Source organism: Parambassis ranga, chromosome 14 (assembly GCF_900634625.1).
Source record: "Parambassis ranga chromosome 14, fParRan2.1, whole genome shotgun sequence".
Classification (NCBI taxonomy): domain Eukaryota; kingdom Metazoa; phylum Chordata; class Actinopteri; family Ambassidae; genus Parambassis; species Parambassis ranga.
The window spans coordinates 18,856,494-18,926,507 of NC_041034.1; the positions used below are offsets into that span (position 1 = coordinate 18,856,494).

At 42.1% G+C, this 70,014-nt stretch overlaps 5 protein-coding genes and 1 long non-coding RNA gene across 14 annotated transcripts; 2 read left to right on the forward strand and 4 right to left on the reverse strand.

Moving 5' to 3' along the window:
• Positions 1–3,360: 3,360 nt before the first annotated feature.
• sptbn4a (spectrin, beta, non-erythrocytic 4a) lies at positions 3,361–19,497 on the forward strand. The gene is made up of 19 exons (XM_028422236.1): positions 3,361–3,483; positions 9,817–10,080; positions 10,628–10,861; positions 10,988–11,077; positions 11,154–11,432; positions 11,529–11,659; positions 11,793–11,997; positions 12,596–12,841; positions 12,970–13,104; positions 13,238–13,479; positions 14,545–14,683; positions 14,784–14,868; positions 15,131–15,342; positions 15,665–16,998; positions 17,142–17,202; positions 17,295–17,563; positions 17,944–18,114; positions 18,240–18,282; positions 19,198–19,497. Exons 1-19 carry the CDS (start codon positions 3,361–3,363, stop codon positions 19,495–19,497), a joined length of 4,563 nt encoding a protein of 1,520 aa, XP_028278037.1.
• Positions 19,498–23,452: 3,955 nt separating this feature from the next.
• On the forward strand, positions 23,453–37,286 carry micu2 (mitochondrial calcium uptake 2). 3 transcript variants are annotated; one of them, XR_003671758.1, is made up of 13 exons: positions 23,453–23,700; positions 24,142–24,274; positions 24,741–24,772; positions 24,993–25,068; positions 25,775–25,822; positions 26,102–26,184; positions 26,689–26,742; positions 26,840–26,937; positions 27,165–27,336; positions 27,421–27,529; positions 27,621–27,778; positions 27,953–28,424; positions 37,276–37,286. XR_003671758.1 is itself a non-coding variant. In XM_028422367.1 (12 exons), exons 1-12 carry the CDS (start codon positions 23,503–23,505, stop codon positions 28,028–28,030), a joined length of 1,239 nt encoding a protein of 412 aa, XP_028278168.1. In that variant the 5' UTR covers positions 23,453–23,502; the 3' UTR covers positions 28,031–28,614. The 3 variants fall into 3 exon arrangements, 2 of the variants coding, with proteins under 2 accessions (XP_028278168.1, XP_028278169.1); XM_028422367.1 differs by lacking the exon at positions 37,276–37,286 and having other exon boundaries at positions 27,953–28,614; XM_028422368.1 differs by lacking the exon at positions 37,276–37,286 and having other exon boundaries at positions 24,145–24,274; positions 27,953–28,614.
• Positions 29,092–31,685, reverse strand: LOC114446666 (interferon regulatory factor 2-binding protein 1-like). The gene is made up of 2 exons (XM_028422365.1): positions 29,655–31,685; positions 29,092–29,527 (listed from the first exon to the last, which is right to left on the reverse strand). The coding sequence occupies exon 1, from the start codon at positions 31,459–31,461 to the stop codon at positions 29,680–29,682; it is 1,782 nt and encodes a 593-aa protein (XP_028278166.1). The 5' UTR covers positions 31,462–31,685; the 3' UTR covers positions 29,092–29,527; positions 29,655–29,679.
• Positions 32,491–41,431, reverse strand: hnrnpl (heterogeneous nuclear ribonucleoprotein L). The gene is made up of 14 exons (XM_028422366.1): positions 41,291–41,431; positions 40,706–40,824; positions 40,072–40,309; positions 39,818–39,903; positions 39,585–39,681; positions 39,417–39,489; positions 34,753–34,788; positions 34,445–34,513; positions 34,113–34,363; positions 33,666–33,787; positions 33,353–33,554; positions 33,204–33,261; positions 33,019–33,114; positions 32,491–32,881 (listed from the first exon to the last, which is right to left on the reverse strand). Exons 1-14 carry the CDS (start codon positions 41,372–41,374, stop codon positions 32,823–32,825), a joined length of 1,590 nt encoding a protein of 529 aa, XP_028278167.1. The 5' UTR covers positions 41,375–41,431; the 3' UTR covers positions 32,491–32,822.
• A 4,566-nt stretch (positions 41,432–45,997) lies between these two features.
• slc8a2a (solute carrier family 8 member 2a) lies at positions 45,998–53,091 on the reverse strand. Of its 7 annotated transcripts, XM_028422364.1 has the most exons (13): positions 52,971–53,091; positions 52,441–52,578; positions 52,034–52,261; positions 51,628–51,915; positions 50,682–51,116; positions 50,056–50,417; positions 49,054–49,163; positions 48,679–48,696; positions 48,238–48,246; positions 47,943–48,055; positions 47,260–47,359; positions 46,510–46,776; positions 45,998–46,374 (listed from the first exon to the last, which is right to left on the reverse strand). In XM_028422364.1, exons 1-13 carry the CDS (start codon positions 53,040–53,042, stop codon positions 45,998–46,000), a joined length of 2,517 nt encoding a protein of 838 aa, XP_028278165.1. In that variant the 5' UTR covers positions 53,043–53,091. The 7 variants fall into 7 exon arrangements, with proteins under 7 accessions (XP_028278165.1, XP_028278160.1, XP_028278163.1 ...); XM_028422359.1 differs by lacking the exons at positions 48,238–48,246; positions 48,679–48,696 and adding an exon at positions 48,488–48,505 and having other exon boundaries at positions 49,060–49,163; positions 51,646–51,915; XM_028422362.1 differs by lacking the exons at positions 48,238–48,246; positions 48,679–48,696 and adding an exon at positions 48,949–48,959 and having other exon boundaries at positions 49,056–49,163; positions 51,646–51,915.
• A 10,679-nt stretch (positions 53,092–63,770) lies between these two features.
• Positions 63,771–64,396, reverse strand: LOC114446205 (uncharacterized). Its single transcript, XR_003671741.1, has 3 exons — positions 64,362–64,396; positions 64,122–64,209; positions 63,771–64,033 (listed from the first exon to the last, which is right to left on the reverse strand). It is a non-coding gene; the product is annotated as an uncharacterized LOC114446205 (long non-coding RNA).
• Between the last annotated feature and the right edge of the window lie 5,618 nt (positions 64,397–70,014).

The window sequence follows — 70,014 nt, forward strand, 5'->3', positions numbered from 1 at the left end:
ATAATTAAACCCAGATTGTTCATGAGGATTGCAAACTAAATGTCTATGATAGGGTTTGTATATTTATTAAATATAAAAACCTCTAGGTCCTCCAGCTCCAATCTACAGCTGTAAAGCTACTTTCTTGTTTCTTGAACCTGGAATGCTTCCAGCCTATGTAAAATTCATATTGTGAGAATGAGCTCTTTCTTCTGTGATTTTAAGGACTCTGTAATGTTTGTTTTATTCATATCAATCGTTTACCTAAGACAAAAACCTGCAATCACAACATTACATTTAATTCAGTGGCAGCTCTTAATACAAAATCATTACATACAGATTCATTGTAACCTCAGTGTATCCAATGTAATAATATGCTGATACACTGTGCCCAATGCGTCGATTGCGAGTCGATCATGTGCCCTTCAGGACTGATGGGAGTTCAGACTTTGCATGTGGATGAAGAGTGAATGTGTCGCACGGCATGTTGCGTTTTTATCATATCCCCTTATCATGACGCTGGGGCACTGCCTCATTAGTTCGTTTACTAGTTAGCTACTGTCTGTCTATTAATGACAGCGTTCTCACAGAATGTAATCATTCTGGCTAGAGGAGGATTCGGCCGTATACGAATCTAGCCAGCTAGTTTTTTCCCTCAGTCGAACAGCGCAAAAGTTCTGAACGCAAATGCAACTAGCGAATCCTGCTAACGACCCGGATACGGGGACAGTATCTGCGTTTCCCTGAGTAACCCTTTATTGACTTTCCCCAGTCTGAATAGGGTCAATGATGGGCTGATTAACTTTAAACTAAAGTAAGAATGCTTTGCTTGCTGTCAGCTAGTTTTATGAGTAAAAACACACGGTAGCCTCTTCACTGATGCCTACAGCCTGCCCCATGACACACAGACTTGACTAGTTGGCCAAAAATGTAGCTCTCAGCGTAAGTTCAATCAGGAAGACTCTATTTCCCATCATTCACCATTTATCCCTATCCGCTTCCTAATCTTTCTCCCTCTATCCCTCACTCCTCTGCTCCCCCTCTCTTCCGCTCACTTAGTCAGGTGCTTAATAGAAAGCACCTCCCTCACCAATGAGCTGTCGCTTTCCATCCCTCTCCTGACCAATCACAGCTTAGCACGAAATTTAAAAGTCTTCGTCTCTTCTCCAGCTGTCTTCTGATCGAACCCGGCAACCCTCCTCCACCCCAAGCACCACCAGATCCACGCCAGTAAGGTCTCCTATTTCCTGCCCTCCAGCTCTCCACCACCACCAGGTCTAGACCCCAGGGGGGATCTTATGATCCAGCAGCCTCTCCTCTTGCGTTTTCCCCCCTTTCCGGATGTGGTCTTCACGATGGGGTCTAGGACGCCAATGCACATTCAAACTTTGTACTTAATAAATCTTTCTCATTCAGTTCGCTGAGTCTCTCATGATTGAACTATTATGGGTAAGCTACATTTCAAAAATGTTGACTAAAAATAACTACACATTGTCAATTTTAATTTTAGACGTTTTCCCTGTAGATAGATTGGTTTGACTTGGTCATTGTAATAAGCGTGGGCACCCCTGGTGTAGTATAATATTAAAGACATTATTACTGAAAGATAAGGGATTTCTTAGTTCAAGAAAAAGCAGACATTCTATTAAATTATGAAGTAAATACAAAAATAAAAAACACGCCCTGCCTGAACAACAAAACTTTGGGGTAGTGCTCCACTTCAGCCTTTACTCATAAAACTTTAATCAGCACTGGATGCTACGGTGATTCAGTTTGATAAAATTGGTATTTTTAAGGAACAGTATATAAATAAAAAATGTTTTTGATGCTGCAGCAAAAACACACTCTGAACCCTTCAAGGCAGAATTCATTTCAGGTGACATTTAATTGTCTTATTTATCTATAATTCAGATGTGGGGGACCAGTATTACCTTAAGTGTAGATTAAACACATGTAAAGCCAACCGCACACATGACACATTTGAAGCAGGAGAACTGCATGCAGGCAAGAGGGTGAGTGAACAGTGATCCGAATCAGTCAGCTGCACCGTGGACCATGTGTGCATGCGTCCTCCTTCCCTCTCATTCAGCTGTTTTAAAACGACACCTCCCCCTCCTTCCCCAAATCCTGCTCCCACTCCGAGTGCAGTCATTTCTAGTGCAGAGAAATGTCCCTGGTGACACTGAGGGATGACGCAGGCTCTGTCTTCCTTTCTCTGTTTCACACACACACACCCAACACACACACTAACAGCATCTTTTCCTTTGGAATTGCTCTTCCCTTCTTCTTCTTTTTTTTTTTTTTGCTCTCACGCTCCCCCTTTCTATTTCCTCTCCCTGTCTCCCTCTCCCCTCTTGCTGCCCCCCCCTTTGCGTTCTCACTCTCTCTCTCTCTCTCTCTCTCTCTCTCTCTTTCTTTCTCCCTCTCTCCCCATCCTTTTGCGTTCTCTCGCTCACTCTCTCTCTGCTCCGGCACTGCAGTGCTGATTGTGATTGCACACACACTCACACAAACACACACGCGCATACACACACACACACAGGGACGTAGCTGAGAGGCAAGGACTGCAGCAGCATGCACCAACCGCGGCTGAGCTGTTCAGGGACTCAAGGAAGGGGAACTGAGGAGAGAAAATAGTGTACTATCTCACACAAGCCTGTGTGTGCATTTTTGCTGCGGTGGGAACGATGCATTTCAGGAGCAGATAGCTTATGTTATCTGGCCTCCTCTGCACTGCCTCTGCATCCTATTCACCCTGCTCCTCCCACTCCAACTCTTCCTCCTCCTCCTGTCTACAGCATCATTAGACAGGACTACAGATTGACCGGGACTGGCAAGTGGTGGATGGTAAGGTTTTGCCCCGGCTGAAGGATTCTTCTGTGGCTATGCTACATCTACACCTTCGCTGATGGCTGGATTCTAACTGACATTTGGAAAAAGAAGATAACCTGCAAGGATTCTTGGATGTGTGTGTCATTCTTTACCGGTGTTGTCATTGGCGCATTTCCTCTTTTTCACTGGTTGTTTTTTCCTTCTCTGAGACTGGCTAGCAGGCACTGCAGCATCAGGACCGCAAGACCCATGAAGCGGTAGGGCATGAGGACCCAGGGGCGACCCAAAGGAAGGGCTTGAGTGCTTCCATTGCTACCACTGCTGCTGAGGTGCTTATCTCAATTTTTTTCCCCAGAAAAGGGTGTCTGGTGGGGATTGGGGTGGGTGGTGACAGCACAGGTACCTAGGCCCCTGCAGAGCGGAGCGGGTGGCTCTTCCATAGAAGAGGCAGGCAGGACGTCCTGTGGGAAAGGGGGGGGAAAGGAAGGCTGGCTCGAGCGTTGGGCTCCTGATGGTGGCTATTTTTGTCTTCCCTAGCTGAGTGAGAAGATGCTTATGGCCCGAGACACGGCGCGGGACGAAGCTCAAAAGCTACACAGGAAGTGGCTGAAGCACCAGGCCTTTATGGCAGAACTGGCCCGCAATAAGGAATGGCTGGCCAAGATAGAACAGGTGAGTAGTGGTGACCAGGAGGGAGAGATGGGGAGGTCAGAAAGGCTGAGGAAGGAGGGAGGGGGAGGTGGTGGGGTGGTGTAACATGGCAAAGGGAGCACATGACAGGGAAACAAGTGATGATAGTGGGTGTGGTGGCTGTAAAATCGTCTCAGAGAAAGTAGGTGAGATGTCATCACTCAGCTTTTATCTCATCACTTGGCATGGGGACATCCTGAGTTACATCTTCAAGGTTATATTGATACAACGGCTGTGTTGCTGGCACCTTTACAACTGGCATTATTCCTGTGGCTCTTTTGGTCTTTTCACACCGAGGTTTGACCAGTTTCACTGCTCAGTAATGGAGGTTGCAGTGAATCATATAGAGGACATGCAGCAGGGAAGGCCTGACACACAGGAAACGCACTTCTTGTGATTATCTGAGACGGCTGATATCAGGTCAGCTCACATTGTGAAAACATTCTCTGGTTTGCTTTTTGTTTGCCATGCATTCCCATCATGCTTTGCTGCTCCGACAGAGCGACATTCCATTTCCTCAGAATGTTCGCCATGCCCTCTGCCACAGCGAAGCTCAGGTTGGCTCCAGACATGTAAATTAAAAACCCATGCACATTTCTGCTAATGGTACCTCTATTTATGTCAAGTGAAAATGAGACACGACAAAGATGATGACAAAGACGGGTGGCAAGCACAAACCCAGTGATTTTGTTTGTTTGCTGACTCTAGATATGAGTTACGTTGTGTTTATTGTCCATAGTAATGATTAGGATGGATGAGGGCATTAGAAAAATGTAAGCTGGTTAAAGTAGGAAGTGCTCTTTTGCTTCCAGCCCCAAGCACCATATGAACATTAGCAAAATGCCAGACAGAAACCAAGTGTACTGCTGAAACCTTATCATTCCCTCATTTTGATAAATATCATTTCCACTAAGCCAAGTTAATGAACAGATCACAGATTCATTTCAGCCCCAAACACCTGACCAAAGCTCCATAATGCATCAGTGCATTTATTGTTTAAAGTGTGGACTGACAGAGTTTCTATACCTGAATTTGAACTGTAGCAGCAGCTCAGACCACTCCTCCAATAAAAACCACCAACAAAATGTAAAGTTCATCATACTTTGACCTTGCTTAAAAGTATTTACATCTCTCATAATATCCTAAAGGATTTGTTTACATCTGACTGTGTTAATTATTCATTTTTTATTGAATACATTAAGAATTTCATTAGACTATAGATTTTTTTACATACTATATTTGTACTATATACTGTATTATTAAAAATTCATGAGCTAGCAGTGTAACTAATTATAACCCCAGCCCTTGAAGACAAGCCCTACTACAGTTTATTATCTAATGAGGAAATCCTCAGTAGCCATCTTGCTTGTCCATGTGTGAAATGTATTTTTAAGGCTTATCATGCTATAGTCTAGGCCCGCCCACTGAACCAGTAACCTTGACTTAGTTCAGTCACAATGCAAACGATGACTTTTAATATAGTGCTCTGTCTTGGTGAAGATTTGTTTGTGTATTTGAGGAAATGTTCTTTGTTGTAGACATTTACTGGTTCTTACTGTCAGTCACTGAATACACACATCCCATGTTTCTCAGTAGTGTTTTACTTAATGGCTTATTGGTCATTCTTGCTTTTCATATTGCCTGTTGAAGAAGACACTATCAAATAGTGGATAAATAAGACTTGCCAGTCCCCGTCAATCTTTTATAACTTGTGCTGAAAATGTTTTTAAATTAAACACCTGGCATGGGGACCATTTTGAACTGACTGGCACTCTGTACTAGAATGTCCCATTCATCTTAATTCAGAATACATGGAGGGTGGCTTACTATACACTAGAGTTTAACCAACATGTCCCATCAGAAACATGAATGTTGGGTTTGGACAAATTATATATACGAATATATATTGGGCTCAGGAAATTACTTCATAGATATTTCACAGTAGAAGCCGTAGTATATATGCATTGTTTTGGTTTTGACCCTTTTTGCTGATAATGCTTTATAAATCCTCTGTTTTTGATTAGATAGGTTTGTGAATTCTGTTGGTTTTAACTGATCTGTGGAGGTTAAAAAACCTTGGAGGAGTCAAGATATTGTGTTTTGTAAAAGAAGACTAGTGCTATAACACAAAATAGCAAGTTGAAGGTCTTTACCTATCTTTATCCATGTATGCATTCTCTTGCATTCTGAAAATTGAGCAGCATGTCATACTACAAGTTTTCGGCTTTCATCCTCAGTGTTCACTGAAAATAATGTACAGTATCCTTTTCTTCTATTCATTGTTACAGTAATTTGACAGCTACATTGTAGCCTATAATAATACCAACAAACATAACCTTTTTACTACATTTTTAGGACAGATAACATGTTATAACCTGTCCACAATCCTCCATAGTGAGGTAGTAATAGAGATGCCTGTATATGTCCTGGCATGTACTCATTGCTGTTTTATTATTTGGCCATATGTGCTAGCTTGGCTTGAGATGCATCTAGAGTGAGACAAGTTCCAGGACCTTTTTATAGAGAGTCAACACTGATGTTGTAGTAAAATCCTGTCAACTGCAGAAACTGTGAAATGTTAAGTTGTCTGAATACCTGAATACACTTAAGTTCTACCTGTCAAATGACTGTAGAGGGACATGGAGAGGCCCTCTACCCAGAATGACATATCAGCTGGAAATGAAAACGGAATGAAACGGGATACTTCTTTACTTCTGAATGATCAGCACATTTGTATAACCTTTCATGCCGAATAGCAGTGAAATAAACTGAAGGGATTGACACTGAGTGCAGAAAATGGCTGCTCTGCCGCTCCTGTGCTGACTGGCTCAATTTCCTGAGAGTTCGTGTGTACGTAGGTTCACACAGACAGTTACAAAGACCATCATAGCCCCGCTAACATCACCTAATCTACCCCACCACTGTCTCTGTCGTTACCTGAGAGACAGAGAAAAGATGACGCTGCGTCCTGCTGCGATCGGAGAACTGTGCGTCCTTTTGGAAGGGTTCCCACCTCAGCCTCTTTCCTCTGTGCTCTCACAGTACTTACTCAGCACATGAAGCCAGCCGTGCAGCTCCAGGCCAGCCTGTGTATGTGGAGGATCTGTGGGTGCTTCTCTGTTACAGTGAGAGGACTCACAGCTGACCTTGTGCCAAGCATTACCAGGTTCTCGGGGGTTAGTGGTTTGTAAACACAGACAGGCCATGGGACTTTGTGGCTGGAGAACATAGATTAATGACGGAAAATATGACACATTCAAAAATCTTTCAGCTGTGTGTGTCCTCTTGTGACAGACAGACCATAAAAATGTACATTGTGTATGTACAAAAGTCAAGTCGGTCTGTGTCAGGAGGCCAGCAGACATGTCACATTAGGACCAAACAGCTGCAATAGATGAAATGAATGATGTATGGTATGAATGATATTTCAGTCTCAATGTACTCTGACTGTTTGAGCTGGCTCTTTGGTTGGCATGGCACAGGGCAGTTGTAACAAGTACTTTGTATCACCCATCAAAAATAGTTGTTTTGGCTTATGTTGTTCATGTGGTTATGCATCTTAGAACCTGACTACATGAAATGTGTATTTAATTAAGGCACACACCAATGAGATTCTACTTAAGTGAAGATCTGTTTTATAATGGGTTCGGCCTTATCGTGTGTTTACTTGTCATTGCTTACATCAAGCAAGTACAGTTAGAACCTAGCCCTGTGGATGAACATCTATCTATGTTCTTCTAAGACTGTAAAAATTCATTTAAAATAATCATAGGATCATTTTAGTTTAGTTGGACTGCTTTAACCTTTTTGTATATTCATATTTATGTACACAGTGTTCATTATCTTGCCCTAGCATCACATCTATTTGAGCGTTCCGTTATTTTGACAGCACAGACATCTTGACATCGTGAAGTAGCACTGTTGCTTTCCTTCTTAGCAGCTTGTTTTCTTGTGGCTGTGTGTGAGAGTTGATTGTCTTGGGAGTAATGAGAGAACTGAACTGCCTGCTTTTATTACATTTCAGGTGGATATTAAAGTAAATAGTATGTAATGAGCTGTTGTGGGTTCTTGAAAAAATAGATGTATTAATTTTACTTGTGCCATTTTCTACTATTGCTTCTTATTCATTTACATATTGATAATGATTTTACAAGGTTGGTCAGTATGCAAGTTGTTGTGCTGGTGGACATCATTAATTATTGGTTTTAACTCAGTTCAGTTCCTTGGTAATACATTGTTTTAAATATTTTGCTGTGCTACTACACATAGCTTGCAGCTTTACTGCTTTTAGGGTCTTTGCTGACTTTCAACCACACTTGTGTTGCATTGGGATTTGAAAACTGCATTAAATGCCTAGCATTGTTTTGTCTTGATGTTCATAAGTAGTCTTGTAAGATCACAAGGTGTGTATTAAGGACAGACTGTTACCCTGTAACCTAACACCCATTTACCCTACTGTTTTAAAAATGTCTTGAAACTTTTACATAAGCAGTATTTCACAGAATGTATTAATTTTATGTTTTGTTCTGCATATTTTATTTTTTTGTGTTGCCTTTATTGCCATGACATTTTAAATTTCTTAGAATTCACCTACACAATTATGCTTTCCAGCCTGGTTATTGTTCCCTAATATAGAACGAATTTTTCTACTGTGGGATCCTGAATTTTGGTCGTAGGAAACATGACTGATAACAGCATGTTGCAGTTGAAAGAGACCTGCTGATGCATGTTATTTGTACATTTCTGCCATCATATCCATGCTGCTCTCCTGAAAGAATATGTTACCAGCAGCGGTTTCACACACTGATCCAAAATATAAACTTGCTTGTACTGTTAAACAGCAAGTTGTTATTGCTGAAAGTGTAATGCAGAAAATAGTGTATAGTGTTACTTTTATCTGTACAATAGGTGTGAATACATTGTTGTTTGTTCCAGTTGTATACACACTGCCTCACTATGCTGCATCAGCATTACAAGAAAGCCTGCAGAATTTGGCCACATGCTGCCATAATAGCATGATTTATTTGTGGTAGCCATTAAAATATGTGTCAGCCATGAGTGCCTCAAAAATTCACTTCACAGATGCCCTTTGGATCCAGCCATGCCCAGGCTTTAGCTCACCTGCAGCCTCATTCCTGTTCCATAAACCTTTGATTTCTTTCTCCTTTTGCTTCCCTTCTTCCTTTAGTCTGCCTCTCTTCTCTCCTCTCTCCACCCCCTCTCTGATTTCTTCTCCCTCTGCCTCACTCTGTATGTCAGTAAAGCCAAGAGAGAAGGTAGAGAGAGAGAGAGACCTGCTTTCTGCTGGCTCTGCATTATCAGAGGGAGAGAGAGGCTGAGGGAAGATAGGAGTGAGAGAGAGAGATGTGAGAGAGTGAGCGCTAGCAGCAGTTAAGCAGAGAGCCTGTGCCAAGAGAAGGAATGCAGCACTGCATTATGAAAGCCATAGGATATAGGTCCAACTCTGTGTAAGAGATAAAGGGGAAAAGCAGGATTCAGAGGATCAAATCCATCATATGCATGATTGTTATAATACAAGCAAAGTAAATAATGAATACACCACCCACTGTCACATATCACAGAGCAGAAAAACAGCAACATTTTCATGGCCTTTTACATCATGAGCAAAATCTTATCATAGATGGAAAACACCTCCTACTCCTCTAAGTCTAGGTATGGGAGGAGACTGGTAATAATCCATTCTGGGGAAGAGCTTCATTGACACAAAGGAAAATGCCACGAGCTTTGATCTCACTGCATCTCCTCATCCAGGTCACGTCACGAACAAAGCCCAAGACTTATCGGAGAAAAGAAGAGCAGAAGCAAAGGACAGAACGGGGGTTTATTAGACTTACCATGCATGATTTTTAGGTCAGCCCGAGGCCAAACTTTGCTCCATACACCTGCCTCTCTACAAGCAGGGTGCTCCAGCCTTGGCATGGAGCTCTGTTGAGCTGAGCTATTTTGGGGACAAAACTGAATTTAGGTATTCACTAACATACAACTCTCTGTTACTCACCCACTTACTTAAAAATAATCAACAATAACCATTAAAAAAATCACAGTTGATTTAGGATGACTGGCATTTTTTCATTGCTTAAAATCTAAAATGGTGGACAGTCCTGTGCAGACCTTCACAGATGTCTGGTACCAAATGAGGCAACCATCATTTCATTAAGACCCTTTGCTGGAAGCAAAACCTGACATTAAAAGAACAAGACGCAGAAAAAAAGCCAAGCTCACATAAAATAATTTTACAACAACGGAAGAGATCTACATATGTATGGTGACTTTAACCTCTGTCTCTCTCTACAGGAGGGTCAAGAACTGATCCACGAGAAGCCGGAGCTGCGTTCAGTCGTGCAGCAGAAGCTGGAGGAGATTCGGGAGTGCTGGTCTGACCTGGAGACCACCACCAAGGCCAAGGCCCGGCAGCTCTTTGAAAACAACAAGCCTGAACCGGCAGTGAAGAGCTACTCGGACCTTGACAACCAGCTCTCCCACCTAGAGCAGCAGCCCCCTCAGCTGGAGCAGGCGCACCATCTGCCTACGTTCAATGAGCAGCTCCAAAAATTCCAGGCAAGGCTTTGCTGGGTCGTTGTGAGATGGTGTGGGGACCATTATAATTCTTTTGCTGTATATTGTCCTGCTGTTACAAAGACAGATTTGCCTCTAATTCTATAGTACTGTACATACAAATTAATTACGGTACTTCGGTAAATAACATCCTAATATTTGCCAAAGGAAAAATGCATTTCTGACTCCACACTTTGACATTTAACTCCACCATCCATGGCACCTTTGCTCAAGAGACATGTTTGTGTAACTAAAATGCTCTAATCCACCTTGATAAAGCTAATGTATTTGACAGACTGTATGGTTCAGCTTATTGTCGTTTATGTAATTTCCCCCAGCTTTGACTTGTGTCCACAGCGGCCTCTGTAGTGGCATGTTCTCATACACGAGGTTCAGCAGCATTAAAAAACGCACCATATGCTTTTTTTTTTTAAAGTGAGGGAAGCCATTACATAACCCTGAAATGTTCTGATAGGAAAACAGCTGATGTGCCCTGTTCGTCCATCGCTTATATGGCTGTAACATGACCTTCCTGTTCCCTCTGGTACAGGCCATGGAGTCTCAGATAGGGGAATTTTATAAGGATATGGGAGACCTGGGAAGCTTACAGGGGTTCTGCTTACCCCAGCGAGGGCCGATGGCAGGTGACAGGGAAGGTGGCGAGCAGTCAGGTGGGGTGGAAACCCGCATAGTTCGCCTCATTGAACCCCTGAAGGAGAGGCGCCGCATCCTGCTGGCTTCCAAAGAGATGCACCAAGTCGCCCAGGACCTGGAGGATGAGATAGTGAGTGGCACACCTTTTTTATTTCATGTTTCCACATTCTTATATCAGCCAGAGTAAGCTGAATCTTTAGACTTTGTGAAACTAATAGATTCTGTCTCTGTAATGAAATGATTTATTGCTTAACAGTTGTGGATTCAGGAGCGACTTCCTGTGGCCACCTGCAAGGATTATGGGAATAACCTCCAGAGTGCACAGCAGCATGTAAAAAAGAACCAGGTAAGTGTCAAAGATTTTCATCACCTAAATTGTGTCCCTGCCTGGTGTGGTAATTTACCTCCGAGCATGCCCACAGACTCTCCAGAGGGAGCTGACAGGACGGCGGGCTCGCGTCGAGGAGGTTCTAGACCGGGCCGGAATCATCGCTTCACTGAGAACACCTGAGGTGGAGTTTGTACGTGAGGGGGCGGGGCACGTGCGTCAGCTGTGGGAGGTTTTGCAGCTGGAGACAGAGAGAAGAGCTGTGATGCTGGATGCTGCGCTACAGTCTCAACAGTACTACACTGAGGCAGCTAAAGTGGAGTCCTGGCTGTCTGAACAGAAGCTTCAATTGGCCAATGAAGAAAAAGGCACGGTATGTTTTGCTCTGATGCTCATGCAGGTACAAACATAAATCCTCATGGAAGTGAACATGTGAAAACTATTTGCTGGTATTTTCTCTCATATTCAGGATGAGGCAAGCACCTTGCAGTTGCTGAAGGCCCACCTGGCTCTGGAGCAAACAGTGGAAACATATGCAGAGACAGTAGGCATGCTATCCCAGCAATGCCAGCGCTTACTGGAAGTGGGACACCCAGACAGGTGTGACATGACCCCCAAAGATTTTCCCACAGTATATATACTGCATAGGGCTATATAAGGATAACAATAGGCAATAGTGTTTTGGTCTCCAGCTGTTAGATTTATTCACTTATTTTTTTTTTTTTTTTTACAGTGAGCATATTACCAAGCAGCAGTCCCACATAGATCGGCTGTATGTGTCTCTGAAGGACATGGTGGAGCACAGAAAGACCAAGCTGGAGCAACAGTACTGGCTCTATCAGCTCAACAAGGAGGTGGAGGAGTTAGAGAAGTGGATCACTGAGCGAGAGGCAGTGGCAAGTTCCACCGAGCTGGGCCAGGATTTTGAACATGTCACGGTCAGTTAGCCATCAAAATATTCACAGCTTCGTTTGTCATTTATGAGTCAATACCATAAACCATGATCTTAAACCGGAAATATCAAGTAAAGTTGCTTTTTTTTATCTTGAAACACTCAGCTGTCACTTTAACAACACAACACAAACAGCAGGGGTCAAGATGTGGGCTTGGTGTAAGGGTTACAGCAGCCTGGAGATATTTTTTTTCCACTGTCATTGGACATGAGGCCAGGTACACTCAAGTCATCACAGTGACTGCAGAGAGATGACCATTTACAAACATTTACGTCTAAATAATTCTGTAATTGGTGCTTCCTGTTTCCACAGTACAATTCTGCTGCTCCATTAGATCAGCCAACCACTCATTAAAACAGATTCTAACATAAATTCAACAGACAAACCAACTGTAGCACCTTGCTCCTAAACACCTCAATTGGATGAGAGAAGCCTGCTGTAATTAGCAAAATAAAAACCATTCACAGTGGTAAAAATAGCTAATGTTGAACCTCATGAAGCAAGTACTGATTGCGTCACATTCAGTTGTGTCACACTCATGTGTGCAGTCCCTGTAGATCTCTGTGGTCTGTGTGTGTTCCAGGTGCTTCAGGAGAGGTTCACCAAGTTTGCCTCAGAAACCAACAGCATTGGCCAGCAGCGCATGGAGCAGGTGAACAAAATGGTAAACGAGATGATCGACTGCGGTCACTCAGACGCAGCCACCATCGCAGAGTGGAAGGACGGACTAAACGAGTCGTGGGCCGACCTCCTGGAGCTTATGGAGACCCGCAGGCAGATGCTGGCAGCGTCACACCAACTGCACAAATTCTTCACTGACTGCAAAGAGGTACGGTGAAAAAGAAATACGGTGTGAGTCTGTGACTCAGGTGTTCTTCACCGTCATTGCAGGTAGACCATCTGGCCGTGATTCTATTTTTAAAACACTCATGATAACAACACTTTCCTGTGTTGTAGGTCTTGGCTCAGATTGCAGGGAAGATGAAACAGTTGCCAGAGGTGAGGGCGTGCCAAGCCAACATCACCAATCCAGCCACCCTGCAGAGACTCATGCACTCCTTTGAACATGCCCTTCAGCTGCTAGTTGCACAGGCAAGTGATCCAACCTCTGCCAGTTACACACTGCATCTGTTCATGAGGAACAGGCAAATTAATATAAACTTTACCAAACTGATCTTCTGTTGGTCTTTAGGCTTAAGAAATCCTAATCCTCTGTCCCATGCAGGTGAGGCAGCTGCAGGAAAATGCTGCCCAGCTGAGGACCATCTATGCCGGTGAGAAGGCTGAGGCCATCATGGTCAAAGAACAGGAAGTGATGGATGCGTGGAAAGAGCTCCTGAGCTCGTGTGAGGCCAGTCGCATCCAGGTGACTTCAGTAACCGACAAGGTGCAGTTCTTCTCAGTGGTGCGTGAAAACCTAATGTGGATGGAAGGCATCATGGGCCAGATAAGATGGGACGAGCCAAGGTGAGACATATTCTTATGAAGCAATGCACATTCTTTCTTTTTATTTTTACATTTAAGATGTGAAGTGATGTTGTGCAGAGGATATAGTGCATTTTATGCATCAGTGTTCAGTTCCACTGAAGGTCTCTGTGGTCTTGTGCAGTCCCTGCAGTCCCTGCAGACAGAATGCCATTATGTGTAGGGTGAAATTAGGCTGCTGTGCCACCTTGACCTAATTTTATGTGACAACGGTTATTCAAATTTTATATGATGTAATAGGAGGCCTAACATTTTACACTGTAATCACACATTTTAATCATCGGCTCAACAGAGTAGATGAATTTCAGTGTCACAACTAACCTTTATCTTCTTTTATTAAATCTGAAATGCTTAATTCATTTACACATCAGCTGTGGTGAAATATTATGGTGACAATAAGACAACAAATACACAATATCCCTTAGTGACAACTTTTGTGCTATTTAATTAAAATTGACTCAACATTTCTCCATCAATTTTTAAAAGTTAGCCTTAAGTGCTGCCAGCCCATGTTGTTGGACTAAAATACAAAAACATGTAACCACTGAAGCCCCAGTTCACAGTTCGTGTCCTTTGTTGGGAAAGGTGAATATAGTTAATGGTAAAAAGTAAAGGATCATCAATCTGTTTTATCATTAGTACCGGTAGTCATTATGAAGTGGATTTATTTACTGTAATCAGCCAGAATCAAGTCAAATCAGTATTGGGTGCATGCTTTATTGTGTCAGAATGAAGTAGGCTGGTTCTGCCGGTGTGACATTCAAGGCATCACATGTAATCATGTTTTTAACATGTGAACACATCTGCATCCAATTACATGGCAGTCTGTTTGTTGAGACATTTCACAACAACACTGATAATAAAGGAAAGAAAGCCACCAAAATTAATGTATACATAATTATATATATATATATATATATATATATATATGAGCCACCTTGCTATTATTGAACAGTTAGCTAGGATTTGAACACTGCATGTAATTTTGTGACTAATCGTTTTGATTAGATTCGATTTTTAATCTGAATTATCTGGCCTCTCCTTCAGGGATTTGACAGCTCTGGAGGTTATGATGAAACAACACCAGGAGCTGAAAGCCAAAGTCGATGGCCGCAGCAAGACAATACAGCAGTGTGCAGATCTCGGCAAGATCCTGATTGCTGCTGGCAACCCTGCATCAGAGGAGGTACAGTAAAGAAAAGGCTGTATTACAGTCTCACACGTGAAAAAATAATACATACAAATGTGATTATTGTGGTCATGAATGCATCTGCATGTCACCACAGATTCAAGAGAAGTTGGACAGTCTTCTGACCAAGCAGAAGGACCTTGTTGAAAAATGGGACAAACACCAGGAAAGGTTACAGCACAGTGAGTAAAATGTCCAACAAGCTCAAACTACAAACGCTTTTCCACTTCACCCTCATGCAGTTAATGTATCATGAATGATTTATAAATCTTTCTGTTTTTGTTTGAGCTAACATTGTGTATTCAGTCTCAGCATGTCCAATAACATCCGAGCATATCTAATACATAAAACACAAGTATCAAAATAACTTTTTGGAGTGAAGTCACACAGAGCATAAAATGTAGCAGGATGGTAACCATGCTGTTTTCCTGTTGTCACCTCCAGAGCTAGAAAGGTTCCAGTTTGCCCAGGAGACTGTAAAGGCGGAAGCCTGGCTGAAGGCCAAGGAGCCTCTGATCACCTCCAAGCAGCAAGAGGGAGGAGGGGCCCAAGCCCGAACCGATGAGGTTGAACAGCTCATCCTTCGCCATGAGGCCTTTCGCAAGGCTGCTGTAACCTGGAAAGAGCGCTTCAGCTCCCTCCGCCAGCTTTCTGCTGTAAGCTTGACTGTAGATAAATGTTTAATCAGTTTGGTGGAGTCACAATTTTAATGTTGCTGCAGGAAAAAAAAAAAACGTGACCTTGGGATGTTTGCTTAGCAGGCATGGGCGCATGCCATAAGTTTGCATCATTATGGGTTTAATTCTTTCTCATGACGTTTTGTGCATGTGGTGTACCCTGACCTACTCCACCCCATCTGCTCCCCATTGTTTACTATTTAGTAAACATACACTGTTCAACATTTATTATTTTGCTTCCATTTGTGGTTTATTTGGATTTGTGTAGTACTGTTAGTTATTTAGCTAATTCTCTCTGTAGGCTGAGAAGAAAAAAGAGGAGGAGAAAAGGACAACCCCACTCTCCAGTCGAAGGATGTTCCCGTTATCTTGTCTGACTCCCTGTGTTCCCTCAACCAGTGCTACCTCTTCTTTCTTGAGGCAGACGGTGCAGGCGCACATAGAACCCAAACCCTTACAGACTAGTTTGGATCTGGGTGTCACTGCTGCAACACAAAGATTGTCTTCGCTAGCCAGCTATAACCCAGTTCTAAATGGATCGGGCTACCATGGACTGGAGCAAAAGTTGGTAAGCCCGTCATACCTTGGAATGAACCATCAGGCGGTCGGAGGTGGAAGTGACTCTGGTTTCTCAGCACAGACATCTCACAGTGGTGGAGCAGACACCTCAACTTACCTGGGGATAAACCATCAAACTGCAGGCAGTGCTGAGAGCTCTGGGTACTTCGGGATGACTGCCGGAAACATGGGTGGTATGCAAAATCATCTTAGCAGTGGCAGGTTAGGAAGTTCAGGTAACCTCGCTCAGCAGCCAAGCAGTGGAGGTTTGGGCTGCCCTGGCTATCTGCCGCAACAGAATTTGGGCAGTACTGGATATTTGGCGCAGTCACAAAATATGGGAAGTTCAGGATATTTGGCGCACTCACAAAATATGGGAAGTTCAGGATATTTGGGACAGCAGCCTAATTTAGGGAGTTCAGGCTATTTGGCACAACAGCCCAATATGGGCAGTTCTGGGTATTTGGCACAGCAACCTAATATGGGAAGTTCTGGATACCTGGCGCAGAATTATCAGAGCACTGGTGGATTGGGAAGCTCAGGCTTTCTGGCACAAAACAATTACAGCAGTGGAAGTCTGGGCAGTTCTGGCTACCTGGCACAGAGTGGTGGCATCATGGACCCTAAAATGGCATACGCATGGCAGCACCTGAAAGCTGACTTCATGCAGCCCAGGATCAACCACATCCACAAGGCTATAAATCCCCTTCTAGAAGCCAGCAGAGTGCAGCGGGAACAGTATGGAGACATACCAATGGCAGACATGGGGCCAGAGTCAGGGCTGGAGCTCCTCCATGGCCGACTCCAGAGGGATCCCCGCGGTAGCCGCTCTGACCCTCAGATGGATCACCTGAGGCGAGAGAGGGAGTACAAGCTGGGTAGACAGACCTCCAGCGAACAGGAAATCCAGGCCAGGCTCAACGAGCTGCCACTGATCGTGCGGCAGGAGCGCTACCGAAGGCGCTTGGAGAGGCAGTCATCCAGTGAGCAGGAGGGGAGCGGCAAGCAGCGGCTGCAAAGACAGGACTCAAGTGACCTGGAGGGCTCTGTTAAGGAGGGCTCTGACAAACGCTCAGGGTATGTGAATGGTTGGGGAGCATGAGAATGAAATGATCTTTACAAAATTTGGCTCTACAGTTTGCCCAGTCATGCATAACCTTAATGATTTTCTCCATGAATGTGTTTGCTGTGTGGGTGACTCGTGTCTGTTAACCCTGCAGGGAGAAGAGATCTACCATGGCAGAGATTGTAGAACAAGTTCAGGAGAGAGAGGCAGCACATGTAGGTTACTGTATATCACAGTCATGTAGTATCAGCTCATCTTTCTTTTTGTGTTTGGTATAAATTTTCTCTTTTTCAATTGTCTCTCTCAGGCACGAGGAGAGCCTTATCGGCCTCCTAGCAGCCTCTCAGCACCTGTGACTCGCTTTGATGGACGTCCTCGCGCCCGTGACCGCCCTAAACCCAGGAGGAGGCCCCGTCCAAAAGAGCCCGAAGAGACTCGACGTTCCCGCTCAGCCCCAGCAACTGGGGCCCCAACAACACCCCAGCCGCCTTCACACACTGCCCATAACGAAGGATTCCTCTACCGCAAAAAGGCCACCAGTTCTGACCTCGAAGCTCAGCAGAGGAGCCCAAACAGGTACAGCAGCTGTCAACAACAACTGTAAGTTCTTAGAGGGGGTAAAGATGCAGATCTTTACATATTATCTGCCCTTTTCTGGTCAAATTCCTAAGGTTTCCTGAAATTCATTTGTATTGTAAATGTGTGAACCACACATGCTGTGGAAGAACAGGCAGCTTAACAGACTTATATCAACAGTAAGTAAGGGGGCTGAGAATTAGTCAGTCAAATCAAAATAATGAAATATTTCATTTGTTGTTGTAGCTTTGTAAGAAGTGTGGGTGCTGTGAGGATAACAACACAACCACTGACAGAAATGAACAATTTTAGAAATAGTACAATCCAACAAACACTTTAAACCGCCGTCTTTGAATGCCTTGATTATTCTGATTTCACAGCAAGTCGTGGGTGAACGTATACTGTGTGCTGAAAGAGGGACAGCTGATGTTCTACAAGGATGCTAGGAATCACACCACAACGTACAATGGAGAACCTCCCGTCGACCTCACTAACTGCTCATTTGATCCTTCAATGGGATACAAGAAAAAGAAAAATGTCTTCATTCTTCAGTAAGAACTACTTTGTTGTGGCTAATTTATTGACGTCAAAATGTTATGCAGTACTATTCTTCCTTAGACTTGTGGTCAGAAATATAAAAACTGACAGCACCTTGTTTGTTTATTTTTTCTAACAGAGTAAACGATGGAAACAACTTTGTGTTCCATGCAAAAGATGAGGTAAGGACATTTATTACATTAAATGTCATGTATGTAAGTCAGTTTATGAGGGGCAGGCTGTAGGCAACCGCAGGATCCACATAAGAAAAGCTACACAGCTACATAAGCCTTTAATAATTGCTAAACTAAGATGGTAGTTTAAAGCCGACTTTAGGCTCAAAATCACTAAGGCCCCGTTCACACTGGAGAAAGTCATTCCAGCTAGAGTAGGATTGAGCCCAGACAGCCTTTAAGCTGGATGTGTTCAGACCTATTTTCAAATCTAGCTAGCACACACTTGTGTCCGCACTCAATCCGGCTTCATCCAGCGTGTTTGCTGTCCTCCAAACCACTAGGTGGCGCCTCGTAATATACACAGTCCGTTCACACCGCGGTAGGACCGTGTGTGTGCATGCGTTGTGCGTTTTTTTGTCCCGTGTCGCGCCCCGTGAACCGGAAGTAGCCTGTCACTAACCGGAAGTAGCATGTCGCTAGCGGGATTTTCCCTCTTTTGTCAGGTTCCTGGATAAAAATCCGCCTGACCCAAACCACCTAACTGTACCTAAACTGCTTCCATATCAAGCAGCCTTTACAAAGACATGTGTCTGTTTATTTTATTGCTATAGATAATATGTCAGAAATGTACTTTTTACACATTTAGGTGATAACACTGAATGTATGTACTAAGATTACAGCTAGTATAGAAAATAAAGCAATTTACTTATAATGGACTTGGTTCAGGTACATCGTTGCTTTCTGTGGAGTACAGCTGCCCACAGCTTCGGACTGAACTCTGTGTGTTTGAATAATGTGTCATGTTTCTGTTAGACACTCTGCTTCTGCTGCAGGCTCAGATTCTCACCTGTACAGATTAGATGCCTCAATATGAAAAACATGCAAAAGACATTTTATTTACTAAGTCGCCTGTCTCTGCAGGAGGACCTAAAGGCCTGGACTTCCAACATCACCACCTGTATAACTGAGCATGAGGCCATGGTCAAGTGGGACAAGCCCGGCACCTCCTCCATGGATGGCGACCGCTCAGAGAGGAAGGAGAAGTCGGAAGGGGACGCAGATGCCAGGTCAGAGAGGTCTGAGCTCGCAGAGGGGGAGGAGAGGTCTGAGAAGGAGAGGTCAGAGAAGGGCGACGGCTCTGAGAAGTTAGACACATCGGAAATTGCTGACAAGTTGGAGGGTGGGGCAGGGGGGTCCAGCACCTCTGGAAAGAGCAAATGAGGACCCCCTGTTGTGTTTCAATGGTACTTACTGACAAAAGACATAGGAGGCAGTGGGTGGGAGGTAAGGATGGAGAGCATGTGCAGTTAGGTTTGCAGATCCTCAGTGACAGAGCTGGAACACACTGAGGCCACGGTCCATGGACTGACTATTGTAACTGTGACAGACTAATCTCTCAGCCCCTCCCCTTCACCCAGGCAATACATCAGTGCTTGCATTGTGCCACCTGCTGGTAGATAGGAGGTTGGCCCAGACAGACAGACAGACAGACAGACAGACAGACGGACGGACGGACAGATGGACTCCAACAATTGGTCCCAGGAATTAGTCACTGTTACATCCCATTGTTGATCGTTTAATCTCTTGGATTCACAGCATCCTTCTGTATGTATCTTTGACTGAAAATGTAATGCTCTGTCTCTCTAGACAAACCCAAGAAGTGGTGAATGAAATGTTTCACAATATTAAAAAAAGAAAAAGAAAAAAAAAGTTTTTTGAAGCAATATACTTTTTTATTTCTTCTCTTTGTTAGAGAGAGAAAAAGGGGAAACAGAAACAAAAAGTAATGTAAGAATCAAATGTAAACTCTATGATTTGTCACATCCATGTAAGCTTACTCCAGGCAGTTGTGCACCTTAGACACCTGACACATCTGTATACTAAGCATAACAACATTTAATCCCATCACACAGCTAGCTTTGAATCATGTTAATATAATGGAATGCTGGTGTTACCACCTGACATAATCAGTGTCAATGAATACACAGATTCTTTCTTTTCGGTTATTATTAATATTATTCATATGATTTGTCCACAATGAGCCATGTCAAGAAAAAAAAACAGATTTTAATCCATTAACCCCAAGGTGTGTTCAGAGTGGCAATGCTCAGAGTATCACTCAGCCTGTGTGACACAATGCCTTTGTATACATGACAAAAATCCGATCATTGCATGAAATAGTCTAGTGCACCTGTTAAACTTGCCTTTTTTATGTTCTTGACATAAGTTGAGCAGAATTGGAATCACAATAATTAAGTGGGAGTGAGGGGGTGGGGTGGGGGGTGGGTGGTGTCAAAATCCAGAGCAGGTTTGACAAAGCGGTCTTCTCTCCACAGTAAGCATGAGAAGAAGGAGGATTCCTTCACGTTTAAATTCAGAAGCCAAATGCCCCCTCTGTTGTTTGTACTGTATCACTGCGATTTCCTTTTCCACAGAATGTACTGATCTCAGCTGTGAAATGTTCAGTCACCACCAGGTCTGTGGTGCCCCCTTAAATTGTAAAAGAAAAGAGTCACACCTCTCTGTTCCCGCTGTCATTCACTTAAAGTTCAAATTGGAAATCTCTTCATCAAAAGGCAAGTTAAATGTAAAACTGTCATGATTCAAATCATGAATTGTATATACCTATCTTTGTATGTATACCAATAAATCCTGTGCTCTAATAAAAACAATACTGAAATGGGTAAAATTAAAACATTTGTATTAATCCACAAATAAAAACAATCATCACTCAGATATATTAATGTTTATTACATTTAAATGGAAAATATGCAAATTAGGAGTCACTATTAATGAGCATAGTGTATATATAAGTACACCAGTATCTAGTTGTATTAAACACCTTTTACCAGGGAAGAGCAGCAGGACATACTGTAGGTATGCTTGTTGTATTTTTATATGCCTATATTTATTCATATCAAATTCAGGAGTTGCCCCGCAGCCCCAATAAGAAGTTGTAATAATAGCTGATTGAGTAGTCAGTGTGTCTGTGAGAGGTGTGCTAGGTTTGTGACAGACTCAGCTCCTGTAGCCTGGGCACAGTTCAGTTACATTACTGGTGACTAAAAGTACAGTATGCTGTGATCACAGAGATGAACAGGCATTGGTCCACTTAGTGTTTGTTTGTCACGTATGTCGACTTCTTTTTTTTTTTTACATGTGTTAATCTTCTGTAACGTCAATAAAATGTGTCCATTTTGACATACATGAATGAAAATGGAGGAACTCACAGGCAGCTTCATACATGGCTGCTACAGTGTTTTCTCCATTTTCCCTTCCTGTCCTGAACTGCACCTGCAAATGTGTAAAAAAAAAAAAAAAAAAAAAAAACGACTTCTTTAATGGTCTTCCTTTCTAAAGACACCAAACGTATATCTGAGATGCAGCACTGTTTGCATTCACTGACTTGAGGATTGTAGTGGCGGTGTGCTGTATGTGTCTGCAGCCTTCAAATTAGTAGAACGACAAGAGTACGCTGTGTTACAATGTGAATGTTCTTTTTATTTGTCAGTCACTGTTGGTTTTTACATAAGTGCCATGTCATGCGGTTTGCTGGAAGAGAAAACAATTGGTTATTGAAACACTCGTCTGACAGTGAGCCTGTCATTGCAATACATATTTTTATCATTGAAAATAGGAGCTATAGTATTTTCATGTGGCTGTAATTGTTCTGATTCATGGCAGATATTTAGCCCGCGTCACCATGTGCATTTTAAGTGTTTGCTTCCCATCACTTTTATGAAACACACGGGGGATATTTTCCACTATGTTATAACAGTAACAGTCAAAATTAAATAGGCAGCATAAACCGTGACTGAAGACAAAAATATTGTGCAAACTTTGTTTCCTTGGTCTTACAAGTGTGTATGTCTTTGTTACTTTACATTACAACTTGCTGCTATGACATTAAATAAACCTCCAAACTTGCTGACGCAAACTTGACGTGAATTTGATGTTGGTCACACACACACACAGACACACACACAGACACACACACACAAAACAGGACAAGTCACACTGATTACTACAGGACGAGGTGGCCTCTTCTCACTTACACATTTGTACACAAATAAGTCAGCCGTCTGGCTGTTATTGAAGTTTTTGGGTTGATACAATACATGTATGTATAATATATATATATGTATACAAAATAAAACTATAGCAAGCTAGATAACATGCTAGATAACAGCAAACGTGTGATCAGTGTGAGTGATATGCTGCAGAAGCTGTCTAATGTTTGTTACAGACTTCTTCTGCATTAGGGTTCTGTAAAAAACAAATATTGGGTAATGTCAACCAATCCAAATATAGATCCCCAACATGCTACTTGATAATCATCAATACTGATCTGGAACTATATGGTTGGTGTCTTTATTGGAGAATGATGCTGCAGTAGACAGGACACACACACACACACACACACACACACTTGTGTCCCTCTCTCACAGCAACCAGCTCTGTGCTCAGTGGTTCACAGTAGTGATGATGCAGGGTCTGTTCCATACATCAAAAATGTACATGTACAGTAGAAAGATTTGTTTTTGAACCATCTGTAAAAAAAGAAAAAGAATTATGACTTTAGAAACTGTCCTCTTTTGTGTCTGTTGTGTTTTGATGTCTTAATTTAACCCTTTGTTCATTTATTGCCTCTATGATGATGTCTGTTGCAGAAGGAGCTGAGCTTACAGACATCAGCCTGCACACCCTCAGTCCTTGGACACCACGCAAGAAGAAGAAGTTGCTGTTATACATGAATTGACTTTGCAGCGTTCACTGTGCAGAAAGACGATGAAGGCTGCTTTATATTTATCTGCTGAGGGAGCTGTTTCCCTGTTTCATCATACATTTTACACAAACATGTGCCTGCCATGTGCGGGCTTCACCACCAGCCTGAAAGCCAGTGCAGTTTGCAGTGGGGTGTAGAACTCACAAATTAATATTCAATAAGCAATAACAGCCTTTTTTGTACATGCTGTTATATGTCGCTAGTAATGTAATTGTATATTTTAAACATTATACATGATTCCTGTTCTGTCCTAGAGCATTCCTCTTTCTGTATTTTAAATTTTATTTTTTTATTTATTTCCTTCATATCTGCATTTTTGTCCTGGACCAAACTTGTCACGTGACCGTCTGTAAGGTACCCGCTCGCATGCGCAGCTACGGAAGCCGCGGAGGGCGCAACGAGCAGGAGGCGCAGCCACCCAGCCCGCGAGCTTCCTGAAAATGGCCAGCTGGGGAAAGGTCGCCGCTGTCTTCAGGAATGTTTGGAGGAGTTCTCGGTCCCTGAGAGGTTTAGAACTGGGCCGAGCCGTCGGACCTGGTATTTTAGGGTCTGTAATTGGAACTGGCGTTATTTGTTATTACCAATACCATGCAGACAACAGGACTCTGCCGTTCGCCATTCATGCTGAGGAGCAAAAAGTGAGTACACAACTCAGAAAGTTCGCATCGTCGAAATGAAACGCAAACCAACATGTCCGCTTCCCCGTACACTGTCTGTCGTTATTTATTGAATTAATGCGGCGCTAAATACATATTAGAGAGTGAGTGAGACACGCTAAGCTAACATTAACGAATTATTTACATTAAGGGCGTGAAGGTAAAGTGTTTAAAATGGCGCCCTCTAGCGGACATCGACTCTCACAAATATGCATATCTTTATCAACTGCTGTGTACAGTATATATGTGTACGTCGTTTTGAAATGGCAGAACAGTGTGGATCAACCCCAGTGTGGTCTAAACTTGTCAACAGCCACTCAAGTTGGCGACACTGGGAAAAAAAAACACTTTGTATTGTTTTGTTTTGGTCTACATACACCTGCCGCCGTGCTTTGCAGTGTGTTTATGCCCCTTGTGTTGTAGCAGGACACTGCAGCTCCACAGATGTCTGCCAGGAAGATCCGTTTCATCCAGTTTGCGTCAGTGGTCTACGAACAGGAGCCATACATGACCCCAAGAGATTTCCTGTTCTCTGTGATGCTGGAGAATGTTGATCGTAAGAGATTCTGACCTCATTGTGTGTGCAAGCTCCGCTTCCCAGGTGGTCCTTAGATGCTTCTGTGTGGGTCACATAGATGTACTGAGTGATTGGAAACTATTCCATAGGCACAGAACGGTCCACCCTCCTTAAATCTTATCTTATCTATCTTATCTATCTTAACTAATAATGCATCTTTACACATGACAGCACCTCATCTAAACCTTTCCATAAGTAAAATGGCCCAGTGTTTATGTATAGCTATGCTTCCTACAAGGAAGTCATTTTGTTAGTGGTATTGATCACAGATGGTGGTGTTCATATCTTATAAGTATAATTGTGTGTTGCCCATAATCTTTTGGCAACTACAGAAGGTTAAATCTCTTCAGACGTTCAGATGTTCAGATGCATCAAAAGATTTCACATGCACTGCTGTTTTATGTTTGTCCATTGACTGCTCTTTCTTCTCTTGGCTGTACTGCAGGGAAGCTGAAGAAAAGAAATTTAACAACAAAGGTATGTTAACATTGTGCAACAGTGTGCATGTTTATTGTGTTCAAAATCAAAATCAAGGAAGCTTCTTTACGGGGAGGCCTTCCACACCAGGTCATACAGAGGCCAGGCATTATATTCAGAGGATCTAGAAATTTAGCCTTCAAAAGATCCAGAACCATCCATAGACTGTGGTCATCACTGTGAACTGACCATGCTGCTGCCTTTTCTTGTATGTTGGCAGGATGTGGACAAGATGCTGGCTGCTGCCTCTAAAGCTCGGGCTGGTAATGCTCTTTTCAGAACATTAGGAGACAATGGTGAGTTCAGACCTGAAATCCTGATGTGATGTGTGTGACTAAGGGTGCTCCGATCAATTGGGTACAGATCATAATCAGCTGATATTGGCTTAAAATTGATTGATTGGCTGTTTCCAAAAAGGCTGATCCTCTCCAAGGAGAAAAGGAAAATGAAAGGAAAAAAACAGAAACCTGTTGGTGTCTCATACTGGCCACAGATGGGACTGTCTGGTTGATACAGCAGGTTCATATCAATCTTCTTCTTCTGCTTGCTTTCTAACTGCTCCTGCAGGTGGACACTGTCAAAGTCTTTCAAAACACAGGCTAGCAGGACTCTTCACTTCATCACACACATATTTTAAAGCCAGGAGAGGAGGAGGAGGAGGGTTGATGGAGAGTGAGGGGGAAAAGTAATCATAAGAGTGATGTAAGGGAACCGATGAGATCCATGATCCTGCAAATATCAAAAATGTCCACCGCTGAACATGAAGCGCTGCGTTAACATTTCAGACTTCTGGTCATTTTACTTCAAGGCAGCATGAAGCCAAAAGAAGTATCAGCCTAGAAGTAGTAATAACAGTGAACATTAAGTGCAGAACTTCTGCATATTTGCATATATCAGTTCCAAACCCTGATCGGAGTACTACTAGTTGTTGCAGCTTACACTTATCAGCAGAATGTTCCATCTGTGTGACTTAAACAGTGATCGTTTCTTTGTGTGCCGCAGGCTTGATATCTTACACAGAGTATCTGTTCCTGCTGACCATCCTGACCAGTAAGTCCTCCTACACTCCCAGCATTTGCATGAGCTGCCTTGTGAAGTTTCTCTAACATCAATTACCGTAGTTTTGCCTTTGACCTCACCTGAGGCCAGATAACTTGTACATGTATCACACTGTGGGTGGCTGTGGTAGAGTGGTTTTCTCCCAACTGTAAGGTCGGTGGGATCCCCTGTGTCCCTGTGCAAGCCACTTACCCCTGATCACCACTCATGTGTGAATGTGTGTGTGAAAGGGGTACATGTGTGATTTACCATTTATCGTCACTGTTACAGAGCCACTCACAGGATTTCATATAGCTTTCAAAATGCTTGACGTCGATGGAAACGAGCATGTGGACAAAAAGGAGTTTCTGAAGGTGAGACTTGTGATTGATCAGATTATATTATTATTGATCAGATTTATATGTGACATGATGGGAGCACATGGAGAAATGTCTGTGTTTAATGCATTTCTAAATATTGCCATTTTTAATGCTGCCTCGACGCTGCCAGTTAAGTATGAACAAAGCCCCGTGTGAAGGTGAGGGAGCTGCACTGTAGCTGAGTTTTGTTTGTTTTATCTGTGGTTCTGTCAGTTTAGCATCACCTGATGATAGCTGAGCTCAGGCCAAGGCAAGTTCTGTTCCTTGTAGACTGCATGTTGGCACGTTCTGCACCTTGTGTCATGTTTGAAATGCGAAGGTGCATGAATCTCATCTGCTCCACACTCTGATGTGTGTAACGATTAGATGAAGGTGTTTGGAGTAGTGAACTTTATTTACTCTCATTGTAGCACAGAGAGGAGGCAGGAAATGCAGAGACAAGCATTGATTTCACTAGCTAAGCAGTAATAATGTGACACTTTCTTTTTGTTGCTGAAGCTCAAGAAAGTCATTGGAAAAAGTAAAATGAGAGCTGCCAAGGATGGAACAGAGGTGGGTGTTCACAGATGAACATGTTTACAGTGTGATATCTTCCCTTTCCCTTTGAATGGTACATGATATTGCTCTGTATTCCCTGGATGTGACGCAGACACCTGCAGAGGAAGGCGAGGGCGTGAACACCACACTGCAGGCCTACTTCTTTGGGAGGAAAGGAGAAAACAAGCTGCAGTATCAGGAGTTCCGCAGGTAGGGATCCTCACATTAAGCCAAAATCAGTGTAGCATGTATGAAGTGTTCACCTTAGGTTTTGTTCTACACTGTAGATTAAATAAGAGATGTTTTCAGCTGTCAAACTGTTTGGAGACGGTGTTCCCCGTACTGTTCTTGTTCTTTATGATTTAAAGTTTTTGGACTTTCTCACTGCTGCTCCACTCTTGGATCAGCAGTTCCATAAAGATTTTTTTGTCATACAGGTTCATGGAGGACCTGCAGGCTGAAGTCCAGGAGATGGAGTTCCTGCAGTTCTCCAAAGGTATGGACACCATGCGGAGAGAAGACTTTGCAGAGTGGCTGCTGCATTACACCAATGAAGAATACAACGAAATCTACTGGGAAAACATGAGGAAGAAGCTCCCTGCTGGCGAGGTAGTAAGGCTCCTCTCCTTCTTCTCTGCTTGCTGTCACATTGTGATTGAATTAAAGAGGACTCTGTGATATTTTCCACTCCAGAGTATCACATTCGATGAGTTCAAAGCTTTCTGCCTGTTCACCAACAACCTGGAGGACTTTGCCTTTTCTATGAAAATGGTCACTGAAGCAAACCGTCCTGTGGGAATGGGTAACACCACCTCTCTATTTGATACGAGTGAGTAGTAACCCTTGTCACTGTACACATCAGATGAATGCATTTTTCTTTCTTGTAATTGCAGCTCAGTTTAAACGAGCTGTGCGGATCGCCACAGGCCACGATCTGTCCGAGAGCGTGCTGGACACTGTGTTTAAACTCTTCGATATGGATGGAGACAACTGCCTGAGCCACAGAGAATTCATTTGTGTGATGAAGGACAGAATGCTGCGGGGTCTGAAGGTGTGTTACATTTTAACTCTCGCTTGTTTAAAGGGGTCACTGCTGCGCTCATGACAAATAACTGTAAACCATGTAATTTCACATCATAAGAATGATAGTTTAGTCCTAGACAGAGGAATATCCAGTGCATACAGTACATCACTCTGAACTCGTCACTCTGAACTGTGCCCTCAGGTGCAGCCTCAGAACAGCTTCTCTGGCTACTGGAAGTGTGTGAAGAAAGAGACTCTGAAAGAAGCACAGGAGGCCTAGGGAGATACCGGGTCCCCATCTGAACCACCACGATGCTCCACTTCATTTCTGCTCAATGATGACTCCCACTGCTCACCTTTGTATCACCTGATTAAATAATTGGTGTGAGAGGGTTACACCAGCAGCCACATGTAAAGAAATGTAGGATTTATGCCACTATTTTCTGTACAAATATGTTTACACATAAAGCTCGTTTGATGTTGTCCTGGTTGGGGTGTTTATGTTTAAGCTTTTAAATTCAGATCAGGTGATCACTTTAAATGAATTTTGCACTTTTCATATATTCACAGAGCACTGAAGTGACTGGGTTAGTTGACTTTCTCCAGTGTGCTGGTTATGTGTTCTCACAGGAACGTTCTCTGATCAGTTAACAGACCAGACATAAACTGAGTGAGTAACCAGGTTGTAGTAATCCAGTCACTTACATGCATCTTAACGCTAACAGGGTGTTTACGAAGTTGGTGAACTGTGGTTTAAACTATTTTACTGTGCTGATTGACACCTTTTCTAGGGCTTTTAAAATACCTGGTGTGTGGTTTTGTGTTCTTGTCACAATATTTATCAAATAAAGTTTTATAATAACATCTGAAGCTTAATAGATTCATAACAGTAGGAAACCAGTATTAACTTTAGTCATTTATTGTAGAATTGACCTGTTAAGATCACATGAGTATGTGGGTTAACCATTGAAGATTGTGGTGCTAATTATCTTACCATACATATAATTCAAAAAGTAAATAGACAAAACAAGTTTACGTTGGTGATAGATGAACTAATTAGTGACTGATGCCAAGGTTATCAGTGAATACAGCATACACAGCTACAATACAATAAAATTACATTGAGCATGAAGCCATCTTTGGTCTTCTTATCACTATAAACAAATACATAGAAATTTGTATTGTATCAAAAATAGAAATTACATAGCCATAATGAAAGTAAATTCACATTTTTGACATAAGGAGAATACCTAAGAGACATATTGTGGGATTACATTTTTCACTCCTTGGCTTTAAGGACCAAATGGTTTTTCCACAATTTTGGAACATTCTTTTTTTTTCTTTCTATTTTTTGAAGAATTGCATGATTTTGTCAAACCATCTATCAGTATCACTGTCCTGCATATGAAAAGGACAGGACGCAACGTTTAGAACGAAACAAAAACACAAATAAAAGACAAATCGGATTGTCATTCTTAAAAACAAGCGTGTGCTTTCAATCCTGGGCTTTTGAAAAGCAAGGCCTCTGCCACGTTGGAGATAAGGAGAGAGGGGAGAGATTTGGTCAGGACTCAACATTCGGTCGTGATGTAGTGGCTGAGCCGAGCCCCTGACATGTCCCCTCCTATTGTGAGTGAGTCTATAGTTACCGGACTTTGTGTAGTTGTCCTCCTGGGGTTCAGAGTGATTCTGTCCTCGGAGGCACACATGATGACCTGCAGCCAAAGCGGACCTCTGCTTGAGATAGAAGGGAAGTGCTTTCAAAGTGTTTGATCCACTGTGGAGGAAGAACAGAAACATGCGTTACACATAGACCAGAAGGGTGCAGCTGTTTTCATATATTCTGCTGTACAGCTCGGAAGTTATTCTATTAAACTGTTGGTCACAGCTGTAGGATTTCTCACCATTCACCACAACAGCATGGAAACATCAAGGGTCGTTCTCCTTCTTTACTGTCACATCTCCATCTCCAGCCAGGATGGTTGAGATCTCTCCCTGCATGAACGCCCAAGGCACGGTGGATCCAGCCAGGGGGCAGCGCTCTCCACTGGGGCAGTACACCTCCCCGCCTTGGCCTTGGCTGCGGATGAATCCTCGGGTACAGGGGAAGCAGAACTTGTGGTGTGGTACAGAGGGACACTGGACAAAGTGAGTGTCCTCCAGGCGCTCCCTGCAGAGGGTGCAGCAGAGCAGAGTGCCCTGAGCGCTGCTTGTAGACTCGCCGGCACTGACGTTGCTGCTCGGCCCACCCGCACTCATGCCCTGCCCCATGGCTGCCTGGGAGACTGAGGTGGAGGCAGTGGAGGGGCTGCTGCTGGTGGGGCGCCCGGCAGATGAGGAGTGGGCTGTGGACATGCTGGGGCTATCTCTGGCCATCTGACTGGAGCTCAGACTGTCTGCAACTCCCATGAGTGCTGAGATAGGCGAAGGCTGGCTGTGTAGACGAGGTGGGCCTTCTTGAGGGGCCGCCATGCCAGGAAGAGATTCCATTCCTGGGTAAGTGCCTCGGGGCCAGGGTTCTCTGGGCGGATGATCGGACCTCCCTTCACTCTCTCCATTCTCTGAGCCCGGGGAAGCCTTGCGGCGTCTGGTTGTGCCCTTTGCAGGACCGGGGCGTCCAGCAGCTGCCAAGGGCAACACTGGATCGGGCTGCGGCAGAACCTCTGGGATTGGAGGCTCTTTAAACATACGCACACCATCGTTCAGGAGCTCAGACAGCCCACGCCAGTCTCCTGTGCCCTGCCGCTTCTCATATTCCACATAGCGTAGCCCAGAGTTCACAGCTTTACCTGCATCTTTGGCCGAGTCACGGAACATCTGCCTGACCAGATCCGGCACTCCTGAGAAGATCATTCCAGAGCCGACGGGATACTCTACAAACACCTTTAGCTCAAACTCTGGAGTTGTGTTGGCGTCAAAGGCCAGAACCCGACCCACCAGGTTATGGTCTTTCCTGAAGCGCACGTTAAAGGGGACACAGCTGCTGAGAGCCACTAGCACATCCCGGACTACTTTGGGACGGTTTGGCCAGCCTTCCACTCTGCTACGGGCCACCTCGTTCAGTTCAGCCATCACTTCATTGTTCCTCCATACTACAGGATCTATACCCACCAGGGCAGAGGTGCTAGTTCCCACTCCCAGGGACACAGCCTGTCTTCTGCCAGCATCACCCATTATAGGCCCAGCTGAGACTGCAACAGGTGTGGACCCAGCTCTGGAGCCTGATATTGGGGCTATGAGCCCATGAGGGCCTGCTACCAGCCCCTGAGCGATCAATGCATGGGGTATGGTGCTATGTAGACTGGGGACCGCTCCAGCTATGGCCCGGCGCGTGTTCGGGCTCTGTCGGCTACCCTCTGACAAAGCCACATCTTCAGCTCTGTGCAGGCCGTTTGGGAGGCGAGAAGACACCCCATACTCACCCCTCCCCCTGTCTACACGCTCCCCATGCTGGCGCCCCGCTTCAATGGGCACAGCGGAGCTGGGTTTTCCCTGCTGTGGACCGGGGGACCTGCCGTCTAAAACTCCGTGCGTGCTCTTCAGCTGCCTGGCAGTTTCAATGAGGAGCTCTATTCGGTCTGCCCCGTCGTAGTTGACACATCCCCTGCACACAGCCTCGCTGAACTCCCACAGCATGGCCCAGGGCATCTTGGGCAGATCGCAGAGGTAGCACCATTGCCGTCTAGAGGAAGACTGCGGGGCGGAGGACATGTTGTTTACAGGCCCTCGACCAAACTTTCTTCGGAGGCCTACACGTTACGCTTAACGTTTTTCAGCAATTCTTCAATCTTCAGAGACTTCCCGCCACATGCCGCGGCCTTTACGACAGGAATCCAGGACAAACTAACCTCGAAAGGCGATGTTTGGCGGCAACATTTAAAACTTAGCGACGTCTTCTTTCTCGGCTTGTTCGTGTCGGTCTGTGTGGAAGGAAGTAAAATGTTATAAGACACCGGAAACACCTACGCGACAGCCGCGTGAAGCATATTGGGAGTTGTAGTTTTTGGAAGAAGGGAAAATAAAGGCTCACATTAAAGCAGTATAATGTTGTCAACTAACCAAATAGTTAGGAAGAATTTATAAATTAGAAAATGTAACATTTTGTTTTTCATTTTTTTAAATGCGCCGTTTTCTTCAATTAAAATGTATTTTATTGTAAATTGAAACAAAATCTGTCTCATGTTGGCATTTTACAGAAATTCAATGATGTTTTATATAAAGTTTTTTTTAATTATATATAATTTATTATAAATATAAAGTTTTATGTAGTTTGTATCTTGAAAGAAAGTTTTATGTTGATGTTATGGTCCATCTGCTGGAGGAAAGTGGCACAAATATAATGACATCTTGTTAATTAACCTGTTAATCAGCTTTAGTGTGACCACCCACAACAAAACTTACACTTAAAGAGGCCATTATTTATCAGAGCATTTACAGATTTTAAAAAACGTACGTACTCAAAGGCCGTAACTTCACTAAACACTCGAGTGATAAATATATTGTCATTATTAAACAAAATCTAATTTAAAAGTTGCAAACTAAACATCGAACCCTCCGTTTCCTCTTCTGCTACTCCGTCGTCATACAAGACCATCAAATGTTTGTTCTTATTAAAATAACTCAAGTTTAAAGCAATACCCAGTCATATAATTGCTGCATGACTTCAATAACTGCAGATGTGGAGATCGAGCTGGTGAACCAATGAAGTTTTATTTCCATGATTTAGATTTAAATGTTTCTCTGGACAAGGCAGAAAAAAATGATACAATACAAACCACATGTGATGATGGGAAAATCAGTACACATAATAGTTAATGTTAACTTTATTTAAAAACAAAAATGGTGGCAGTGGGCGTGTTCCAATCTAGTGTTATGAACATACAAAAAGAACTGATTGAAACACGGTAAAGAAAAAATAAATTGTTAAAAAAAGTATAATTTATGTAACATGATCTAAAGCACATTAATTCTAGTTTTTGTCAATACTGTTTTGATGGTACATGACAACAGAACTGCAGTATGCTCTATCCAAAGACACAAAACGTTACAAAGAATTTTAAATGGAAGAGTACTCAGTTGGCATGGTGTGTGGTTGAGAAACACAGCTTCAGTGTGTACGGGTAAGGCCCACCTAGGAGATACACGAAAGAAACATTTTAGAGACAGAAAGGTGGGATGTGTTCTGAAGAGTTTCAAATATACAACATAGAAATGACACAATACAAATACAAAATAGTAAAAAGCAAACCGTTTGAGAAGATGACTTACTGGGGTTTTTCATCTGATAGTGGTTCATCATAGCTAGGGCTTCCATGGCGTCATTGATGGATTCCCACTCAAGCAAGCCAGATGAACTGCGCTCACCTGTTGTAAAAATTAATAGACGTCTAAAACTCATCAGAAATGGGGCTAATCTACTGGTATGAATGCCTCCCCGCCTCCTTATTACTTACTCTTTCCAGTGAAAAGTTTAACACTTGTGGGGCTCTTAATTCCCAGTTCTTCACAGACCTGGTCACAGTTCACAGATCACAGTTGAAGTCAATGTTTAGCAGGGTGATTTGTGGAAAATCTTTACATTGCAGTTATGGGTTCTTCCTACCTGGTTGAAGATCTCTGCAGAGATGTCGGGCTGTGCGTTAAAGAAATGTAGGACGTTGCTGGGGTGCTGGATTCGGTTTTTAGCCGCCTGCTCTGGTGAGGTGAAGCGGTTGTTGCGGGATCCATGGAAATCTTTGAAGCTGCTGGTGTTGTCCTCTAACTGGTAGCACTGTCCTGGCACGATGGCTTGCTGCTTGGATACACTGCAGGGGAAGAGATCACAACTCATTCATCTGTATACTTAGCAATTTACTTCACAGTAATCTAAATAGTAGCTAATGATGTTTGAGCATTATCTGCACAGCTGCTCTTACCAAACATTGAGCTTCTGTCCGAAAAGGAAGTTGTTGTTGAGGTGAGCGATGGCTCTGTCCACAGAGTAACAGTCACCCATCTCCACCATTGCCGCTCCAGGCTTACTCTTCATGAACTTGACCTGAAGAAAAAACATTTAGATGTCTACACCCATGTGCATATAAAAACATTTATGCTGAAATACTAGGTGTGTACCATACTTTCATCCTTCTACTCTAGCAATAAATGATCTCACAAAGCTGCTTTGCTACCTTGACCAAATATGGATTAGCTTATTTGAATAAGCAATTTAGAAACAAATGGTTGACATTACAGAAGGTCTGTCCATCCCCGTTTAATGTCTATGCTCTCCATGCACACATGATCATGTACAGTGGAGTTAATAGACTCATTACACTTTATTACTAATGCTCCAAAGAATGCTAGCTTAGCATCACTTCACTCACCCTCTCCACATTTCCATATAGGCAGAAGATGTTGAAGACCTTGTCAGCATTAATTTTGGAGGGCTCCAGGCCATACACCATAAGCACCGGTGAGTCAGCGTGAGGGCCATACTCTGGAGGAGGTGGTCCGTATCCAGGACCGTAGCGCTGGCTACCACGGCCACGCCCGCCCATGCCTGGCCCCATGCGATGTGGGGGAGGGGGGCCATAGCTGTCATCATTATAACCATGATATCCTCCCTGTGGGCCTCCTGAGTTTGAGAGAAGAACACATCCTGGTTACATGTACCAGTCTTCTACACATTACATCACATTCTTTGAGAGATGCTCACCATAATCAGGAGGGTGGTCTCCCAAGAGAGCTGGCTGCCTCTGGCGTTTGTTTGGATTGGCGTTGGGATCTAAAACGGTAAAACAGAAGTTGCCAGTCAAACAGATTCCACCTCACAGGTATCACAGGCTACTACATGCTACAGGACAAGTTTGTGACATGCAACAGAGGGGCTTCTTGTTAAAATTCTTTTCAAAAAATCTTCAGACTCTTGCTAAACTAACAGGTGACATAATGGAGATTTTAAAAGACAGCTTTTAAACATTTAAAGACCTCCTATATGTGCATTTCTAGTACAAACACACACACCTTGTGAATTGTTCCAATTGCCTTCGCCATCAGCATCTGTGCAGGTACACATACACATATCAAATCCAAATTAATTAATAATTAGGCAACTTTATAATTTTATAAGGACATGCAGTTATATGAAAAAGAGACATTCAAGAAGAGTAAAATATGAATCAATGCTGCAAGCAGCACATGCTGTTTTATTGAAAGGTATGAGAACTAAACAGTTCTTACAAATCAGGATAACACATGTATAACATGAGGTGTGAAGAGACATCAAACATACCGACTATTTACAATGTGGAACTGAAGAGAGTTAACAAAAGAAAGGTATAACTGCAGGGACTGCAATCATTGTTCTCATTATGACCAATATGCATTTGCAGTCAACAATAATTTGTATACACTTAAACTGCACTTCTCAATTACTGAAAACAGTCTTTATGATGCATTTTCGTATATCTTAACTTAACCCTAGAAGTTGCTGCCCTTCACATTGAAGCAGCGTGTAAATTTAAGGACCTATCCAAACCTTTGAGTTACGCAAAGACACTAGCTGCTTAAACATGTGATAAACGTATTGAAAACTTAATGTTGGTTAAGACACAGACCAATATCCAAAACAAGTAGAGACTAATATTCGTTACCAAAGAGCTTTAGTAAAAAAAACCATCTGAATCTACTGTTCAATCGACATAAAACAGAATAAAACCTTTTTCCACTAGATTCTTGTTGGTCATGTAATTCACCGTATGCTACAAGAAATTCTGCTAAACCCAAATAAAAACTCACTCCAAGACCAAAATGCATACCTGAAGAGTCCTGCTATTATGTAGTGCAGGACTAAAAAAACTTTCAGTCCATGCATTCCTTTAGATACTAAAGTAAGCGGCTACCAACACCAGGCAGTCTAATCAGATGGCCTTCAACGTATTCTATTAAAAAATATTAAAGACATCAGGCAACATATTATCAATTAGATTACATTGTGAAACTGCATTGCTGAAGTCTCAAAAAATTAGGGCAACAGTCAGATTGCTTAAGTTTCACAGTAGCCTTAAACCATCTAGTCAGATTATTTATTCATTTCAGTACTTACAGCACCACACATGAAGCATGGGACACAGTGGGCAGGTAGGGGGCAGTCTTCAGCAAGGATGCTACCCGCCAACCTCTGACTCCAGCCTCAACTCATTCTCCCTCTTCAGTCTTTTCTTGCTTCTTTCCTTCCTTGCATCCCCACCACCAGAGAGAAAAGTACATCCACACGTCCATTCTGGGTTTTGGCTTTCTGCCCATCTGTTTTGATAGCTGCTATTAGAGGGGCTCATTTCCAGCTTACCGTGTTCTGACCACAAAGCAGGACATTTGCACCGTTTGAGAGTGGGCTGTCAGTCCACAGACACACTGAGCCAAACCTGCATCACACGGGAGGTGTTAAAGGCATCACTATGGGCCAGTGCAAAAAAGGGAAAATGAAACAACGTAGAAACAACACAAGAACAGCACAGATAAGGAGGGAATTGGGGAGGAAGGTACAGGGGAAAAACAGAACACCAGAGTCCATAAATGTAGAAAGCTTTGGGAAAGGATCTGTAATCTGTTTGCCTCTGTGCTTGTATGCTTGATAGGTGTCTGATGCTTGTGTCTTCATGGGCCCCCCCGTGGATATTTCTTCTCATGTAAAAATGGGCGCTCACATGATGCTTGTTTATTTGGTTTAGCCACTTGCAAAGTGAAAAGGCATCTAGTGTTCGACAATAAGTCATCTGGAATACCTGCGTGACGATGTGCTGTCATGGCAGCTCAGCTGTGTGTTGCCTTGGATATTCAGCTTGCTGTGTTGTCATGTTCATGTTCGGCACAGGAAGGGTGAGACGAAGAGTATTAGCGTCTGACAGAAAGAATGGCCTTGCTTTTTGTTTACTGCCCCCGTATGTGGTGTCGTCTGTTCCCTGGTCGAGCTGAATGTGTCTGAAAATTCCTCTGTGGTTCCCTGTGGTTGTGCTATGGCAGGCACATCCCAAGAGCTAGGAGGTGTGGCCGCAATGACCACACACCTGACTCCTGCCCTCATCATCAATGTGTTGTGTCAAAATGGGGTCTCCTCGGGGCTCTGCAGATGAGATGTGCTGTACTGGTAAAGATGGTGGGTAGATGGTTATCTGTGGCGGATGTGTTCACGTGGCCTTGGAGTATTTCTGTCCCTCAAACTGAAATGGTGGCTAATGTCCACCACCAAAAATAAAATGGATTCCCATATCAGGTGGTGGAGATAGAAGTGATGATGAAGTTGAAATAAGGAAGTACTGAGTTGAGGTTGTGTTCCAGTATTTGATGCCCCACTGTGTCCGATGTATGCCACAGAGCAGTTTTACATTAGCTGTGGCTGTGGTTGCTGTTATGCTGTAGCTGTAGAAGCCGCTGTGTCTGCTTAGAGGTTGAGGTAAGCTTGTATGAGTTTGCACAGTAAGGACACAAGGAGTACCTTATCACCTAAGGCAGCACAAACTATATGGTATGAAGAATTTGCTTAAGAAGACATGATGTCAAACATATGTATGAAACTTGCATGGCACTAAACATACTGTGGTCTTTTACAGTGAATGGACAAAAAAATTCAAATTTCTGACCAACAGCTACAATAAAAGCACAATGAAAGATATTTGGTCACAGGAGTGGTAGTGGTAAATCTGCCACTACAAAGTATCAAGTCTATTCCTGGAGGTTTCATGCAGACAACGGCAAGTCGAATATATATATATGTAAAATTCTACAGTATGCTATATTAAACTAAACCAATGATGCAGTCCTATGGACGGAACTCCAATTTAACAAGTCTTGAAACAACACAAATATTAACATTAAGATGAAGCTGTTAAGTGTGTTGGTACATGGCCTACATTAAAGGTCCCATTAAATGCAGAATAGCATGTCCCAGATCTGCAGTTTCACCATCAACAAATAATTGCCTTTATACAAAAATCTTTCATTTTTCCTTGTGGTATCTCCTATTGTTTAAATAACTAATCACATCCAAAAATCGGTTCAACTATCCAGTGAACATTAGGGGTGGGAATCTTTAGGTATCTCACAATTTGATTCGATTACGATTCAGAGGCCGACGATTGGATTATTAATCGATTATTGATGCATCTTTAAACAATTAAGCAACATAGACTATTGCACTGAATCAAAAATATGCCCTAGCTTATTCAGACAAAACAAATAATATTTACTGTACTAAAATAGGACTGCATTTTATAGAAAAAAAATCTAATTCTTTGTTAGCAATAATAGTGCTTTCAGATTTCAGTAAGCAACTTAAAAGGTTGTAACGTGTACACACAACCAGTTTGGGCAACTACGTAGTCATTTTGATAGGTCTGTGTGTCATGGTGCAGGCTGTGGGCATCAAGTGAAGAGAGGGGTTGGTAAATGGATGATAATTAAAGGCAATAAAACAATAACCATTCCCCACTTTTTACAGTGTATTTAACTCATAAAACTACCGTAGCTGACAGCAAGCAACGTATTTAATGTTGATCAGTCCATCATTGATGGATGGACTTGTGTTAGCAGACAGTACTTAACAAGTTAATTCACTTAAGTGAAACTAATGAGCCAGCAACATCATGATTGAGGGACATTATAAAAACACAGCGCGACACCTTCACTCTCCATCCACATGCAGTGATCTCTCAGTCCTCAGCTGCCTGGTTTGTTGTCATGGCCCAAAAACTTGTGCGTTGTTTAAAGATTGTGTATTAACGGCAAGAGCTCTCACTCACGCTACTACACAAACACGCAATGACACAATAGATAGATAATAGACTGATCCCCTGCTCAGCCATGATTGTGTCTTACTGTCCCAGGAAAGTCAGGTGACGTTGCGCTACACATTAAAGTTTCGCCTTTTCATTCTGTGTATTTTACGTTAGTATTTCACATTTAGATTATCAATGCTTTAACATTAATATTCAATTCAGAATCACAATAGTCCACGGCCAAATCGTGATCTCCCACCACTAGTGAACATGGAGTCACTAAAATCCTGATTTCTATTCCACATCAGCCACAGTTTGTAATGCACACACAGCATGACAGAGTCAATTGACAACTGCCATACTGAACATGATTCAACTCCAACCTGAAGCAAGTATAGGCAAACCTTTGAGATTACAAGAGTCATTTTATGGGACCCTTAACCAAAGGAGTGTCTAGTTGTCTCACAAGATGACTCAACTAAGTATTACTATAATAAAATCTCCACTATGTTTGACAGAGCTAACAGGTGATATTCTCTGCTGTGTTTGCTAGGCAGGGAGGTGACACTGTGCAACTGTGACATGCTCTATTGGGAATGTGAACCTATGTGCAGAATGTGCATCTGGGTGCTTTGGGCTGTTTACATGCATGGACCTTGAGGTTGGCTGCCCTTGAGGTTGCTCCTCATGCCCTTACTTTGTGCCTGCTGTGTGATAAGAAAATGCATGAAGACTGTGCAGGCATCGCAGGAATATTGCCTCTGAACACTGAGCTGCAAGGTAAAAAAAAAGCATTTATTCTGTGATCAAGGCAATACTCCTGGAGGCAGAGAACCCTAACCATCCCATACAGTGGCATGAGAGGAAAAGAGGAAGAAAAAAAGGGGAGAGGAAGGGTTGGGGACTGCTTGTTACCTTGGCCACTCAAGTTGGGGTTTGTGTAGTCCCACGTGTCCTGGTCATTCTTGAAGACATTAAGGCGCGTTGGCTATGGAAAAGATTGTATTACAAAACTCGATTACCTTCCTTTCAATAAGAGAAATGTGGCTAAGAAAGATTGATTAGACACAGTCATTTACTCACCTTGGCATATTCAATTTTTAGAGTGCAGCAGCCAGAATAGATGTCTGCACCATTCAGAGAGGCTTTGGCCCTCTGAGCACTTTGGACTGAATCAAATGTAGCAGCACTGAGTTAAGGTGACGTCAAATAAAAAAATTCCAAAGGTTTAAATTTGATTAATAACAACATATTATTTAATTATATTAGTCAAATGAAAAGAATTATAACTGATAAAGAAATGCTGAAAAGGATATTCGACCATAGCCTGAACACCATTTTTTCTGAAGATGACAATCCTCTGTACAGGACCACAGTTGTTACAAATGGTGTAGAGCACATCCTGTAGAGGCATACAGGCAGTTTAATAATATTATACAACAGTAAGCACACTTTGTGAAAACACATACCGCCATTAAAAAAATATCCTTCTTTTGTTGTTTGCCATCTAAGGTCAAACTGATTTACAAAGGAAAATCATACTAAATATTTTACACTTCAAGCACATTACCGTGGTGATTGGATAGATGGGGTTGATAATTGTGAGCAGCAACACATTGTTGACGCTTCGAGTGTCATCCGAGTCTCCTGGCCGAGAAATCTTTTGACTGGTGGAGTAATTGATGAAGGCAGGGTGGCCTGCAATGTAAACTTGGTTCTCTGCTGCATATGTAACAGCATTGCAGGAACCATTCATGTCCTCATACTCGACAAGGGCCTGGCGTTTCTTGGGCATCATTACGACATAACTGTAAAGAAATGATTAAAGAAGAAAATCAGCATTCATAAGCTGGCATACTAAACCATGTTTCACAAGATGCACATGTTCAATCTGCAGCTCTACACGCTTTATTGCCCACACTTACAATATATGTTTAAGTGGGCATCAGGCAGCCGTTTCCAGCTGTTTAGACAAGACCAGATAAGCAGCCCTGAGTCCAGCACAACTGAAGAATTGAAGAACAACACATGCACCTAAAAGATTAAGAGGAGTAACCCTGGCCTGTGAAACAAGTAAGAACTGGACTCCAAGAGAGCTTTTTGTGCTGGATGTTTTAAACTATTCTAGCAATTATCCTAAAGACTAATAAAACAACAGTGAAAATGCCTTCCTGTGTTTACGTTCCCATACAATCTGTCATTACCTGATGGCACCAAATTCCTGCAGGGCCTCCACCAGGTCAGCCTCCATGGCACCGTCCACCAAGCCCCTGATGTGCACCACCGGGGAGGGTAGCGGTTTATGAGGATCATCGTAGCTCTCCTGAGAGCGAGAAAGAGATGCTTGCATGGTCATGAAGTTATAGCTGCTATGAACTGATGGAAGAACAGATCAATAGAAACGTGCAGACAAATAGTATTAAGCAGCCAAGTGCATCGTATTGCCAGTTAATAAACATATCTTTAGTAAATGTATCGCTATTTACTATAAACACTGCCCCAAAGAATCAATGTTGTGTTACTTTGGACGAAAATTACAACGCGTTTCTATCAACGGAAAATTAAGTTAGGCGTCTTCTACAATGTACAATTCTGGTACATTTATTCGAGCAAAGACTGACCAACTACTGGTTTGTTTTCGGGTTAGCTAGTGCTGGTTAGCCTTTTCGTTTAGCTAGCTGCAAGATAACATAGCCTTTTCAACACAAATTACGCTTTTAAACAGTCAATGCCTATGCACATTTGAGCTCAATAACCACTAGCTACCAATGGAAGATGAAAAACCGCACCGTTGTCATTCCTCCGTCTTCAGTTTTCTGTCTTTTCGTTGCTCTGCCGCCTTCTCCGTAATATCGGCCCGCAGCAGCAGCCATGTTGTCCTGTCCCCTTTGCCGGGGTATTGATGCATTCTAGTTACATGGGAAAAACGGGACACAAACTTTAAAGCCGACAGTGAAAGTGTTCTTTATTATCCAACGACAGTTTTTTAGGGCCCGAGCACCGAATGGTGCAAGAGCCCTATTGAAACCCTTAGGATTATTATTTTTTTTTTTTTTTTTTTTTTTTTTTTTTTTTTTTTTTTTTCCCCCTCCGAGATCGCATTTTTGGAGGCCTTAACATGCCCAAAAACTCACCAAACTTGGTAGAAAAATTCATTCGCCCGAAAAATTTTGAAATTTGCTGACTTTTGAAATGCACATATAAAAATGGCTCTATAGCGCCCCCAACGCGTAGCCCCTCTGGCCGGTTTGACACAGGATTATGAAAATTGGCACACATATGTATCACCTCAAGACGCACAAAAAAGTCTCTTGGACCCCCCCTCCAAACCCAACAGGAAGTCCGCCATTTGAAGGTTTGTGGCCATTTTTGGCGATGTGTGACCCTGCTGCCAAACTTTTCACGCCTCGCATACTTCAACGGATTGAGCTGAAATTCGCCGTGTCCACTCAGGACACCATAGGGAATAGACGCATTCCAAAACTCTTACAAAAGTCTTACGGTGTGGCCGGGGCGTGGCCTCAAAGTTTGACCATTTCTGAGGACACAGAAAGTCTCTATAACTTCTTCGTTTTCTGTCCGATCTGTACGAAATGTCACATGTATGATCAGAGTCTGACCCTAAACACATCTATACAACAATATTGAGGCTTTGACAGAGCGCCACCTACTGGCTACACAAAATGTTGTGTTTTCATAGGTTTTTCTGCCTGCCCCCCTGGCCTGTTTTGAGTAGGGTCATGAAAATTGGTACACATGTGTATCACCCCAAGATGCACAAAAAAGTCTCTTGGACCCCCCCTCCAAACCCAACAGGAAGTCCGCAATTTTGAAATTTCTGTTAATTTTTGGCGATTTGTGACCCTCCTACAAAACTTTTCACGCCTCGCATACTTCCTCCAAATGAGCTAAAACTCACTGTGTCCACTCAGGACACCATAGGGAATAGACGCATTCAAAAACTCTTACAAAAGTCTTACGGTGTGGTGGGGGCGTGGCCTCAAACTTGACCATTCGCCATTACAAAGGAACTCACTGTATTTATTGCCCTAATGCGTAGCCCCGCTGGCCAGTTTGACACAGGATCATGAGAATTAGCACACATGTGTATCACCCCAAGACGCACAAAAAACTCTCTTGGACCCCCCCTCCAAACCCAACAGGAAGTCCACCATTTTGACTTTTGTGGCCATTTTTTGCCTATTTGTGACCCTGCTTCAAAACTTTTCACGCCTCACATACTTCATGCAATTGAGCTGAAATTCACTGTGTCCACTCAGGACACCATAGGGAATAGACGCATTCCAAAACTCTTTCAAAAGTATTACCGTGTGGCGGGGGAGTGGCCTCAAAGTTGACCATTCGCCATTACAAAGGAACTCGCTGTGTTTTATGCAGTACTACCCATATACTTTATGCAATGTGGACAAAATCTTACAGTACTGCCATGGAGCCGAGTCTAAACAGATATATATGCTAATAGGATGATACGGTCATAGCGCCACCTACTGGTAGCAGGAAAGTTTGGTTTTAAACATGTGTTTGTTGTATATCTGTGGAAATGAGAGGAGGAGAGCATAGCACAGGAGAGTATAGGAGACGCGAGCATAGGAGAGAAGACTGCGATGACCCCACGGATCGCAAGGTGCGCGAGGGCCCGCAATGCTGCTTGCAGCTTTAATTTTTTATTTCTTTCCACCCACTCATACTGGCACCCTTTTCTCGGACACGAAGATTTATTTTACTTTTGAGAAACTGCGTTATGTGTTTTTGGCTTGTTGTTTAACAGGGTGTCCAAAAGTTTTCGAGGTATTTCACCCGGAGGACTTTAAACGCAGCAAAAGTCACAAATATTATGGGTTTTTTGTCCCGTTATCTCCCAGTATGCCCAGTACAGGAGGCGAGGCTTTGGAATCAATTGTGTAAAATCTTAGATCTCACAAAAATCTTATAAATCTTGCGTTTTAGGCACTTTATTTATTTATTTTTATACTGGCAGATATGTAGGAGGCCTTCAAAACGTGTCCATTTCAATATATTTTATTATGTATTTTTGTTTTGTTTTGTGCATTTTGTTGATAATAGCTTATCCTGATATGTTGTTCGGGACGTTTTTACCTACCAAAGGTCATTTTCACTCTTAATTTGGCCACAACATTCACTGTATCACCAGCTATCTACGGAGGAGAGGCAGGGTACAGCCCGGACAGGTCACCAGTCCATCAGGGCACATACTTAACTACTAAAATATTTGTTTAAAAATGCCAGGATTTTAACCCTTTAACTGCCGATTTCATCAGTGATGTCACTGTTTTGGGGAGAAAAATGTACTAAATTGCTCATTTGTAATATAAAAAGTAATTGTGGACATGTCATTAGTTTTAATATTATTAGTTTGATTGCTGCAAGCAAGCTCTCTCTTCTATCTTTCTTTCTTATTCTTCCGTACGTTTTTTGGCACAGCGTATCTTCAGCATACATTGACCGATTTCAGCCATTCAACTATCAAAATCTTCATCTCACAGAGGACGTTCCGGGTCAACTTAAAAAATTATATAATGTTCAAATATTAAGCAATTTCGGTGTCATTTTTAACATGGGAGTCTGTGAGAGAGCCCTTCAACGAGGGTCATCTGCCAAATGTATCTCCTCCTACAAATTTCAAGCTATAGACTCTGTTTTAGTCCTAAAACGCTCATTAGATGCTGCTCTATCAAACGTGTATTCACAATTTTCTAATTCCAAATCGTTTCCACTCGCCAGGCTCTCAAAGTTGGAGTGGTTTTTGGGGTCTCCTCTGCTGTTACCATGGTGACAGGCTGACACACAGAGGCGTACAAAGCTCTGAATTGCTCTGATTCTCCAGCAATTTAAAGCAATGCTTCACATCAGCGTTCAAAGCAATGCTTCAGCAATCAAACTTACATTTTCTTCAGGAAATGCCCTTTTTCTAGTTAAATTATAATTATTATGTTTATAAATAAAATATATATAAATTATGTTTATGGACTGCACAGCTATGACATCACACTGTGTGCACAGTTATTATGCAGGTTGTATTTTTGAGGATTCATTTTATTATTGAGCAACTCCACTGCTCCACTGTTGATCTAAAATATTAATAAACCTCAAACCTGAATATTTATGAAAGTAAAATGTGAGGTTTTAGCTTTCTAGATATGTGTGCACAATTATTGGACAACTATTTGTGTGCAAAATTATGATGCAACTAAGTATGAAAAAGCTTGTCCATCTTGCTTATTTTTATTGTGTAAAATCTTATGATACACATTTTCATCCCATCTGTAAAAAATCGAATCTGCATCAGATTATGAACAATATAACCAAAATGAACAAAGATGGGTTGAGTATGGATAGAGAACCATACTGAGTACAAAAAGTAAGGAGCTTTGTGTTTGGTAGAATATTACTTTGTTGTAACGCTTCTTGGCAATAAATCATATACCATTGGAAATTTGGATTATTTCCCTTTGAAATGGCCCCACATTTGTAAGGAACATTTGTGGGAGAAATATGATCAATCTTGGCAGAGTTAAGCAAAAATAGTTGAAAAAAAGATTTGATATATTTTTAATACAATTTAATTCAGTGGATGTTTTTGTCCTGAACGTAACGAAAAACCTGAATAATAGTGTCACCTTGTCTTCTTGTCTACTAAACACCGTACACCAGTGTGGATAATAAAGCAAATTGAGACACATTCAGTTAAAATTTCAATGTAATTAAGGCAACTTACAATACATTACAATATGCTTTTGTCCTTTTTAGATAAAATACATAAATTTAGAAAGACATTTGATTACACCATTGATAAATGAACAGACTTTAGGGGGGAATGAATGATTACTTTCAGTCACACTGTAAATGGCAAATATCCTGTGCTTATTAGAAATTCGCCGTCTGTGTAACTCTGTCAATTAGACATTTAAGTACTGGGTCTGTGTAGTGCATTTAAGATTATTATGATCAATACTTACAATACTAAATCAAAATCAGTAGATGCAGTGCATTACATTAAAACAATGCATTGTCACATAACAGAGGAACAATTTAGCAGTGAGACATATCAGAACAGCAGCTCTCAGACTGCAGACTGTGACCAAACTGTGCTTATTTTTTATTCACTAGGTTAGGCGCTCTAATCTGAACCTGCTTCTATAAACCCAAACCTGCATTCCAGACTGAGCCAACAGGTATCCGGCTATTATCAAGCAAAATCCTGACCATCTGTCCTCCCCTTTAGCGCTGCATTTGTTTTAGTTAACTGAACTGAATTCAAATGACTAGGAGTCCTGCAGTGAAAGACATACAGATGTATATATGTGAGTCTGTAGTGTATACATTACTTTATGAACCATGGCAGCAGTTGTCAAATGGTAACATTAATACATGCTCAGTAGTAAATACTGTAACAGTGCTATCAAGAGGATGTCCTGGTGTTGTGTTTGTTAGTGACTCTCTCCAGCAGAGCTCTCTTAGAAGCCTTGTATATGGCAGTAGGCCTCTAAGCTGGAGAAGAGGATGTAGAGAAACCAGAGTCCAAAAAACAGCAGTGAAGTGAGGACTCTGGGGATCCGTGGGCCTCCCAGTTCACCACCTATGGACGGCCTTCGACGCAGCATCAACACTCCCATAGTGAAGAAGGCAAAAATTGTGAAGAGTGTGACAGAGAAGGCCAGAGAGCCTGGATCCACACGGAAGACTTTCCCTTTGACTTTCCAGTATACTGCAGCCACGCTCCAGGCCACACCAATGCCCAGAAAAACATTGACTGCATTGCTTCCTGTTACATTTCCCACAGATGCATCAGCATACTGATCCTGCGTGGCAGCCACTTTACTGGCAAATGTGTCTGAAAAAACAAGTAGAGAATATGAGGTCATTAGATTATTCTGGTGTTTGAGAAATACAAGCCCTCACTTAAACATTGCATTTAGTGAGTGTTTGCCCAAAGGTTTCAGTTATAATCAAATAGAGACTCACTAACCAGGAACTGAAGTCCCCAGTGCTACAAAGACCACCGCAGTCACAGAGTCTCTCAGACCTACAGTGCAACCAAAATGGGAAGCTAGGTCTCCGATGATGGCCGTTAACACACCGATGACAGAGATTGACACTAAGAAGCATGCCCATCCGTTCCAGTACCCAGTGGGTGGGACAAAAGCAAAGAGAATCTTCCAGAAAATGCACAGTATGTGTACAAAGTAGTCAAAGCAGTTTGGTGCTCGCTGCTCCTGCCCTTCTTCCTCATCACCTGTTTAAAAGAGACAGAGTGAAAAAAGTCAAGCCAAATGACACACTGCTCCAACCATGGACAGTACAGGTTTTTTTTTACTGCAACATCTAATCACATCCTGAATAGCAAGCATTGAAAAAGGAAAACATGTAACCATTAACAGGCACCTAATGCAAATTTAACACTAGCTTACTTTGTCATAATATAACTTAGGAAATGGGACATACTGTAGCTTGCCATAAAACTGCTGTCAAGTTACTCGACTGTGAAAATTATTACTGCGAAAGTAAATCTGAAAGTTTATACTTTAATCACATCTTGATTGTTTCACTTCAAATTCATGAGTACAGAGTACACATGCTATGGCAGTCCTAGTATCTTCTGTACCTTCTGTATCTTCTTTACTGTTGAACATATGAGTAGTATTGATTTCATTTAAACCTATAAGGCTGACAAAGTCATTTTATGGGCTACACAAAACTGTATATAATCCCCACTGACCTGCACTGACTGTGATTGCTTCAAAGAACTGTTCTTTCCATGAGTGTGTGCCGATCACTGCTGCTAGATTTGTGTCCTTGAGGAGTTTATTCACAGTGTCCTGCAATGATTTAAAGTCAATAATGAGGCAGAAATAATTACTGCTTAAAATGTAAAAATACAACAAAAAACATTTCGGTATTGTTTTAAAACAAACTCATCGTTTCACTGCCACACTGTTTAAAATAACCTGACCCAGACATTGCTCACACAATGCACTCATTTACACACACATAGATTGAGTGTATGTCAAAACAAGATGCACGTAATGCATGGGCAAACTTAAAGGACAGAAAAGAATATATAGTATTTTTGCAATCACAAGAGAATAATGAGAGTTTCATAAGTAGTATAAGTAGTTCACAAGGGTGAAAAGTCTTCTCATTCCCATCACACAGCATGCTGATAGAAACTGTACCTGGTCTATCACTCCATTGGGAGTCTGATGCATAGGAGGGCATCTGGTGGTTACTGGACTGAACATACACTTTTCCACACTTAAACAACACAAAAGTATGCATGGAAAAATCTAAATCTACTGCTTTTATTTGTAAAAACATTTTAGTATATATTAACACTTGTTCCAAATGGCCATGTATGCAAACGTATGCTGGTTTACTGCCTTCTTTTGCACACACACACACCTTAAAATCACAGGACTCCTCTATGACGATCTCCAGCCTGCTATACTCCCCTAGAATGGGTTTGCCCATCTCAGAAATTCTTCTGGCCTCTTCCTCCTCAGGGGTAGGCTTGCCTGTCAGGGACCACAGACATTTAATTGTCATGTCAACGGTTACACAAACATAAACAGGCCCAAACCTGGAGATGAAAAATCACACACTTGCATACACTTTCAATGCTGGATAAATTAAAGGTGCTTTGTGCGGCATTCAACTCTGATGTAGCTTCGATAATTTCTCCAAAGACTCTCACCACAATGATCATCTTAACCACAACCTCCTTTGTTAATGTCAGTAAAAACACACCATTATGAAATTGTGGTTTCCAGTCTTAGAGAGTAAAAGGGAGAACGCAAACCCCAATGTTTGTTTTTAAAATTAGTTATTCCTAACTTCATTAAGACAAACATTTCATTTTATTGCCAACTGTTCGCAACAATGTGCTGTTTTAAAATGCCGCACAATGGACCTTTAACTCTCAAACCTCAACATTGAATTAATCTTACCCTGGTTTAGCAGCAGTGCTGTGAAGGAAGACATAACAATTCAATATGATTTGACATTTGACATTAAGGTCTGACATATTAGACTAGGCTCAAATGCATCAGGGGAATTGGTCTGTACACTTCTGTACACATTCGGTTGCTTGTGGTATGCACTACATGTCCTTACTGTTAAATGAATTACTGTACATTACAAACTGATGTAACTGTATCTTTTGACCTCCACTAACATGCACATCCAGTTCTGGCACCATGCCTTTGACACATTAAGCTTACAAGGACAGGCTACCGAAGGACACTACAGTAAATTCATAACTGGCTGCAGTGACTGTGCTACGGTGAATCAGAGACAGCAGTGAATAGAAGTGTGTTATCTTCAGTTACTAGCACTGACATAGCAGGCAAAGCAATAAGCTGAAGGTGTTGCAGTTATTGTTTTGATACTTGATCTTGTATGTTGCTGCTATCTAGTATACTATTTCCTATTAAAAGAGAAATTACACTTTCATTAAATTAAATTACTCTTTCCCATGTATAACCATTATTATGAAAAAAACAAATTCTTACACACTCACCAGAGAGTCCTCGCTTCAGCCACTTAGGGTCCTCGAGCACAATGAAGAAGTTTTCCTGCTTCTCGTACTCTTCCACATTTATAATGTGCACTTGTAATGTCTGACTGGAGATACACAGGCAAGAAAAACATACAGACACTTTTAATTATACACTTTTACATATGACTGAGATGTTGCATTAATGTACTTAACCAAAACAGAAATTTATTTCACCATCTAAATCACATCACAAATTGAAATGACCTGAATAATTAATCACAGTGGACCTTTAAATTATTCAGGTCTGAACACAGTGCTCTTGCTTCTCCGTGTGCCGGAGATGGTGATAAACTAAATGAATGACTTTACAGTCATTTGTGCAATCCTCTGAGAATGTATGGAAAACTTAAAGTTCAGTGTTCTGAGATCTCACTGCATTATGGAGGCACTAGGGGAAAATATAAATTATGTGAATAATCTTAGATTTTTTTTTGGTCTGCTAATTGTCAAACTCCTTGCAGGGAAGCATCTTTTGACTGGCATGTTACATAACAATCTTTCACGAAGTGTACAATTAGTGTGCAAACACAGTTTATGCAACCTGAAAATTTAATGGAAAAAGGATCTGTCAGCTTACATGGGGTGACTAAAGGTTCCTGCACCTGATCAGGATGGGATTATCTTTGGGTGTCAAATCATCAAGTAATTCTGTCTAAAAGGATCTCCTAAAGTGCATGGCCAATGGCTCAGCGGAATCTTTGAGTGATGTTCTGGTGCCCCCTTCCAAGAAGCACTAACAGACCTTTCTAATGCATATCGAAAAGCATTAAAGTTGCAACATACAAACCTGCAAACATTTCAAACAGTTTCTTGTGAGCTGGTAATTATCCTGGCCAATTTGGTTAGGTAAACTGTCTTCTCAAATAAAGTCAGAAAGCAGCAGGAAAAACTAACATTCTAATGTAGGGGCATCGATTGAATGTGACTCCTGGTCTCTGGTTGCTAACTGTGCCTCACCTGGTCTGTTCATTAGTGAATCTCAGCTCTCCTTTAGTCTCCTGATAGTCCACCCCAGCCTTGGCACTACCGTCCTCTGTATGATATGGCACAGCAACAGTGCCCCTGGAGCCTGAGTTCCTCACCACCGTCACTGTGAGCATGCCTGTGCTCTCGCTCACCCGCAGCACCTGCTGTCCAAATGTGAAGATGCCAGCATGGTCATCGTCCAAAATAGTGACGGTGGCAACCAGTGGGTCCACTAATCTACCCTTAGGTGGAGTTCCTGTCCCTTCGTTTCCACCCTCCTCCAACCTCAGGTTCTGAAGACGCACATGAAAATACTCATCCTCCTCAAAGACGTCATCATCCAGGATACCCACCTGAAAGGAGCAGAGTTCAGTATTGTGTGGTCACACAATATGAGTCATAATACAGAGATAAGTGATGCTTTTGAGGTTATCAGGCCCCAAAGCATTAGGGTACTAGGGATGTAAAATTCCTGTGTACACTTCTCTACACCATTAGAACTGCACTAAGCTAAATTTGCAATTTCCTCTTAGTCTTTACTTGGCACTTGGCAGTACGAATAAACAGGAAACACAATGACAATAGTGATATTTAGGAATTATCTTTCTATTTCTCACCTTGATCTCTTTGCGGGTCTCTCCTGGCTTAAACACTAGGGTCCCCTTTGTGAAATCATAATCAGATCCAGCATTAGCAGAACCATCTTCTGTACAGTAGTCCACATAGAATGTGTTTTGGCCTGTGCCTCCATCAAGTATAACCCCCAGGGTTAGAGAGCCACAGTTCTCTGTGCAATGGTACTGGGCACTTTCAAAACAAATGTGTGAGCATGTGGCCTTGTCGCCCTCTTGGCCACCTGAGCGCCGCGTTTGCTCTGCAGCATGCTTCTTTAATATGTTGCCAGCACCAATCAACATACGTGTTGCTTGGACACGGTAGAAGGCGCGGCTCTTCCTCTGGTGAACCAAGCTTGAGTAGTTGGCCATCTCAATTAGCTGGTCCATGTCTTTGTCTGGGTATTTCTCCTTCAGGTCTTTTAAGATGCGGACCGCCTTCACAAGAAGGGAATTGAATTGCTCAGTAACATATATTTATAGAAATGCATGTGCTGTTAATGCTGTGCAAGTCTGGTCCAGCAGAGCACTAAAAAACTTAAAATAATATCCACAAGTGTTTCTTAGCACAAAACGTAATCATGAGAAACTTTGAGAGCTCCTGCTATTCATCCTCCTGCTGTTCAGGCTCCTGCTGTCTGCAATTCTGCAATTCAGGCTCCTGCTGGGATTGATTCCTACTAGACTGAAGGGAACCTGACATTCTCCTTGAATTCCCAGTAAGTGGCTTCAAGGTTTATTGCAGTCACCAGTGGGTCTGAAACAGTAAGCTTTCATCTTCCTGCTACACTGACATACAGGAGGAATATTACTTTTAATACAATACTACAAAGCAACAAATGTTCATTTTGTAATTAAAGAGAGTTACATTTTGCACAAAGTAGGTGATACACATTAAAGCAATAATTCCATTATACCATATAGTCTCACAATGTCTGTCTACTAAAGCATTTCTCCCTTCTCTTACCTCATCCTTGTTATGGTCTAGTTCATTGCCTGTCTGTACAGAGACAGTCACACTGGAGGAGTTTCCAGGGCCGTCTGGCAGCTTTCCATCCATGATCATATCGATGCCTTTGGGAGCAAGGTCACCCTCCATTTCCACCACGATCCCATGCCTTTTGTTAGCACGGTAACGTTTGTGCATGTATTTGTAGAAGAGAAGGCGACGGTCAGCAATCCAAGCCAAGATCACACACACCGGAAAATAAAGCAGCGTCACTGCAGCCTCCCACACCTGGTTATGAAGACAATATGACATTACTTGACACAGTTGGTTTGATATAAAATTAAGAGAACACACTATAAAGTTCTCCCAGACGCCCCAAACATTTGTATTCGGGTATAAAACACACCTCTACAATCCCAGGTGAGATGACAGCCAGTATGAGGTAGAGCCAAATGTAGGCAAAAACACTCCAGAAAGCTGTGATAAAATAGACTCGCAGGTGTTTGATCTTGCGCGCCTCTCCGTCAGGGATCACCCATACACAGAGACCAATTATCACAAACATATTAAAGGCAGCGCTACCCACTATGGTGCCTGGACCGAGTTCTCCCGCATCAAAGTTGTGCCCGCACACCTGTCATAAGGACACAGTTCAGGGAAAAGGCAGTCAAACCAAGAACCAATGACACATACCCAACTGCAAATCATACATTTTGGTGAAAAGCACATACATATCTATAAGAAAGTTACATTTCAAGTCTCTTTTAAAGGTCTGTGTGTGTGTATTTGTTAAAGAAATGAACTAAGAAGGACCTCAATAACAGAAAGCAAGATCTCTGGTGCAGAGGAACCCAGGGCCATGAGAGTGAGGTTAGAGACTGTCTCATTCCAGATTCGCACTGTGGTGACTGTGGTTTCACCATTGGGTTTAGTGATGGTCACCTCTTTCTCCTGCAAAGACAGATGTTTGTGAAAATGTCAAAGATAGTGTTAACAATTAACAGACACAAGTAATCAATAATATCTATGCCTGTAGACGAATATATAAAAGCTCTTGACTGTAAGTCTTAGCTGCCTCCAACACTGTGAGCTTAGGTCTTACTTCAGTAATGAGCTAACTTAGTAATGAGCTGATGACACACAAGTGCTTTTAACCTCGTGTTTATGTGATGTATGAATACCATTCTTGTGCTTTTACAAGGGGTTGCAGTAACTCTTTTCAAATCCTCCATGCAAGCATACATTACATCATTTTTTCATAACCGCACATTAAGTCATGTATATTCTGGAAAAAAAAACACACGGGTCAATGTGGCTTTCATCATTTCTAAGATCAGTAATACCTGAGAGGTAATGACTTCTATTGATGCCATGAAGCGGTCTGCGATAATGGACACACCCAGGAACATGTACATGAGTGAGAGGAAGTAGAGAAGAGCCCTCCCTGCCTGCTCCCCCTGTGGAGGGTTGAGTGGTAGCCACACGGGCAGTAGGATGCCAGGTTTACACACTACAACGTCTGTGCATGTCCGCTTTCCAGACCCTGTAGCATTACCAGAGGACTGAGGTAGTTCATTGCCAGAGGCTCGCTCTACAACCTGGGGCCTTAAGGAGGTGCAGGGATGGCACAGCAGGAAGAAAGAGAGGATGAAGAGTGGGGAAAGGTGAAACGGTAGGATTCCCATGGTATCCCTGAGTCAGGTGGGCCTTGGGGTGGGGGTGGGGTTTACTGGGGAAGCCGCTGGGTCAAAAAATTCCCCTAAAGAGGCAAACAAAGACATATTTTAGCAAGACAGACATACAACAAGGTTAAATAGTTTTACAATAAATAGAATCGACACAGTCAGATATTCAAGGGTATATACACAGTGTATGTGCGTTCTCAATCTGTATGTGAGGTATTGGTTTTTACTATTTAAATGTGTATTGCCCTCACATTGTAATCCTGTGTAAAACCCAGCAGCTGATAAAGACAAACACATGTACTAACAAAACTGCTTCAGGGATTAAAGAACATTTAGTCAGCTTGTAGCCTGTTTTTTTAACCATAGCCTCCTACAACAAAGGATTGTTATTAGCAGTTAAGAGTAAACTGACCTGACTGAGTAATCTAAACAGCATATCATAGTGACCTCTGAGAAACTAAAGCCTGGTCGTTAACCCATGCAGCTCAGTCAATTCACTAGCACTAATCGCTGAACCCCCACTGTGGTAAAAATGGCAAAGCACTGTAGCTCGCAGTGTTTGTTTTTTTCTCAATGAAGCACAATATCACCATCATCTTAGTGTAGATGCTATATAGATGCAGAGTTCTTCTGAGGGGATGTTTCTTGAGAACCACTTGAGAGCCACATTGACGTGTGTGTCTGCTAATGTGGCCTGTAATTCACAATATCTGATGTGATACGTCAAAGAGACAAATGCATTCATTTGACAGTAGTTGACAGGTCAATTAAATAAATAATTCTGTGAATCACTATCACTTACAGGCTTAGACTACAGTCATCACAGGTAAGCTACATGAGTAACTGTTGTGTGTGCTAACATCATTTTTTCCTATCTTATTTATAGGCAGTGACAGGGCTTAAAAGTGACCACTGAGTCATGATGATATTGATATTGTATTTGTTGTTGTTGTGACCATTTTCAAACATGCCTTGTTGAAATACTATACATTATGAAATTACCAGTTTTGACACTAAGACAATTGTCAGATTTTTTTTTTAAATGAGTTAAAGAAGTTTAAGTCTTTCTACACAATATCTGGAGAGCTCAATAATAAGTAAAGTAAAGTAAATCTAATCTAATCTAATATCAAATCACAGACATTATAGGAGAGCACACATGACAAAGTGCAGAATAAAAACTCAGTGTAAGCTCATCAGAGAATAAGAGTACGGCAGGTTGGTAAAGCTTTCAGTCTCTGAAAGCTCCTTGTGGGCTCACCACCTTCACTTTCCTTTGTACAAGTGACACTGTACTATTGTGCACTGGGAGTTGAAACAGATACTGGGGTGCTGCATCTTTGATGCAGCTGGAGCTCTGCCAGCTCATTATGGAGTTGTGATTCAGAAACACAGCCCAGAGGGCCCGCCGCATCGCATTTCACTTTCCAAGGCCTGCTATGGTTACCACGACCTCAGACAGAGGGCCATCTTACATCAGTGTTGAGGGGAGGGGGTTGGGTCTCCAAAAATAACTCCCTCAACAATCATATCTGGACAATAGAAATGCTTGGTGATGTTTTTTTGGCACAAGACAGAGTAAAAATAATAGCAAGATGTATTCTAAACTAATTCTTATCTGATCGCAATGTTTCCAAAGTTGTAGTAAAGCATTAGTCTAATCTTTACCATCCAGATAAAAAAATGCTGGGAATCAAACATCCCTAATGGCTTGTATGACTTTAGAAAGACTTTTAAAGGGCCTTAACGTCTAAAAGCAAATTTGGTGGAGCTGGCCTAAGTAACAGGTGCATAAGACTGGACTGAAATCTTAAGACACAGAGCATTTATAATCCATAAAATGTACTTTTATTTACTTTATGTGGTTGTAAGGGATTCTTTTGGATATGCTTATTAACATTCCAGTGCATAGCAGTCCATCATTAGTGCTAGCAAAAGAACCTGGTACTGGAAGAGCTGGATGCATTATTGAATAATGCATTCACGTATAGCAGGATATGTCTTCCTTTCTTGTCACAAACAAGCATTATTCAGATCAAGAGACTGGGGAATTTATCAGCCAGACAAAACCTCTCACTTATCAGCGATAAATGTGGCAACTTTTTTGTCAAAAGCGACTAGCGACAAATCTAGCGACTTTCTCTGGTGACTGTTGGAGACTGACGTGAAAGCACTTATCGTTGTGCAGTTACTGTCCTCAACAAGCAGCGGGTGCGACTGTGAGCTCCTCCCCAGCCCCAAAGCACTTACAGTCAGTCAGTCTCACAGAAGCTTCGCGCAGCAGTCTCAGCTGCAGTCACAGCAGAGAGCAAAGCCACACCACTCTGCGTCCAATCATGCGCAAAGCTGCCACTGGTCCCGCCATGGCTTACAGAACAGGATGTAAATAGTACACTTTTTTTGGCAAAAAAAAACACAAAAAACAGTGGTTATTGATATAATTTAGTGGGACAGCCAATAGCCAATACTTAGTAAAGAGTTGGCAACGCTGGAGCATCTTTCTGAAGCACAAGACAAATGTGCTTTCTCAAATATGGTAAATGTTGGATAACTAGGTTATGCTGATCTATGGTAAGTACACTACTAACTGTGGTTCAAAACAAGACAGTAAAGAACATAAGGCCAAAACTCTCACTCTCTACAAGTCTTTCTAATGCATGGGTCTCTCGGGGTACTGGCAGGACTGTGGTCTCCTTGTACTCTTCACGCATAGAACAGTAAGCTAGGTGACAGCTCATCTCTCATTACTGCCTCTGACAGAGCCACTATCTGTCAGCACCATTGATAAGTGATTGCTTGGGGTTATCTTACACTGATAGGAGCGCCAGAAGAAAAGAGAGTTAGCACCTTTAACAGTTTAATATTTCCTGAGACATGTTAAAAGAGGAATACTTCTCCTGACGTATAGAGCACTCTGCATGAGGCAGAGATGAATAATTCAAGCATCAACAATTGAACATAAATACAAATAAATGCAGTCAGACTTACAAAAGGATTTTTTGGGTCTCCAATGTCTTCTTCACCAATGGTAATCCCACTTTAGCTTCAACAAACCAGGTGATGAGCTGCCACCCTGTTGTGGCTTTGAGCCTAACAGTCAGAAGTAGTGAGGTGATAGGTAGACAGACTTGTTGCCTCAAGCAGTTGTTATTCAATGGATAATCTATTACTGTCAGGTAGCTAACAGGCCCTGTGTAGAGAATATTGGGGCCAAAAAAGTAACCACTATCTACAAAAAGTCTGGAAATTTAGGTGCAGATGCTGTCTGGAGTCAGTGGGAAAATCCTAATATTGGATAAATTCTAAGCGCTTGGAAATACAGGATGATTATTCATCTACAACAATGGGAAACAATGTACAGACAAGCAGAAAACAGTACAGTGCAGCTCCTCTCTGGTGCCTATATATGAGACGTTCTTAGAGGTTGAAATGTTAACATGCAAACCCTCTATCATCAGTCCATCACTGGCAGGAAGAAACAGCATTGCCTGAGCAGTTTGAATATTAACCTGTACATAGACTGACAAAGATCACCTTTCCAGGATGTAAGCCCTAATCAAAGCTTGTATCAGCACACAGAGCACAGGGTAACACTCATCTGTGTAGCATAACTGCAGATTACCCAACATATAACTCACACTACTCACTGAAAATATGACTGATTATCCATAGTAGAAGTAATTGAAAAATGTCAATTTACAAACAGAACAGAAGCTGGTCATTTGTAGAGGTACCAGTTGTTCAGCTATCATTGACACATTCAGTATAATGCAAATGGTTATAGGACTTCTGCAAAAACGTTTGGAATGCTATGAGACAGTACCTTGGAAATACATTATAGGAGCAACTATTTTATCTTTCGTTTCATAAAGGTTAAACAACATGCTGTTCACATTACAAGGTAATCCACGTACTGACTGGCCACAACAGTGCCTTGCTAAATGATGTCACGCTGTAATCCGCCAAATGTATGTGAGATGACCCTGGGCTATTTGGCTAAAGCCCCCTGCCTCATCACCCCTGCTGCTCTGCCATACTGGCTGAAGTTTGTCTGAGCAGGCTTCATTTCACATCATAGTACATTTTTGAAAATAACATTTACATGAAGTGCACAAAAAGTACATACAGAATGAACTAAATCACACTAGTTAGAGCAAAATAATATATGTTCAAGCTGCACACAAATCAAGGCATTTAGTCACTGTGCCTGACTGTCTCTCTGTTTGCAGTTGAAGTAAAGAAAGGGATCCGGCCTTTTAATAAGTAACTCAGGGCTTTGGCCTGCTGCTATAGGCCTGTCAATGAACCAGCTGAATCAGAGTGTAAGATAATCCATCTAGCCACAGAGACAGACACACAGACAGGCACACAGATAAAGAATGAGCCAAACCACTAATGTGACATTAAAACTGTCTTGTAGATGTTTCATTGTAAACAAACATGGTTTTGTTTACATGCAACGTTTCTCACAATTAATACTCGACGTTAATGCAACAGAGCTTTAATCACCATCACCATTTAGATCAAATAAAAGCTGTTTGTATAGAATCCCCTTATATAGAAATGCTGCTGTTAAGAGAAGTTACATTAGAAGCTGTTCACACATTGGCGTATGGAATAAATGTTTAATTCAACTGAAATATTTGCCTTCTATTAAAATGTTCAATTGATTCCAGGTGTTTATCTATCGTTTCAAATATGGTAATAGGGCATTTTAAAAAGTTAAAGAGTTCTCTAAATAAGTTGTTTCCATTGCATAAAAGTTTCCACAGCAGTCACTGCAAATGTTTAACAGGTTTTAAAGTGTGTTGCACATGAGTTCAGTTATAACAGTCAATGGGTAGTGAACTGATTGAAAAGATGCACTCAAGTTTGACAGACAAAAAAAACAGAGCCACACAAAGTCACAAAGTTGTGCATGTCACCATTCACCAATCACATACAGGCACCCACACAGGTAAATTATTCTGACAGATTAACAACATAAAAAAAAGTTCAAATCTCTGCATTATTGCTCTTTAATGTCCACTATCAACTTGTTCCTCCATACCTTGTCATGAATAAAATGATTCTTTTCCCTGTGTAGTCTTGATTAGTTGATACAGTTCTGTCCTTCTGCATGGATGAAAATTACATCCATATGGATAGAAATGTAACATACAGTTCTAAAAGAGTATCAAAGAGTTAAACTTGTGCTAAACTACAGTAGCAGCTGAGTGTGTCACCGCTGTGCACGCTGCAGTGTGTGTAGACTATAAATTAACTACGGCAGTTCAATCAGTACCCCAGAGGAATTAATTGGTTTTTGAGAAGTCTATGCATAAGTGGAAAGATAATCCAAGTGGTGCACTGCCTCTGTTTCCCTCTGTGCCCGCCGGGTCAAAATTACCATCAATCCGGACAGCAGCACTGCAAGCACGGCTGAGCACAAGGTTTAGTTTACAGCACGGTGGGCACACTGCCATGCTGTTCAGTTCCTCAAGTATGGTGATCTACTTTCAACCCTAACAGTTCAGCTCCATTTCCTTGACCTGTTTATGTAGTCCTACGGTGATTTTTGACATTATTTACAATGGTCTTTTCTGTGGTTCAAGTAGAAATATGTTTATTACATCCACTGTTAGTTTCCACTACTTAGCTTTGTAACCATTTTACTGGTTGTTATAAAAATCATACCTCTGGTTTGAGTTTTGTGTAAGTAGTGGTACTCTGTTGCTGTACTCCCATAGTGCCATGAAGCACCTTTGATCATCGATTTGCAACACTACCTACACCATGTTATATTGACTAATCAAACCCCATCCAAAGGTGATTTCAGGTAAAGCATGACTTACTAGGAGGTTGCAGAGGGGGCCCATTAAGACCTCTCGAGTGATCAGGGAGTTTAACGTCTCTCATTTTCTCTAATCAGTTTGACTCTGAGGTAAACAATCCATTTGACATCTCTAAGGCACTATCATCTCCCCTTTCTCCCCCTCAAGTCATTCTGCCTCAGCTAAAACCATTACACACTTCCTTTTTCTGAGACTTCTATCTAACTGTAAAAGGAAGAGGCAGGTGGACAAAGAGAGGCCGCATGGGGCCGGAGGTGAGGTGGATAGAAAGCGGTCAGCAGACAAGCGGCTGACAGCCAGCAGACAGCAGCTCCTGAGGTTTCCATTATCTGAGACACCCTGCCCAGCCACTGGCGGCCCTGTCACCTTAGAAGGAACAGCATTCTTAACTTCAGTATGAACCTAGACAGGGACACCTATTATGCAATATTCAAGATACCATCAAAAACATCAACAGACAGGACACACAAAAACAAACTGCTAGCTGTCAGTAATATGACAATCACAGGTGCAAACACTGCTCGAAGTCTGCAGCCATAGTCCCAATGTCATGTTGACCTCTGTGTGCAATCTGTGTCCTTTAAAAAGGATTTTTCCTCAATGTGACTCATTAAGGAGGATCTCTACTCATTACCCTGTCTGAACATGTATCCTCTGATGTTCATTAACGTATGAGATCACGCAAGTTGAGCAACCCATAAGAATAAGAACACATGTGACCAGAATGAATAGTCAACAAGCCACAAATTAAAATCTGTTTTTAAATACTGTCTCTTATTGGAGTGACTGGTAGAATTCAGGGCAACAATCTAGTTTAGACCATCAAAATGTTAACAAAATGCGCAGAGGCTGCCAGCAGGCCAGAACACACAATAGACCCAGAGAGTCAATGAAAACAAAACAGACCCCCGCTGGCACTCACTCTCCATTCTGAAACACTCTCATGGTCACACACGTGCACACAGAGAAAGACTGGTAAATACTATACATTACTGCCGTTACCGAAATGATTACTTAGCTCCAAAAATCTCTGACTCACAGCTGTTACACAGAGCTACTTTGTGTTTATGTCCTAATTCATATGTCAGGAGCTTTTGACATTCATTATTATTGTAACATTACGCATCAATAAATGAAAGAGGTGAGGTAATCTAATTGACTCAGGGTAAAGGAGACCCATCCATAGGTCCTTGCATCCTTAAATAAGGAGATGAAAAGGTTACAGGAGGATCTGATCGTTATACAGTTATACTGATTGACTATAGGGGAAATGTGAGAGAAACGTGAGGTGTAGTATGGCCCTTTGTCTCGTGGCACCTGGGAATGGCAGGCATATCGGCCCGCATACTATGCTGCAGCATTAGTTTACTTGAGCCATCACATATGTTTGTGTGTGTGTGGAGGGGTTCCATTTCAGGATAAGTGTCAGTGAGCTTTAATGGTGGACTGCTTAGATTTAGCTCCTGAACCCCTGAACATATCGTCTTGCAGATAATTAGCTGTCAATTAAACAAAACAACAATATCTTTTCTCCAGCAAAAAACACACTAACAGGTGTGCAACCAAGTAGTTGTTTTTTTTTACAGATTAAAAGTTCATTGTTATTATATTTAATGAACAATTGTGTAAACAATTTCCCAAACACAGCTATAATATTGTCAACATTGTTAAATTTGTTCTAATATACATCAGAGAAGTTTTTTTTGTGTAAAAAATACAAAATCACAGATTGTTGTGTCTTAGTACTAAACAGAAACAGCCTCAGATGGACAACAACAAATAATGTTTTTCACTGTATTTATGTACAAGAACAGAGCCCAAAGAGAGTGAAAAAATACATGTGGGCGATAAGTGCCCACAATGACTGATCCACCGTTAGCAGCAACTTCAAGTAATATTGTCCTCTATGACTATCAGTATCTTACATTGCAGTGGGGTAATTTTGGCCCTTTCTTATTCACAACATTACCTCAGTTCATTTGGGTTTTTGTAAGGCACCATTACAGCATTTCAATCGAGGTCTGGACTTTGACGAGACCATCCCAAACCTTGATGTAGATCTACTGCACCCTTCCACCACTGTGCTTGAGAGCTGGCATGAGCTGTCTCTTCTAAAATGCTGTATTTGGTATTTGCCAAACGTGGCAGCAAGCATTAAGGCCAAACAACTCCACTTTGGTCTCAACTGTCCAAAGGACACTGTTCCAGAAGCATTGTGCTTTGTTCAGACAGTTTTATGAACTTCATGCTTACATGTGCTTTTTAGACAGAAGACGATTTCTCTTGACAACCTATCCAAACAAATTGTCCAGTTTCCTTCTAATAGTGCTGCCAAGAACATTAACATTGAACATGCTCAGTGAGGCCTGTATGCTCTGAGATGTAGCTCTTTTTTTTGTATTTCTCTAACCTAAGGGGAATTTACTAGGGTGTCCACTCCTGGGAAGATGCTGCTGCAGCTGAATGTTTTCTTGTGGATAATCTTTCTTACTGTAGAACGTTGAACTCCAAATTGTTTGGATATAGTTTTATAACCCTTTCTGGATGGATGTGCAGCAACAATTGCACACCTGAATGCTCCAGAGCTGCAAACTGCCAACATGGCTGCTTTTATAAAATCTTACAAAGGCAGCAGGTGGCTACATATCACTGCCCATGTTTTTGGCTTCATTTTTGCCAAATAAAAAAAAGTTACATTTAGTGTTTGAATTTGTATTTAAAGATAAAGAAGAGGTACTAACTTTTCAGCATGACTGTAGGTTCTGATCATATACCTAATTGCATTAAGTTCATTGTGATCGCACCAAAACACTAAAGACATTTTGATTCACTGAACGTGACACACGAGAAGAGAGAGGCGTGTGCCACACTTGAATAAGAAAAAGACAAAGTGAAATGATCACAGTGCTTTTTTGGACGCTTAAATGAAAAGTGATATAAGCAACATCATCTGCGTAATCAAATATAATGGACCAGCACTGGGGGGGGTGTACCTACAGTCAACGCCTCCTGTCTCACACATCAGCAACTCCTAACATGCAAGCAGCCAGGACTGGCATGGACACAGGAGACGGACAGCTGGGGACACTGTGTGTATGTCTGCCAATCTGCTAAATGAACGCTGTTTTCCTGGCAGTTAAATGCCAGCTTTTGAAGTTCAGCCCTTATCAGAAAATGCCAAGTGAGAAAGTGAGGTGATCTTTCAGGAAACACCGACATCATTAAGACATCCTGGACGTGTAGAACGACAAAACAACAACATGGTTGTGTGTCTGTGTGGTAACTGTACAGGCAGAATTACAATACTTATAATATAATATATAATATAATAATGAACTTAGAGATGGTGTAGGTTTAAGGCTAAATACTATGGGTGTTCTGAGTACTTTTATGCTAGCTCTTAGTACATGCACGTCTTTAACGAGTAAACTGGGTTTTACATTGACCACATACAAGTCGTGTTTAACATTTCTTGATAGAAAATAAAACAGAGATAATAAAAAGACATCATTCAGCCGTTTTAGTTATACATGTATAACAGAGGGTTTGCTGTTATTTTAACTTTAGCAAACTACAGATGGGTCACGAGGGCGTAGCCTCCACCAGCCTCCCCCAAATGCTGCACCTGCCCCGGTCTCCTCTCTTACCTTCTGCTTTATGGCACGGCTCCACCAAAGGCTGACATTGCTTCTGAAAGTTTGCTCCACACACGTAAAACTATCCGCGTCTCGACGGCTGAACTCAGGAGTTAACTTCACCCTTAACTCTCATTGCCGTCAGTGGTCCGTCCTGGTGATGCTCCCATCCCACGCGGCGGGTGGCGTGCTGTGTTCAGGGTCTACTCTGAAATTCCTGTTTCAGACGTGAGACTGTAGGGGCGACGAAGTTTTTACGGCCTAAAATATTGAAAGAGCGCCAACAAGTGTTTATTTTTAGCCTAATAGCTACTTGGACTATAACTTAAAAGGGCTGAATGCGTTTGAGAAGCGCATAGAAATAGTTTGGTTGATGTTGTGTATGTATAAGCAGGTGTAATTGTCGAGTGCACTTGAACGCAGCAAAAGCAGTAGTGCGCAACTGCAAAGATTTTTCTTTTCCGTTTTGAAAAGTTGTGATAAACGCGAATTTATATATTTTACCACCATTTTCGTTAAATAACGTGTATTTTTTTAATCCGCTTAGATATAAACGTAATATCTATTTATTTGGAAGCTGATTAAACATGTCAGTGCTGCAATAGGGTTTTAAATGTTGTTAGCTGTCCAAGTTTTTAAAACCCCATTTTTAAATTACACACTACAAACACTACTGGAATTATTGATAATGAATGAATAAGTAGGCTAAACACAGGATAATTGCCATGATATGAACAAAAACCACTGAACTGTGTGATTTGTAAAGTGTTACCCTTTCAAATAAACATGCTGTATTTTTAAAATTAATAAAACCCACAATGGGAAAATTGCATTATTTTTAGGTAGGTGTCACTGATTGAAAGAAATAATCAACTCTCAAATAAAAGCTGTATGTTTTATTACTAAGCACACACAAGGCACAGATTTATTTCCTAGCTTTTGTTTAAAAATAAATGAAAACCTCTCTTAAACCTGGTAAAAACAAATAAAGATTGTGGATTGCACATTTTCCTATATTCCTTTCAACGGTCAGTTGAAAAAGTTGAACATTTTTGTGTTGATTAGTTGGAGTGCAATAGCAACGGTGTCATTACAGTGTTTCACCCTATGGGCTGCTTTTGACTGGTCTTACGATTACCGTGCTGCCTGTAAATGTCGTGGTGAAGAAGCCATTGAGGAAACTGTTCTTCACTCGGTGCTGGAAGTGGACATATCTCACCCCAGCTCCATAGCCAGAGAACACATGTGACACCTGCAGGCCAACACAAACACATACAGTGTGAGAGGTTTGGATGAGGGAAAATGATCGTACCTGGCACGGGGCTCCGTATCTGACCCACCTCCTTCCAGGTGTGTGAGTAAGTGCTGAGGTCCTCAGTGGGGTTGACGGCTCAGCATCAGAAATCACTAATTTAAGAGTCAATGTGCCTGTTGAAGGTGTAATTTAAAAGCTTTAGTTAGAGTCTAGGTTAGATGTCAGCTGATGGAGGTGCAATCACTGTTAGTGAGTAAATATGTGATCAAATTGTTGAGTAAATATTTATGACATTGCTGCATGAAATGCCTCGAATGTTCCTTACCTTGTGGACGAAAAGTGATAACTGTATCATTTTTCTGTAGCAAAAAGAAAAACAAAAGTTTATCAATGACCAATAGAAAACAGTAATATCTATATTTTAATAAATAAAATTTGAAACCTGTATTAGTCCCACAATGGGGAAATTGCTTAAGGCAGCCCAGCAAAGAGTGCCATACACCAGTGAGTACACTGGAGGCTATGCAGGTAAAGTGTCTTGCCCAAGTATAGCAGGGTTGTCCAGTAACCTTCCGGTTACAATTAATAATTAATAATTAATAATGTAATATTGTAAATAATGTATAGTCGTTGTATGGCTCCTTAATGCCATCCAGCCAGGCCTGACAGTACTTAAGAGTTTTATTATAGTTCAGCATGTTTCATAGAGAGAAAAAAACTGACACGTGTCATTAAATCACAACCATGCGGTTCCATGTGTCCATATGTAAAACAGACAGCACATTCACTCAGTATGAGACTTAAAAAGAGAAAGATGATAACAAACATTAATGACATTCTCTCTCAGTGAGGTGTGATTCTTTGTTCTGTAGCTCTCTGTTCAACAAAAACGAAACACACGAGTCACGACACGCACATGTCGGGTGCTCATTCATAGCTGACCGGGCTACTTCCGACACAGCCCAAACGTCGGTTCCGAGAGTTCTCATCTCTACCTAACACCACAGTCAGCATTAATTAGGTTCTGCGCTTGAACCACTCATATGGTAAATAAACCAGAACCACCACCTGTTATTATTTATATTGTTATATCTTATTAAATATTTAACAATATGACACTTATAGGCTATTTTTTATTTTTTTTAAAGTGTGTGTGTGAGAGAGAGACAAGAGGGCTTCTTCTTGGAGGTGGACTTAAATCTGAGAATTTACTGAGACTTTTTTCCCTCAGAATTGTCGAATTCTGGAAAAAAACAAGTAAAAATCTGAGATTTTTTTGCACAACTGTCAGATGTTGTTTTAGTTGACAGCTTTTATTGGAAGCTTGTAAGCTGTAAGGTTCTGCTGCCTCTTATTCGCTTTGTTCTTCTTTGTTTTATACTGCAGGTCTGGTTCATTATACTCTTCTTGTCTCTGCAGCCACGATGGTTTTTTTTGGTTTATGGTTTATGGTTTTGGATCTGAGGAGGACAAAGGCTCCAGTGACCCCTACCAGCATCAAAGGGGTCAGTGTGGAGGTGGTGGAGGAGTACAAATACCTGGGAATGCACTTGGACCACAAACTGGACTGGAGTAAGAACGTGGACACTGTCTACAGGAAGTCGCCTCTACTTTCTGAGGTCCTTCAACATCTGCAGGACGATGATGAGGATGTTTTATGAGTCTGTGGTGGCCAGTGCCATCATGTATGCTGTTGTCTGCTGGGGCAGCAGTCTGAGGGTGAGGGACATCAACAGACTCAACAGAATCATCAGGAAGGCCGGCCATGTTGTGGGAGAGGAACTGGACTCTCTGACAGAGGTGTGTCAGAGGAGGATGTTGTCCAAAATAAAGGCCATACTGGACTGTCCCTCCCACCCACTCCACACTGTACTGAACAGCTACAGGAGCTTGTTCAGCAACAGACTCCGACTCCCACGATGCACCACTGAGAGACACAGGAAGTCATTCCTGCCTGTCTCAATCAAACTACTGAACTCTGAACTGTAACAGTCACTCAGACACTGTACATTCATACTGGAACATTCATGTCATGCTCTTTACTATATAAAGGTTTATACAGTAGTATGTTCTTTAGGTATTTATTATATATTTTATTATATATTTCATTTCAGTTATCCTTTTCTTCTATGCGTCTGTACGAACGAAGGTAAATTTCCCCTTCGTCGTCATTAACCTCGTAAATCGGATCCTCATCCTGACTTTTATAGAACAGGATTGTGAGGAGTTCCTCTTCTTTCTTTCTATTCTCCTGCTTTCTCTGTTGTTTCTGCAGCCTCTTAGCCTTTTTCAGCTCCTTCCTAGAGGACCCCTTTGTGAGGAGTTCAGATGTTGCGTCCTCCTTCTGTCTGAGCCTGGCTTCGCTCTCCTTCACTTGTTCATGGAGAACTGCGTTTTCAGCCGGCAGGGAGTTGATGGGGTTCTGCTGTTCAGAAACCTTTAAAGAGAGCTCTTCATTACTGTCCTTGAGCAGAGTTAACTGTTCCTCTTGCTCATGAGGAAGAGGCTGAACCTTCTCTAGGCTTTCTTTTATAGCCTGCTGCTCAAGTTTCAGCTCCTCTTCCAGGGAAGACTTCTCCTCCACCAGGTTATGGCTCAGACCGTCTTTTTGCAGGACAGTCTGGTTGGCCTGGTCCACGTCAGCTTGCAGAATGGATAGCATATTTAATGACTCCACACATTTTTTAGTGCGTTGGTCCAGTTCCTTGCTGACGTCTTCAGTTTCAGCGATGGACTGGTCCATCTCCTCTTGCAGGGAACGATTCTCTTCTGCCAGCTTGTGGATCAGACCGTCTCTTTCCAGGACAGTCTGGTTGGCCTGGTCCAGCTCCTCTAGCAGGGAACACTTCTCTTCCGCCAGCTTGTGGATCAGACCGTCTCTTTCCAGGACAGTCTGGTTGGCCTGGTCCAGCTCCTCTAGCAGGGAACACTTCTCTTCTGCCAGCTTGTGGATCAGACCGTCTCTTTCCAGGACAGTCTGGTTGGCCTGGTCCACGTCAGCTTGCAGAATGGATAGCATATTTAATGACTCCACACATTTTTTAGTGCGTTGGTCCAGTTCCTTGCTGACGTCTTCAGTTTCAGCGATGGACTGGTCCAGCTCCTCTAGCAGGGAACACTTCTCTTCCGCCAGCTTGTGGATCAGACCGTCTCTTTCCAGGACAGTCTGGTTGGCCTGGTCCAGCTCCTCTTGCAGGGAACACTTCTCTTCTGCCAGCTTGTGGATCAGACCGTCTCTTTCCAGGACAGTCTGGTTGGCCTGGTCCAGCTCCTCTTGCAGGGAACACTTCTCTTCTGCCAGCTTGTGGATCAGACCGTCTCTTTCCAGGACAGTCTGGTTGGCCTGGTCCAGCTCCTCTTGCAGGGAACACTTCTCTTCTGCCAGCTTGTGGATCAGACCGTCTCTTTCCAGGACAGTCTGGTTGGCCTGGTCCAGCTCCTCTTGCAGGGAACACTTCTCTTCTGCCAGCTTGTGGATCAGACCGTCTCTTTCCAGGACAGTCTGCTTCTCAGTTTCTAGCTGGCTTTGGACTGAGCAAAGTTTAGAGACCAGCTCCTCATATCTGGAAGGATTTTGCTTCTTTTCCACTTTCTCCCTCTCCTTACGATCCTTCTTCTCTTGTTTCTCCCTCTCCTTTCGATCCTTCTTCTCCTGTTTCTCCCTCTCCTCACGTTCTTTCTTTTCCTGTTTCTCCCTCTCCTTACGATCCTTCTTCTCCTGTTTCTCCCTCTCCTCACGTTCTTTCTTTTCCTGTTTCTCCCTCTCCTTACGATCCTTCTTCTCCTGTTTCTCCCTCTCCTCACGTTCTTTCTGCAACTTCTTTTCTGCATTTTTTTGCTCCTTCTTGGACATCTGAGGCTCGCTGAGTTTTTCTTCCAGGAGCTTCATCTCTCTGACGTCTTTAACGAACTGCTGCATGCTCTCAAGCCTTTTGTCTGTGACTGCAAGTCTCGGTCCTTCTGAATGATCTGAAAAAAAGTACATAAGTATATTATGAAATATAATAATATGAAGTAGTTGCGATTTCCTGTGGATTTTAACAGTGATTTTAACAGTGTTAAACTATTTTACCTACAGTAAACACTTAATGACTATTTCAGAGACAGATTCAACAAAAACTCGGTGACAAACAGAAACTAATTCCAAGTGAAACAACAGTTTTGTCAAACATACTGGTGCTACTACACTAACAGCCTCCATATCTGAGGCCTTCTCTCATTTACAGAGACAAAAAACTGGCAAATCCCATAGAAAAATGAACCAAACTGCTTAATGCAGATAATACTGAAACACTAAAAATACTAACTTACAAAAAGATGCATGTCTTTATTTTTATTTGCTTATAAAACTGCTCAATTCACAACAAACCTTGTGGATGTGTTTATAATGATGCCCTGCCTTATCTGCTACATCAGTGTTTCCCTGTTCATATAATGCTCCACTGTGTCCTGACGGTCCATCACATGTGTTTTATTCTTGCTGATAAGAATAGGAGCAGGTGGCTATGTGCACTGGCTAGGCGAGGCTGAAGCTAGCAGGCTAACAGGAGCTAACCTGGCCCTTATTACAACATGGGTTAATGCTGAAAACAACTCTAACTCTCCGTGTCTTTGTTAGGAATCTCCTCATGTCCATTGTGTGTGGGGAGGCAGCAGAAAAGGCAACAACATGTCTTCAGACAAATAATACCGTCTACTGTAACTGAAAGTAAACAGTAGCTACCTCCCAACTTTTCTAAGTTGATTTAACATCAACCTAACCTCACCTGGGGTCATGTGACAAACAGTAAGGCTTTAGCATGAGCTGGACTTACGTTACCTCCTCCAGCTTCGACCAGCACCGACGGTTCTCTTTACGGTGTTTTACTCTCGCTCGAAAAACCCACTGGCTTTGTTAGGTCTGTTACTATAGTAACGGTATTGCAGCGCTGTGGTAACCAGGAAAACGCCCCCTTCTACCACGCATCTGTTGGAGCCTTTGATGTTATTTGCGTAAGCTAGCGTAGCTGCTATTAGCATTAGCCATCGTTCGCGTTAGCTTCTTAGCTGAGGCTAGCAAAGCGGAGGAGTAACGCTATTTATATTTATAAGTGTATGTTTTGATTGTGGCGATCGAACCTTTTTTTCTGTCTGCACCAACTACATCGAGCAGACAGGAAGTCAGGCACCAGAATAAAAGCGTTTCCGGTGGATTTTCAAAATAAAACGCTGTCAGACTGAACTCACGCTGATTTAACATCGCTACCTGGCAGAGAAACACAGGCACAGCCATGTACGAGGAGAGATTCCGTTTGAAAAGTAGGGAAACGGCTTTTTATATGATAGAACATGCTTTTATACAGACAACATCAGAAAGGAAAAGACAGGGAGAGAAGCAGCAGCTGTTCTCAGAGTGGAAGGTGAGCAGCTGCCCTGTGTGTTGAGTAGGGTTGGGTGATATTGGCAAAAAAATTAATCACGATTAATTGTGGCATTTAGCCGATAACGATTAATTTGACGATTAATTGATGACAGTTGCACTTACATGTTTTTGACTCTAAATTGACACAGTGTTCTAGCATGATACCGACAAATCATCAGTCAAGTTAACTACTTCATTCACAACAGGCTAAGCTGGTGAGTAGGCACCAACCAGCCATGGAAATATGTATTGATAATATTGAGGCACAAACTGCTTCAAAATAATAATGAAGCAAACATTTAAAGTAACTTTGTCCTTCAAATGTTTTTATCTTAAGGTCACAAAGCATGTCAACATTAAAATTAAACAGACAAATAGACAAACAAAGTTCAGAAAAGTCACATCAGTGATTATTTCAAGTTAAAAAATGTGTCTGCACAAATGAACCTGTGACTGGAATATGTCCCACACTAGTGCATGTTTTCACTCAGACTGTAGAACAGCAGCAGAAAAAACAAACAAACAAACAAACCGGACAATTTCACATTTAAATGTGTGTCTGTGCAAATCAACCTAC

Excerpts from the sequence above, each read along its gene's own strand:
- sptbn4a (XM_028422236.1), top strand. The coding sequence starts at position 3,361 with ATGCTTATGGCCCGAGACACGGCGCGGGACGAAGCTCAAAAGCTACAC. Across the intron at positions 12,842-12,969 it reads TCTTCACTGACTGCAAAGAG|GTCTTGGCTCAGATTGCAGG; the intron begins GTACGGTGAAAA and ends CCTGTGTTGTAG. Across the intron at positions 14,684-14,783 it reads GCAACCCTGCATCAGAGGAG|ATTCAAGAGAAGTTGGACAG; the intron begins GTACAGTAAAGA and ends ATGTCACCACAG.
- micu2 (XM_028422367.1), top strand. The coding sequence starts at position 23,503 with ATGGCCAGCTGGGGAAAGGTCGCCGCTGTCTTCAGGAATGTTTGGAGG. Across the intron at positions 26,185-26,688 it reads ACAAAAAGGAGTTTCTGAAG|CTCAAGAAAGTCATTGGAAA; the intron begins GTGAGACTTGTG and ends TTGTTGCTGAAG. Across the intron at positions 27,779-27,952 it reads GAATGCTGCGGGGTCTGAAG|GTGCAGCCTCAGAACAGCTT; the intron begins GTGTGTTACATT and ends CTGTGCCCTCAG.
- LOC114446666 (XM_028422365.1), bottom strand. The coding sequence starts at position 31,461 with ATGTCCTCCGCCCCGCAGTCTTCCTCTAGACGGCAATGGTGCTACCTC.
- hnrnpl (XM_028422366.1), bottom strand. The coding sequence starts at position 41,374 with ATGGCTGCTGCTGCGGGCCGATATTACGGAGAAGGCGGCAGAGCAACG. Across the intron at positions 40,825-41,290 it reads AAGACGGAGGAATGACAACG|GAGAGCTACGATGATCCTCA; the intron begins GTGCGGTTTTTC and ends TCTCGCTCTCAG. Across the intron at positions 33,115-33,203 it reads TAAACTTTTCACTGGAAAGA|GTGAGCGCAGTTCATCTGGC; the intron begins GTAAGTAATAAG and ends TTTTTACAACAG.
- slc8a2a (XM_028422364.1), bottom strand. The coding sequence starts at position 53,042 with ATGTACATGTTCCTGGGTGTGTCCATTATCGCAGACCGCTTCATGGCA. Across the intron at positions 47,360-47,942 it reads AGGAGTCCTGTGATTTTAAG|GACACTGTGAATAAACTCCT; the intron begins GTGTGTGTGTGT and ends AAATCATTGCAG. Across the intron at positions 46,777-47,259 it reads AGCAATCACAGTCAGTGCAG|GTGATGAGGAAGAAGGGCAG; the intron begins GTCAGTGGGGAT and ends TCTTTTAAACAG.